Source organism: Acinonyx jubatus, chromosome A1, assembly GCF_027475565.1.
Source record: "Acinonyx jubatus isolate Ajub_Pintada_27869175 chromosome A1, VMU_Ajub_asm_v1.0, whole genome shotgun sequence".
In the NCBI taxonomy this organism is placed as follows: Eukaryota; Metazoa; Chordata; class Mammalia; order Carnivora; family Felidae; genus Acinonyx; species Acinonyx jubatus.
The window spans coordinates 141,279,316-141,351,404 of record NC_069380.1 but is presented as its reverse complement, the minus strand read 5'-3'; the positions used below and the strand labels follow the sequence as shown (position 1 = coordinate 141,351,404).

General features: G+C 41.2%; 1 protein-coding gene and 1 pseudogene across 2 annotated transcripts in view; both read right to left on the bottom strand.

Annotated features, from left to right (window-relative positions):
• Window positions 1-33,861: 33,861 nt before the first annotated feature.
• LOC106974805 (histone H4-like) lies at window positions 33,862-34,230 on the bottom strand (annotated as a pseudogene).
• A 28,262-nt stretch (window positions 34,231-62,492) lies between these two features.
• BHMT (betaine--homocysteine S-methyltransferase) overlaps window positions 62,493-72,089 on the bottom strand; it is an 18,960-nt gene continuing 9,363 nt past the window's right edge. For both annotated transcript variants that reach the window (XM_015072094.3, XM_015072095.3), the window contains exons 4-8: window positions 72,009-72,089; window positions 71,502-71,649; window positions 67,964-68,146; window positions 66,345-66,573; window positions 62,493-64,618 (exon numbers count right to left, since the gene is read on the bottom strand). The exon at window positions 72,009-72,089 is cut by the window's right edge and continues 111 nt beyond it. In XM_015072094.3, the coding sequence (XP_014927580.1) occupies window positions 64,432-64,618; window positions 66,345-66,573; window positions 67,964-68,146; window positions 71,502-71,649; window positions 72,009-72,089 (828 nt within the window). In that variant the 3' untranslated portion in view covers window positions 62,493-64,431. The remainder of the gene's footprint in view (window positions 64,619-66,344; window positions 66,574-67,963; window positions 68,147-71,501; window positions 71,650-72,008) is intronic.

Genomic DNA, 72,089 nt, shown 5'->3' with positions numbered 1-72,089 from the left:
CCTTGACTGAGGTCATGATCTTGAGGTTCACGAGTTCGAGATCTGTGTCAGGCTCTGTGCTGACAGTTCAGAGACTGGAGCCTGCTTCCAATTCTGTGTCTCCCTCTCTCTTTTCCCCTCCCCCACTCACACACACACACACACACACACACACACACTCTCTCTCTCTCTCTCTCTCTCAATAAATAAAAACATTAAGAAATTTTTAAAATAAATATAAAATTTTAAAAAACATAAAATGTTTACCCCCCAAAATGAATTCTAGTGTAGGCAATGGGTTTTGGTTGATAATGTTGGCTCATGGATTGTGTATAACAAATGTACCATTACTGGTTCAGGATATTGATCGTTGAGAAGGCTTTGGTGTCCAGTGGAGCGTGTACATGGGAACTCTCTAGTTTCACCTTAATTTTGCTGTAAACCTAAAATTGGCCTAAAAAATAAAGTCTATTTGTTAAAAAAAAAAAAAAGAACATGAAAAAAATCAAAAACAAAATTTCAATTGATTTTCAAATTAATATAACAAGCTAATTTTATACTATCATATAAAAATGATATCATGAAATGGAGAATTTATGAACTGTTTTGTTTTGTTTTGTTTTAAGAAAGAGAGAGCACAAGAGCCTACAAGCTGGGGAGAGGCAGAGAGAAAGAGAAAGAGAGAGAGGGAGGGAGAGAGAATCTCTGACAGCACAGAGCCCAACCTGGGATTTGGGGCTCAATCCCATGACCCTGGGATCATTACCTATGCCAAAATCAAGTCAGATGCTTAACTGGCTGAGCCACCCAGGCCCCACATGAACTGAGTCTTAAAAAATTGTTACCTAGGCACAATAGATATACAAAGAAAGTCCCTTTTAAGGTTTGAAACTGTAGACAATACCCCACTTAATCAACTGGGACCCTATTCAAACTGAGAAAATTATATTGCTATAATTTTAAGCACAATATTGTTTTAATACAATCAGTCATTATATCAAAAACTATAGATGATCTCTACATTTACCAGCTAAATTTTCTGAAAAATGACAATTCTTTGTTGAAGAATTCAAATTTTTCAGGGCGCCTGGGTGGCTTAGTCAGTTAAGTGTCTGACTTTGGCTCAGGTCATGATCTCGCTGTTCATGAGTTCGAGCCCTGCATCAGGCTCTCTGCTGTCTGTGCTGAGCCCCCTTCACACCCAGTGCCCCCACCCCCCACCCCCCCCCCCGCTCTTTCTCCCTCTCAAATAAATAAATAAATAAATAAATAAATAAATAAAATAAAAAATTAAAAGAATTCAAACTTCTTGAATCATATGATTTTTAAAAACTTATGTTAGAAAATTGGTGAGGAGGGGCACCTGTATGGCTCAGTTGGTTAAGTGTCTGGCTCTTGATTTTGGCTCAGGTCATGATCTCTCAGTTCCCTGGGACTGACCCCTCAGTTGGGCTCTGTGCTGACAGCATGGAGCCTGCTTGGGGTTCTTTCTCTCCCTCTCTCTCTGCCCCTTCCTACTTGTGCTCTCTCTCCTTCTCTCTCTCTCTCTCTCTCTCTCTCTCAATAAATAAATATTTTCAAAAATTTAATTAAAAAAAAAAGAAAACTGGTGAGGAAAACCTGACATCAGATGTAACTGAAAAATACAATATGTACATGTGTATATATACATATATATTTTTTCCTCTCACTGAATTTACCAATGAATTTACCAATGGATAAAGTACTTTTTACAATTTTTCATTTTGAATAATTTCAAAAAAATTTCAAAATTTTCAAAAAATTATACTAAAGAATAGTACAGTGGTTACTATATTTACTAAATAATTGTTACCATTTCACCATATTTTCATTATCACTGTGTTTACATGTGATGTGGGGGGAATCTTTGTATCTTACTCATTTGCAAGTAAGTTGTAAACACTGTGAAACTTCACCTAAATACTTGAGTCTGTAGTACCCAAGAAACTTGGGGGGAGGGGCAGCAGGAGAGAGAGAGAGAGAGAGAGAGAGAGAGAGAGAGAGAGAATCTTAAGCAGGATCCACACTGAGCATGGAGCCCAATGAGGGACTCCATCACACGACCCTGGGATCATGACCTGAGTCAAAATCAAGTCAGAGGATCAACCAACTGAGTCACCTAGGCACTCCCAGTATTTCATTTATATGTATTTAATCATACACCAGTATTGATGCAGACAGGCCAGGTCTAAGGACCTGGATGGGGTTCCACAGGACCAGCCAAGAGACTTCTTGGCTTTGCACAGAACGGAAATCAAACTCAAACCAGCAGGAAATGAGAGCAGTGCTTATTGAAGAGAAAGAGCAGATATAGAGAGTATCTGGGAGACTTGGAAAGAAAAGGAACACAAGTGGAGTCTTTGCTTGGGGGTCTGCAGTTTTGACTGAGGATAGGGGTCTGGGATATGTGTCCTCTCAGGCATCCAGTAACTGGTTGAACAAGGATGAGTGCTTAGGTGTCCTCCATAGGTCACTTACACCCTGAAGACAGGGTCTTGCTGTCAAGATGTCTGGAGTCAATGTCTTAGAGAATGTGCATGATGGCCTCACCTGGTCACTCCTTAGATGTTATCTATTGTGCTAGAAGACTCCAAAGAAATTATTAACTCCCTGATCTTTGTGAGGACATACATTAAGGCTCTTGTAAAGCAGGGGTGTAGGTCCTAGCGAAAATAGAAGCAGGAAAAGGAGCAAAGAAAAGAACCAGCTTTATTTGGTGGGGTCCCTTCAATTTCACTGTCTCACTATTGCAACTAACAATGAGGCTTCAGGGTGGTCTGCTCTGGGCGCAGGCAGTGGTGCATTGTCTAGAAGGATCAAAAACCCATAATAAAAACCTATCATGCACTGGTAATTCTAAACAATGTCAATGATAAAATACTTTTCCCTAAAAATGTTTGTTTAGTTGTAAATAATTGCCAGATACAATTGAATAATATATATAAGATTCAAATTAGCACTATTTACTACCTATGTTTAAATAAATATTGTATTCTAATGGCAGTTAGAAAATTCCCAGTTACAAAACTGGCCCCTGACATTCCTCATAGTTTAGAATTATTGAGCTAGGTTGGGAAGTTTGGAGGTAAGAGATAGTTTGTGTTTGAAAATCCTGTCGGTACTAATATTCATGCATCTAAACAGAAGATTTGAAATGAATGTTGGCATAGTCATTGTGAAGATAAAGAAAGAGAACATGACTTGCTTCAATTCTGCTATTCTGTGTAACTGCTTGGAATCATTATTTGGGTTTAAAATTTAAAACAGCAGTGTGCCTGGGTGGCTCAGTTGACTAAGCATTCGACTCCTGATCTTAGCTCAGGCCTTGATCTCAGGGTCATGAGTGCAAGCAAGCCCCATGTTGGGCTCTGTGCTGAGCATGAAGCCTACTTAAAACAAAAAGGCAAGACAGAGTTAAAACCGCAAGGTGAAATATTTTTGTTTGGTAATTTTACAACATTTTCTAATATCTAAACAGCTTTAGTTTTGTGGACAGAAATCAGATATAGACCACTCCTGGTTTCACAAAGACTTGATCTCATAAATAGTTTGGGGCAAACACTGAAATGCATGGCTTAGAACAGGCTGGAACTCCTGAGCAGAGGCTAAAAAGTTTTTGTTCACACATAAGATATCTCAGTTAAGTTAAATAATATCTTTATTTTGGTTGGAGTTCTTATTTAATTGCAATTAAACTCTTATTATTCAAATAATGTTATTATTTGAAGGGCCACAATGGGGGCGCCTGGGTGGCGCAGTCGGTTAAGCATCCGACTTCAGCCAGGTCACGATCTCGCGGTCCGTGAGTTCGAGCCCCGCGTCAGGCTCTGGGCTGATGGCTCGGAGCCTGGAGCCTGTTTCCGATTCTGTGTCTCCCTCTCTCTCTGCCCCTCCCCCATTCATGCTCTGTCTCTCTCTGTCCCAAAAATAAATAAAAACGTTGAAAAAAAAATTTGAAAGGCCACAATGTACAGGTATAATTTTTTCCCTTAGAGATTAAATTAATGTAATTCATAGAATTAATCCATTACATTTTTTATTTTATTTATTTATTTAAATGTTTTATTTATTTTTGAGAGAGAGAGAGAGAGAGAGACAGAGTACGAATGAGGGAGGGGCAGAGAGAGAGAGAGAGAGAGAGAGAATCCCAAGGAGGCTCTATGTTCTGAGCTGTCAGCACAAAGTCGGACGCTCAACTGACTGAGCCACCCAGGCGCCCCACATTTTTTATTTTTATTTTTTTAATTTTTTTTTTTTTTTTTAGTGTTTATTTATTTCTTTTTGAGAAAGAGGCTGAGAATTCCAAGTAGGCTGTCAGTGCTGAGCCTGACAGGGGGCTTGAACTCACAAGTTGTGAGGTCATTACCTGAACTGAAACCAAGAGTTGGACCCTCAACCAACTAAGCCATGCAGGCGCACCTGTTTCATTCTTCCTCTTCTTCCTCTTCCTCTTCTTCTTCTTAATTTGAGAGATAGAGGGACCATGAGCAGGGGAGAGGGGCAGAGGAAGAGAGAGAATATCAAGCAGGTTACGTGCCATCTTGAGGCTTGATCCCACAACCCTGGGATCATGACCTGAGGCAAAATCAAGACTTGGGTGCTCAACCAACCGACTGAGCTACCCAGGAACCTCTCATTACTTTCTTTCTTTCTTTTTTTTTTTTTTAATCTTACTGTCATGTTTTCTATACTCAAGGATTAATAAAATAAAAATTCACTATTTTTCTGGACATTATTATCATTTTGAAGTCATGATTATTACCAGAAATAATTGTGTTGTGTAGAGATTTAGGGGTTTAAAAATGATCAGCTTCAGGGGCGACTAGATGGCTCAGTCAGTAAAGCAGCAGACTCTTGGTTTTGGCTTAGGTCGTGATCTCACAGTTTTGTGAGTTCAAGCCCCATGTAGGGCTCTGCACTCACAGTAGTGTGGAGCCTGCTTGGGATTCTTTCTCTCATTCTCTCCCTGCCCCTTCCCCACTCATACTGTCTGTCTCTCTCAAAACAAATACACAAATATAAATAAATAAAAATGATCAGCTTCAGGTATCAAATGAAATAGGTAGGCCATTGGTCACGTCTGAAAAATTAGCAATAATTCCCAATCGTTATCAGTATATAACGAAGCAGCACTTTTTAGGCCCTAGATTTTGCAGAAGTTGATCAGATTCAGGGGAAGGGTATTGAATATTTCTACTATCTTATTCCCCCTAGAAAATAAGGTTGAGTGAGCAAGGGAGCGAGAGAGAAGAAACAAATTTGCCAAAGGTTAGTAACGTGACAATAATAATAGTAACACTGACCACAATAATAATTTATCTAGAAAGCTCTTGCTAATGGGTCTAGCAGAAAGTAAATCACAACAGTTTTACAGAATTTTACAGCCTTGCTCCATCTAGAAATAAAGGACTGCCCAGAATAGAATGGGAACACTCTGGGGGTTCCCATAAATTGGGAGTGAGGTAGGGGCTCTGGGCTGCTGCTCCAGTACCAGGGTGGGGTGGCCCCACACTCTACTGGCAGCAAGAAGATAATTCTAGGAGGCAAGAATGTTTTTCTGCTACCGCCTCAAAAATCCCTCAGATTAGTGAAAAATAAGACACTGATTCAGTTCCTTCCTTGCTTTCTTGAACTGGAGGCGGTAACTCTGGGAAATCTATCTCAGCTTTGTTTAATACTTCTTCCACTTTGTCCATTTTCTTCCCCTCCTTGGCGAGGGCAATAGAGAGAATTCTGGGTGGGTTTGAATCTTTACTTACTGTGTAAATTGTAGAGGCTGCTTTTAGGCTACAGGTTTGTGCAATGGTAAGTTGAGCAAGGCAAAAAGACCTACAGTGACCACCAAGCTGAATACAAACAGGCTCATTCAGTGACCTACTTCAAAATAGCCAGGGGTCCTAGCTAATCAATGGGCTACTTACAACCAGGCACAGGTCCTAGGATTACCAAAAAAGTGAAAAGTTCAAACGTTACCATACTCCCTCACTCCACCCTATATCTGTAGCCCCTCACCACCCCCTTGGGGCAGACAGTCTCTCCTTCACTGTCCTGCCTGCTGCTCCTTTGCAGCGCATTCAGTAAAATATCTCTTTGGTGTGGCCTTGGGTACATTCTTTCACCATCCGCACTGTGGTCCCCATCCGTTCCGAATGCTTGACATAAATTACTTATCCCTCCTTCATTTGAAAAGCAAAAATAATAAAAGTGATAATAGTTAACATGTATTGAACAGCTCACTGTATACAGGAGCTTCAGAACCATTATTATTCCCCTTTTCCAGAGAGGAAACTGAAGGTAAGTAACTTACTTGCCCGAGTTTGTCCTATAGGCACCTTCTTAAACACTCCATATACTTATGCAAGCAGAGATGGTGAGAGGATTAAATAAGATAATGCCTGTAAACCCCTTAGATTAGTGCTAACAATGTTGAATTTTACCTGAGCCCGGTGATCCTGGAAAACAGCAATGGTTAAAGAAATCCCCCCACCCAGAGTGTTCTGGAAAATGGTTTACTATCCTTAACCTATAGGACTTACCTAAGTAAGGCTCATGAGTTCTCCCTTGTTTACTTATGATAAAGTCCAGACACAGACACTCCAAATTCCCATTCTTGGCCTCGTAAATAATTAGCTGAACTGTTTTGTCCCCACTAATCAATCAGAACAAAATACTTGTCACACAAACTTTGATTAGCATTGTCTCCTTCCCCCATGCTCCTGGACTTTGACACATCCTTGGCCTGAGCTAACATAATGCAGCCCTTAACAGCCTCTCCTGAAAATAGGTTGACCTCAGGGTAAGACGTTCTTTCATCTACTATCAGATCAGTCACTCCACCCCTTCATCCCACTTGCCCACTTCAGATTCCTTCTAGCCTGTTTACTGCCTCCATAAAAGAAAAACCCATTTTGCCTCACCCTTGAGAAACTTGCAAATCTTATTGCCAGAGAGTGCTCTCTCCTATTGCAAGAGTCCCTTCCTCCCCTACTTCCTGTCTTTCAAACGAAGTCTTTCCTTTTCTAAGTCTGGATTTGTTTTTTTATTTGACATTACTGGCACATAATAAGCACTCAGTAAACATTAGCTATTATTACGCCCTTGCATCTTCTTTTTTCTTCCTGTGTTAAAACTTTGTCACTATAGGCAGGAAGCAATGGGAGAATTCAGCTTGCTCCTTATGCCTGATGGGTGTATATTAATCTTGGTCCCTAGGAAATAAATGGTATAATCAAATCTGAATAATTTAAGGAGAATTTATTTACAAGGGAGACTAGTTTAATAGGTGTGGGTGGGGCACCTGGCTGGCTCCGTCAGTTGGGTGTCTGACTTTTCCTCTCAAGACATGATCTCATGGCTTGTGGGTTCGAGCCCTGAGCCCCACATCTGACTTTGTGCTGACCTCTCGGAGCCTGGAGCCTGCTTTGATTGTCTCCTTTTCTGCCTCTCCCCAGCTCACACTGTCTCTCTCAAAAATAAATAAACCAAAAAAAAAAAAAAAAAAAAAAAAAAGGTGTGGCTGGTGGAGGGGACCACAAGTGATAGTGGCAATGGAGTTTTCAACATCTCTAGGTTTGAGGGGACAAAGAAGGCAGATGTTGCCAGAACATAAAAAGATGGAATCCTGTGGAACAGGCCAATTTGACAGCAGCATTGACCCTCCATTAATGAAATTGATGGGGTTTTGGAGTGATGGGGGTCTGGAGCCAATGACCAGGAAAGAATACTTGAGATGTCTTTGGTACAAAAAAGGTGATTTTATTTGTTTGTTTATATGTTTATTTTTGAGAGAAAGACAGAGCATGAGCTGGGGAGGAGCAGAGAGAGAGGGAGACACAGAATTCAAAGCAGGCTCCAGGCTCTGAGCTGTCAGCACAGAGCCCGACGCGGGACTCGAATTCACAAACCGCGAGATCATGACCTGAGCCGAAGTCGGACACTTAACTAAGTCACCCAGGCACCCTGAAAAAAGGTGATTTTGTTAAAGTGCAGGAATAACCCAGGCACCCTGAAAAAAGGTGATTTTATTAAAGTGCAGGAATAGCATCCCTGGGCAGAAAAGAGTTGTACCCGGGGTTGTAAAGAGTGACTGGTTATATACTTATGGAGTTGGGGGAGATAAAGTCAAGAGGAAGTTTTTTTAAGGGATTTCCACATGCTAAAGAAGATTTACAGATTACTGGAGGCCTAGCTGTTGTCAAGCTAAGGTTGTTCTTCCCTCTAGCAAAACATTATGTTAAGACAGTAGGGAGTTCCTGGAGATTAGGAACTGATAAGATTCCTATTGATAAGACTGCCCTTTTCTTGTAATTTTACTAAGATATTTGTAAATTGATGGAGACTCTATCAGTTTAACCATTTGTTTTCTGTCCTTTGCTTGTTCTTAGGAGGCAGGAGTGCCTGAAGAATATCACACATACCCCCTTGGGGAGTCAGCTTGCCTTATGCTCCCTCACCAAAATGACCCATCCAACTTGGTTCAGCGAATAAGTCTCCAACCTTACTCTTCTCCCTCCCTTGAATCTTCTGTGGCACTCCATTGGCGAAATCCAGTAGAAAGCCAGAGTGCACAGGAGCCCTGTTAATATAACCCACAGAAATGAGCCTTCTGGAGAAGAAAGCTGGGTGGGAAAGAGTGGAGATATATAAGGACAAGTGGAAAATATCTATCACAAAGGGGTTCACAGGCTTCTATGTGTCATAGATGGGGATCCCTGGGAACAGACTCTGAGACAAAGAGTCTCATGCAGAAGATTTATTAAGGAGTACTCTTGGGAGATACACCTGTAAGAAATGGGGGAGGAGGGCTGGGACACAGAGAGAAACCGACTCACTATGCAGTTGCAACGTTAAGGCCTTAGCCTATTCTGTGAGGTGCTGTGGAATTGGGATGGGTCTGCAGAGGGGTCCCCGAACTGAGGCCTTGGGGACACCCCTCTGTACCCATGCATCAGCCAGTCAGAGTACAACCTTGGGCTAGGGATGGCCAGTGCCTGTGACCTAGAAAAATTCCCAGGGAGGGATGTAGGTATGAACCTACATGTGGAAGGTGGGTGGATCTGAGTCGAGCACTGCCTCATCCACTACACTGTGTGTGGGGGTGAAGGCAATTGCTGATTAGATGGCCAAGGACAAGTAAAGCGCTGAATACAGAAATGATAAGATACGATATACTGAGTTGGTGAGAAAGGTTAAAAAGAGTGAAATCAGATGCTAAAAGGCATTTGAAAAAATTCAAGCTCTATCCCTTGTAAATACGTAAATAAAAATAACTCTCTTAATAACATAACAATGCTGCGGATAGATACCTCCTAAACACAGCAAATACCACTATGTATCAACCCAAGAGCTAAAATCATGTTTAATGGGGGCACCTGGGTGGCTCAGTCGGTTACTCATCTGACTCTTGATTTCAGTTCAGGTCACAATCTCACGGTTCCTGAGTTCGAGTCCCGCATCAGGCTCCATGCTGATAGTGTGGAGCCTGCTTGAGATTCTCCCTCTGCCGCTCTCTCTCTGTCAAAAATAAATGAATAAACTTAAAAAAAAATTTTTTTCACCTATCAAATTAGCAAAGACCAAAAAATTTGATCACGTACTTAATTGGTTATAGTGTGAAGAAACAGGCATTCAGACTCAGTGTTAGTGGGATAGTGAATGTCCCCTCTCTGGGACAATCTGGCAACAGTCATTAAAATTAAATACATGCATAGGGGCACCTGGCTGGCTCAGTTGGTTGAGTGTCAGATTCTTGATTTTGGCTCAGGTCATGATCTATCATGGGATTGTGGGGTCGTGGGATCTATCCCCACATGGGGCTTCATACCGAGCATGGAGCCTGATTTAGATTCTCTCTCTCTCTGTCTCTCCCTCTGCCCCTCTATCCTGCTCGTACTCACTTTATCTCTAAAAAAAAAAAAAAAAAAAATAGGGCACCTGCGTGGCTCAGCCGATTAAGCGTCCAACTTTGTCTCAGGTCATGATCTCATGGTTTGTGGGTTTGAGCCCTGTGTCAAGCTCTGTGCTGACAGCTCAGAGCCTGGAGCCTGCATTGGATTCTGTGTCTTCCTCTCTCTCTCTGCCCCTCCCTCTGTCTCTCTCTCTCTCAAAAATATATAAATAAACATTAAAAAACATTTTTTTAAATAAAAATAAAATTAAACACAGGCATATCCTTTTACTAGTGATTCCACTTGTAGAAATTTATCTCATGGATATATTCACACATGTAAGAAAGAAATGTAAGGATATTAACTTCAGCTTGGCTTATAATAACAAAGGAAAATAATTTCTGCACTCAATGTGGGACTTGAACTCACAACCCCTAGATCAAGAGTCACATGCTCCACCAACTGAACCAGCCAGTCACCCCAGTATGTAACTTTTAAAATGAATGAAGCAGATTTCTTTGTCCTGATGTGAAGTGATTGTCAAGGCATGCTGCAGAGTAAAAAGAATCAAGAAGCAGAAAAATATGATGCTCTGCTATTTTTTTAATATGCATAGAAAATCTTAAGAAGGATATATAAGAAAATTGGAGGCAGTGGATACTTCTGGAGATGGAAACTGGATATTTGGTAGGATATATAAGAATATATAAGAAGGGGGTCGCCTGGGTGGGTCAGTCTGTTAAGTGTCCTATTTCGACTTGAGTCATGATTTCACTTCATGGTTCGAGCCTCGCATCAGGCTCTGTGCTGATAGTGTGGAGACTGCTTGAGATTCTTTCCCTCTCCCTCCCTCTCTCTCTGCCCCTCCCCTACTAACTCTCTCTCTCAAAAAATAAACAAATAAACTTACATATATATATTGCATATATTTATATAATATATAAATACATATTAATATATTATTATAATATATAATAGTATTCTGCATAACATATATTATATAATAATATTATATTATATAAATATATATATATATAAGAAGGACACATTTTGTACCTTTTGGATTTTATACCTATCCAAACATTAATGTAAAAAAATAGACCAAAGAGATGAACCCAAATCAAGCAAATACTTACAAGAATACAACTGACAACAACCTTTTTTTTAAATTTTAATTTATTTTTGAGAGAGAGATAGAGCGAGTGGGAGAGGAGCAGAGGGAGAGAGGGAGACACAGAATCTGATGCAGGCTCCAAGCTATGAGCTGTCAGCACAGAGCCCAACGTGGGGCTCGAACTCACAAGCCGTGAGATCATGACCTGAGCTAAAGTCAAACGCTCAACCGACTGAGCCACCCAGGTGCCTCTAAAACCGTTTTATGAACAGAATCTCTATAACAATATGTCAGAGATGAATATAGAGATTCATCACCTCCCAGCCCAGAGCTGTGGGGGAGGGAGGAGATTCCTTTTATGTTTTGTCCAAGAAAATGACTGTTAAAACATCCTCAGATCTACTCAATTTTTAATTTTATGGCTTTTAAGGCCTTGTCTCCCAATGAACTTGGGGTAAACAGCAGGATACACTATTTTTGAGCAGGTTGGCAGGTTTACCCGTCTCTCAGCGTTTGCAAAAAGGCACACTTGGGCTGGGGTGTGTCTGAGCCCAGAATGGGACTATAGAACAGCAGAAGGACAATGAACTCCATTGTGCTCCTGTTCTATGCAGCAAGCATAACAGTGTCTCCTATGGCTCAGGGACAAATGTGCCTAGGCATAAGCGGACTGATCATAGGCGATAGATGTCCAGCACCTGGAGACCTTAGGGGGTCTTCACTCCCACCACAAGTTGGGAATTGAGTTTGAGGGTAGCCCCTCTCACTGCAAAAAAAGCCCCTCTCACTGCCCTACAAACCAGTTCAAACCTGTTCTCTCACTAGGCAATCCTTACTGTAGGTCTTCACACGGCTTAATATAGATCCCTAACTATTAGGTTTTAAATACCTTTCTTTTGATGCCCTTTCAAAATTTAAGGGAGCTGAAAAAAGGTTGTGAGATCAAACAACAAAGTCAAGGAGGTCTCTTTTTGATTACTGGAACAGAAGTCTTTTTACCATAGCAAATCATACAGACATGGTTTTGTATGATTATGATATAGTTTTAACAGCACATATTAGGGGCGGGGGAGAGAGGATCTCTATCAACAATTGTTTCCACTATCTAACTTCTGCCAGAAAGAATGGCTTGAGTTTCAGCTGCTGCCTTCTGTGGTCTTTTGACCAGAATTCCAACTGTGCCATGCGGCAGGTCAAGTCGTGCAGGTGCCTGGCTGTATATTTTGCAGCTAATTCGCCCTGGCAGGCACGTCAGGAAATGATGCTGTTCACAATCAGATGTTCCACAGGAACATTACTGGACTTTGTCTATGGCTGAGTGGCAAAATTGATGATACCTGGTCGGAAAAATTTCCGGGTCAAGCTTATGTACACCAGGCCCTACCCAGGCACTGTTTCTAGCAAGATGAGTCCCACGCAATTCTGCGGATTTGTATGTTTCTTCGGGGACCTCACCCAGGTCCTAGAATGGAGGCAAAGGTGTTTCTTGAAGAAGAATTCTGGCTTTGGCTCAGGTATTCTGCAGCCCACCTTCCCTTCTGCCAGAGGGTTTGTGGCGGGGTTTTTGACTTGTTGAACAGAATGTCAGTCTTGCTACCTGCTTGCTCGATATACAAGATTTATGTATCTTCCACCTGTCAGCAACATAAAATCCTAACACTACATTTTAGTTGGAGAATAACCTTGAATTTTAAATTATCTCACTCTTTTCAAGACCTAGACAGAGAAAAGATTATTAAAGGGACTTACTATCCATCTACTTTTTGCTGACTTAAGATCTGTCCTTGTATCACATTAGATTATTGTAAACCTATTTTGCAACATTAACTTAGTCCTCTCTGGTGCCCCCATTACTGAGTTTCTCTTGTAGAGAGTGCAAGGACCAGATTTTCTATAACACTATTGAAGTTATTGACCAATGTAGCCTAAAATATCTCCTTACATAAGGTGTTACAAGATGGGCTTATTTTATTTATTTATTTATTTATTTATTTAGTATTTTGCCAGCTTAAAAAATGTTTATTTTTTTGAGACAGAAAGAGAGAGAGAGAGAGAAAGCTTGCATGTGCACGGGGGAGGGCCAGAAAGTGAGGGAGAGAGAATCACAAGCAGTCTTCGTGCTGTCGGTGTGGAGCCAATGTGGGGCTCAATCCCAAGAACCCTGAGGTCATGACTTGAGCCAAAATCAAGATTTGGATGCTTAACCAACTGAATCACCCAGGCACTCCATGATGGGATTATTTTATCATAGGGTTCAGTATTAGGGGGGGAAAAATCCCTTCTGAAAAACTGGTTTCCTCATTTCCCATTCTAAGGGCAAAACGGTGTATTACTCTTCTTTTTCTGGTTGACATAAATATAATTAGTAACCATGCACAGTTACCATGCTAGCCTTTGGGGCTACAGTATATACTTCCTCCCTGTTTTTATGGTTTTGGTATTATATTTCTATACCAATAAATGTGTTATATGTTTATGTCATATTGGAAGCTACTGTATGGCCTAAACTTATTTTTAGAAAAAGTAGGGCTATGAATTTATATCACTGTAGAATACTCACATAAAAATTACACTATGCTCATTAAAAACAAAAACAACAGCAACAACCAAAAACCTCTCAACAACAGACTATACCCAGGCAAGGAACAAGATTTTAAAACTAAAGTCTGATAAAGAAAGAGGGAAAGTACTCATTATTTGTTTTGTTTTTTCATTCATTAATCCTTTAAAAAATCTTTTAATGTTTATTTATTTTTGAAAGAGAGAGAGACAGCATGAGTGGGGAAGGGACAGAGAGAGAGAGAGGGAAACACAGAATCTGAAGCAGGCTGCCGGCTGTGATCTGTCAGCACACAGCCTGACTCGGGGCTCGAAGTCATGAACAGTGATGTCATGACCCAAGCCGAAGTGGGATGCCTAACCCACTGAGCCGCCCAGGCGCTCCTTCATTCATTAATTCTTGAATTCGTTTATAATAGCTAAGTATTAGATAAAGTTGTTGATTCTCTAAATGTAGTAAGAAATACTGGGTTTGCCAAATTCCATGTTGGAGGTTGGCATCTGCACCCTTTTGGGAGATTGCAGGAAAGGAAAAGAGTGGGGGAATCAAATGGGAGTGGGGAGGGTCACAGGTGTTCTACGTTCGCTAAGCATACGTGCTTATCCATGTCAGCTGCCCTGGTGGGTCAGTCCTGACTCTTCCTGGCCTGGTTAAGCAATGATGTAAACTCTGTGAGGGTAAGGATTTTTGCCAGACACAAATGAGCTCAGGTTTTCTATTGAATGAATGAATGAATGAATGAATGAATGAATGAATGAATGAATGAACGAACGAACGAACAGACGAACCTCACTTTGGTGATGGTGATCCAAGTGTCCCGGAGCCTGAGCTCTTGCCCTTATCCCAATCTTCTCTTGCTGGGAGATGGTAGCCTCACCTCTGGAAACTCTGGGAAGCTGCTTCCCAGAAAGAATGCCTCAGTGGGTTATAGGTCTTAGAAAAGGGATTCTGGTCTTTTCTCCATCCAAACTCCATGCGTATAACTACAAATCTGGCTGTGTTTTAAAATATTATGCTCTTTAAAATACCCGTAAATACCAAATACATTTCCCCTAATTTTTCATAGCTATATGTAGGACAGTGTAATATGAACATTATGTTGGGTCCTTTGAAGTTTTGTGATAAAATCAACACATCATCCATTTAGAAAACATCATGACATTAGAGAATCAGTCTAATTCACTGCCTTTTGAATTTCAGTGTGTATCAAAATCACCTGGAGTGCTTGCTAAAACTCAGGTTGCTAGACTCTGCTTCCAGGGTTTCTGATTAGGTCTGGGGTGGGGCTCAAGAATTTGCATTTCCAACAAGTTCCCAAGTGATGCTGATGCTGGTAGTTCAGGGATCACACTTTGAGAACCATGGCTTTAAACCAGCTTTTCTTGCCTAATCATCTGCCTATTGTGACCTTTTGGTGGCTTTTGTCCTGAACGCTGTTGGCAAATGTACAGAATGGTCTCAGGAGTGTGAGGCTGACTAATCTGGTGACTGTGACCTGCATTATCTGCAGCTGGTGGCTGATTGCAAAATGGAACAATTAAGGATTAAGACATAAATCACAGGAAATTAATATGAAGCACCACTGAGTATAAAACCCATAACATCGCTGGTATTCCTCTGTTTTGCTTATACACGTGCATCCTGCTTTGCTCTGCTGTGCTCTCCAGCATGGATGTGACCACACCCAGAACAAATAAAAGACTGTCTGTCTCTGCTATCACAGATTGATAAGGTCATGGGCAGGCAAGAGAATGGAAGTAAATTCAATGAAATAAGATTCTGGGGCTGATGATAAAGAAAAATGCCATTATATTCATTTAATTTTATAAATATCTGTACTTCATCTGTAACTGTGGCAGAGTGGAAATCAGAAAATTTTTTGCCTTTAAAAAGTGGCTTCTTTATGTCCAAATGATTTCTCTCTGAGTCAGACCTTCATATAACTATTTCATATTGATGAAGTTTTGGGGTAATGGGCGGGGTTCGTGGGGTCCGGAGCCAAGGGCCAAGAAAGAATTCTTGAAGACATCTTTGGTGCAAAAAGGTGATTTTATTAAAGCATGGGGACAGGTCCTATGTGCGGGAAGAGCTGTACTGGGATCTTGATGGGTAACTCATTGTATATCCTCAGGTTGGGAGGGGGTCAAGAATAGAGTAAGTCTCTTAGGAATTTTGGAAGCAAGGTTTCCAGGACCTTGAGGGGCTAGCTGTTGCTAGGGAAACTCTATTTATTACCATTTAATAAATCGCAATCATGAGACCCTTCAGATGTATATCGGGGAGCCATAGGCTTGGAGTGCGCCCCAGCATATACCTTGGGGCAGTTGAGCTAGGAGAAGTAAACTTACAGGATCCTGGAGGTTGGGATAATGTTAAGCTAAGGTTCTCTTTTGCCCCTAGCAAAGTGTCATCATCAAGGTAGCTGAGGTCCTAGAGGGAGGTCACTCTGCGGGTTTCAAGGACTCCTCAGTGGACTGTAGGCAGCAAGGGACTTTAATTTTTCATTTGCCCTAGTTTCCCACATCACCATGGCAAGCACTTAAACCACTTTCCTTTGTTCTTTCATAGCCAGGAGTGTCTGAGGTACATCACACATATTCTACCGGGGTGTGTGTGTGTGTGTGTGTGTGTGTGTGTGTCTGTGTGTGCACGCGCACGCACGTGTGTGTGCCAGCCTGTATTTTGCCCTCAGCTTGCCCCACACTCCCTCATCAATATGGATTACTTATTGATTTTGATGATATGGCTTCTTAGAATAAAAACCTGAAGCATACTATAAAATAAGTATAAATTTGAAATGTAGGCTTATGAGATGGAAACAAGCTGCAATTTCATAATGCTGATTAACTATTCATTTAACTTCTTGGGAATTTATATTTGTATTTCTTCTTATACACCCTTAATATCAGTTGATTAGCACCAAGAAAAATGAATTGATATAATGTCTAGAAAATCTGGTAGGATTGATTTAACAAAATTAGTTTGAAAACTTTCTTCCTGTTCTATCCCTTCTGAGGTCACAAAGTCACTTTTCACATTATAGACATCTCCAAATGGTTGCTTATTCTCTGATGTTTTCTTTGACTAATCAGAACAAGATGACAGGTTTTTTTTTTTATTCATCCTACTAATCTCTGAGTGCTATTTACCTAAATCTGCTCCATCTACAATTCATAATGATTGCATTGATGCACATACTTTAGGATGGAATTGATTTAAATAAAATTTATTTAAATTTAAATTACTACCCAGGAAGATGGAATGTAATAAGTTTGACTGCAGCTTCCTATCTCTTATTTGATTTAACTATAATACGGTTCTCAACTCATAAATAGGTATAGTTTCATTTTTAGAAGCCTACACCATACATTCCAAGTGGTGATTGATTCTGATAATTTCTCAAACTGTTGTTGCTGTCTAATCAGGAAAATGAAGCATTTGAAACAAATAGATGTAAATTAATTGAGAGGGTTAAACACCTCTAAGTTAACACGTTTGTCATGATTTTGTTTGGCATATTTTAAAATATGTTAGCATTATCAACCAAAACAAAAAACAATGTATACTTATATAAATGTTTTATTTGATTAAAAGAGGGCATGCTGACAGTTTTTGAAGGACACACAAAAATGTTGAAATTGATATGACTTGGAGAACAAATCTTTCACCCTCACCCCCTGACTTTGTGGGCACTGGGTACAGTACAGGGAGTTATGCAAACCCATATTTGCAATCACTACTTTACAGATATTAACATAGGGGATGAGGGATATTTTGTGGCAGAATCTAATCTTGCTTAAGGAAAAAGAAGAAGAAAAGGCTGCAATTTCAGAGTTTGGGCTTGTTATGCATACAGGATAATGAGCTTGGTAAGTTTAGAAGCTTGGGTCTAGCTCAACAAACAGATGCCAATGTGGCCAAACAGTAATGTTCCATGCTATCTCCACCGTGCGTCTGGGTCTCTGTACTCATCATCTCATATATATATAGGGCTGTTTTGTTCTCTTAATATACTTCACTCTAAGTATACTACCTTTGAACATTATTGTTTTTCCTTAGAAGGTAGTATGTGTTTTATTTTATTTTATTTTATTTTATTTTATTTTATTGTGTGTTTCATTTTAATACTTACCCTCAGGATGCTCAAGAAGAAGGAGGGATATATCTTCAGGTTATACTGAGAGAAAGACTGAAAAGGGCAGACCTTGGAATACTAAAGCCCATGCTGGGCTTAGACTATTTCAGACATATAATTCCCCTGCATTCATTGGACTTGAGAGATTTTTTAAGTTTTCTTAACAAGACATTTTTAAGTCATCTCTCAGTGTGGGTTAATTTTATAGATCCAATGTTGTCTATAATGACAGCTTACATTAAATGCTTGGTAAGTATTAATTCACAATAGGTCCTTAAAACTACCCTGTGAGGCTGATTTTCATTTTTTAGAGGAAGAAGCCGAGGCTCAGAAAGGCTAAGTAAGTTCTTTCCTCTCTCCCCCCAGTACTAAGTACTACGTGGTAGACCTGGGGTTAGGCCTTTCTCAGTCTGGTTCAAGAGCCTGCACTCTGTGGTGTGTGTGTGTGTGTGTGTGTGTGTGTGTGTGTGTGTGTGTGTGTTTGATAAAAGAAAAGTTCATCTCACAGTTGGGGCAGGTTCTGTTCTGGGGGGCAGATGACTTTATCCTTGAGGATGAATGGTTTTTTTGGTTCTTTTAAAAAGTAGGTAGGGGCGCCTGGGTGGCGCAGTCGGTTAAGCGTCCGACTTCAGCCAGGTCACGATCTCGCGGTCTGGGAGTTCGAGCCCCGCGTCAGGCTCTGGGCTGATGGCTCGGAGCCTGGAGCCTGTTTCCGATTCTGTGTCTCCCTCTCTCTCTGCCCCTCCCCCGTTCAGGCTCTGTCTCTCTCTGTCCCCAAAAAAATAAACGTTGAAAAAAAAATTAAAAAAAAAAAAAAGTAAGTAAACTGTCTTAGGAAGGACAGTAGGTCTTTTCCTGGGCCCTACTGAGGGAGATATTCAGGCAGATTATGATTTGGGTGCCACATCTTAGGAAGCCAGCACCTCCCAGAGCAGGGCAACAAAACCAGCAAGGACATGGAACACCTTCTATGTAAAGCAAGAATAGGAAACTAAAGACACTTCCACTTCACGTCCTCAACGCCCATACCTGTCAGAGTCAGGAAAAGACAGGAGAAGAATTACTGTTCTAGAAGTTGGGAGTTTTAGGGTTTTCCCAACAATTCCTTTAAAAGCTGTACGGATATAGACAGGCCTCTTAGCATTGCTGGGCTCAATTTCCTTATCTATAAGATGGATTCTGGGTTTCCAGGGAAGAGGTTCTGCACCAAGGCTGCACAGGGTAGCGGTTAGGAGTAATGACTCTGGAACCAGACCACCTGGCCTTATAACTATTTAACTTCTTCATGCCTAGATTCTTCACCTAAGAAACAGGGATATTAGTTTCTATTTCACAGGGTTGATAGGGGTAGCAATGGGTTAGTACATATAAGTACAGTGCTTGACCCTTAGTAAGCTCCCAATAAATGTTAGCTATTAACACTATGAGTATCTAGTATAGTGTCAGGATCCAACTTCATACAATGGAGAATATTTAGAGATGTCATCATCTTGGATCCATTTTCTTGGTCTTTCCTAGCTTAAGAGGCTCAAAAAATCAGAATCCTTTTGGCGACCCCATTTTGTCCCCACTCCTGTCCAAGCAAGGATCCTCCCCCAACGCTAAGCTATTGTCTAGGCATCAGTTCAAGTACAGGGAGGCAAGAATTGGAGCAAAAAAAGAAGGAAGAAGTGGCATTGAGGCCAGATGAAGGGTGTTCATACAAGTTGTATATAAGTTGGGAACCACTTGTATACTAATATGTGTGAAGCTTGATTCTCTCATGCAAATAATGTGCATGGGCAGCTGGAGGTGTCACTGTGTCAGGTGGGTCCCACTCTCTCCTCTGTTACCAGCTGGGTCACTCCCACCTGCCTGCACGCTGCTATTCTCCATTTCCCATCCACACTGGCCATCACCACTACCTACATGTCATAATGGCAAGGGAGGTGAACACATGTCATGGCAGATAGTGCCTATCTCTGCTCAGCCTCAGGAGAGGAGCTTCATGAGTCCAAGCATTGCCAGAGCTGGACTCATCCTCTTGAAAAGGGTGAATGAAATGAGATCATTTTAAAGTTGAGGCTTTATTTATTTATTTATTTAATGTTTATTTATTTTTGAGAGAGAGAGAGAGACAGAGTGGGAGCTTGGGAGGGGCAGAGAGAGAAGGAGACACAGAATCTGAAGCAGGCTCCAGGCTCTCAGGTGTCAGCACAGAGTCTGACGTGGGGCTCGAACCCACAAACCGTGAGATCATGACCTGAGCCGAAGTTGGACACTTAACTGACTGAGCCATCCAGGCACCCTAAAATTGAGGTTTTATAAAAATCCGATGTTTTAAGGCTCTCTATGAAAGACAAACACAAATCCTATGAGGTTTTCTTTAAGGTATAGTCAAGTTCAAACATGTCATTATAGACTAAGACTTATAATTTAAACTATGACATACTTCTTAATTTAAAATATATACTTGGAATATATATTTTTTCGTTCAAAAACTTTGAATTTTAGGAATAAAGGGGACAGCGGAGACCATTCATTTCCATGTCAGCATTTTTAGATGCAGGAACTGAGAGGTAATGAGGTGAAGACACGTGTCCTTGTTCACAGGGCTAATTAACAGAGCTGGGAAAAGAACAGAATACTCAGTCAAGAATTATTTTCCTTATGTCACAGAGGACTCCTCCTCCAAAGTAGTTGTTGTTCTTGCATTGCAAAGGGTTCTAGAAGGGGAGGACAAGTGAAACTAGGAGCACCAGCAGCTCGTGCAGAATGGTGGCAAAGACCACAGGACCTGGGGCCATACCTACATGGCTGGAATCCTGTCTTCTCAACTTCCCAGCGGTGTGATCCTTGGCAAGTTCTCTGTGAAATAGCAATTAGATATTGTGAAGTCACAGTTAACCTCTCTGCATAGTTACAATGAATCGATTGCAAATGTTTTGGTGTATTTGTCAAGTGTTTTGCTCTGTATTAGGAACAGAATTAATATTAGATGCATGTAAATCCGGAACCATGTCTGTGTTTAAGTGCTTAATTATTGTTTCTGAAAGGCCCACTGTGAGTATCTAGAACAGTTATAGTTAATAGCTTTGCTAAATTGAGAATGTTTAGGGATGTCTACATCCTGGATCCTGTTCTAGGTCTTTCTCAATTTTTTTAAGTTTGTTTGTTTATTTCTTTAGAGAGAGTATGCACGTGCACGCATATGAGCAGGGGAGGGGCAGAGAGAGAGCGGAGAAGAGAGAGAAGAGAGAATATCAGGCAGGCTCCCTGCTGTCAGTGTGGAACCCAGTGTGTGGCTTGACCTCATGAAGCGTGAGATCATGTAGGTCTTTCTCAATTTAAGAATCTTAAGAAGTCAAAAAAAAAAAAAAAAGAATCTTAAGAAATCAGAATTGTCTTCCTAACTTCATCCTGTGCCCACCTTACCCCAAGCAGACACTCTCTCGACTCTATAATCCTGAGGACAGAGACCTGGGTAGAATTTGATCTAAGCCATATCCCAGTGTCCAGCCCAGGGCCTCAAAAAGAAATGTGTATTAAAGATTAATGCAGTGGTATCTCTAGAATTTTGATATAAAAATGACTCAGAGGTGATCATCTGGTTGGGACTGAAGATGACAGTTTGGATTGAAATTGCATTTGCTTAGGAAATAATGGTGATCAAAGAGATGTAGCTAATGTTCCCTCATGCCAGCCCTTGAAATTACCAATGAATGAATATGTGAATGAATGAATAATATATGAATACATGAGTGAATGAGGATAGCAGCACTACAGCTCTCTGTCTCAGTAGACACCACCACTGGGATAGAATCTCCAACCAATGGAGGAGGAATTTCAAAACAAGATCTGAGATGGACTAATCTGATGTAAACTGAGTATTAATATATCTTCTTTACCTGCTGACACCCCTCACGTGGAGAATTCTGCGTTATAATAATTATACAAGAGATGCATGCAATGCCCTTGTAGGAAGCCAAACAAATTGAATACAGCTTTTTCCTGTTAAAAACAAAATTCAACTATGTAAATTTGAAGATCTAATTGGCTTTATTAAAAGATTCATGAATTGGGGACATCCCAGCTAAGAAGTAGAGGGGAGCTCCAAGGAACTGTAGAAAGTGGAACGTTTGTGGGGCACCTGGGTGGCTAAGTCAGTTAAGGGTCTGACCTCTGATTTCAGTTCAGGTCATGATCTCATGGTTTGTGGGATCAATCCCCACATCAGGCTCTGTGCTACCAGAACCTGGGATTCTTTCTTTCCCTCTTTCTCTGCACCTTTCATGATAAATAAACATTAAAAAAAGTTTCTTTAAAAAAAAAATAGGAAGGTGGGGGGGCAAGAAAGTTATTAGCACAAGAAAAGGATTGTTCCAGGCAAGGTCGATTTTCCTTTGTGGGAAAAGCAGCGGTCTTATCATACAGATTACTTTATCCACCCAACTTCACCTATCGTTGGGGGATGGAAAGGGCTCCTGTGGCCACCTCTTGTGTGATCAGTAAATTCCTGAGTGACTGATTAAGACTGTATTTCTGGAGGAGGTTGAAACTGCATTTAGATTGGGTATTAAGCCCTGGTTTGTGGAGTTGGCCTAAGTGACACCATTTTGGGCTGTGGTTTTCTTTTTAACACTCCTAAGACCTGTAGCCCGGTTTATTTTACTTTTATCTGATTTTATTTTATTGTTGAAGTCTAGTTGACTCACAATGTTACATTAGTTTCAGGTGTACAATATAGTGATTCAACAAGTCTACATAAGCTGTGCCCTCCACAAGTGTAGCTACCAGCTGGTGGAATACCATTGGCTACATTCCCCATGCTGTACCTTTGATCACCACAACGTATTCATTCAATAACTAGAAGCCGGTATCTCCCACTCCCCTTCACCTACTTTGCCCATCCCCTCCCCTCCTTTGGTAACCATCAGTTTGTTCTCCGTATTTGCGCCTATGACCCAGTTTAGAGAACAATGTTCTAGATTATGTATACCTACTGATGAGACTCATCACTTTTTCAGTTTTCCTCACAGAGGTATGAGATTAATGAGGTAACCATTTTACGTCTTGTTGTGAAAGAAACTCCTATATAAAAGCTATTATTGTCATGTTTACAATCCAGAATGGTCCAATGAAGTAGTATATTTAGATATCTAAATGATAATGGAGAGTTTATGTTAAGTTTTGAATGTATTTGATTGATTTGTTGAATTTTAAATTAATCTGAGTTTTTTAATTGGACTAATTTTTTAATTCACGTGGGACCAAGACTCATATGTCTTCTCTTTGTTGACAGGCTGTATCTTTTCCATGTAATCCTGGTTTCTACTTTTTATTTGCATTTATTTTTATTTCTTTCTGGAAACTTGTCTGACTGGTCTTTGCTTCTGAAGACGTCAGGTTATGCAAAACTCTTGGCATTCTTTGCTTGATGACTGCACAAAGGATTAATTAAGTGTGAGGCAAATTCTTGTTAGATAACTCAGTCACATAATTCCAGAGAAATCTCTTGTACATATTACTCACTAAAGTGGTTTTTTTTTTTTCATTTTAAAATGACCACAAAAATTACTGAAATAGCAAAAGCTTTGTCCTTTTTCCTTTCTAGAGCTCTTAGTTTTTCTGCTTTCATCTTCATGGCTAGACTTCTAGAAACTTGAAAACAGTTTCTCTCCTTTTATTGGGGACTTTTTGGCAAACACTGAAACTGAAATATGGCTTGATATATTTTTGTTGTTTCTGAGTTTGTTTATCAACATGATTAATATTATCAAAACTGTCCTTAGGACATAGCTTAATCCCTCAGCTTCTGTTCCTGAGGAGGATTCGCTTTGGAGAAATAAATTTTTAAAAGTTGCATGCCAGGCAGGATAGCAGCAGGAGCAATCCTTAACCTTCCTGCTTCTGCTCGCGTTTGTTTCCATGCACACCTGTCTGCAATGTCTCTGGATTCATCACGGTGCCTCCAGTCTAGAGAAAACTGTGAATACTCTTTTCTGAGCCTCTACAATGACTTCTTCCTGTGAAGAACCACAAGAACCACTCACTGACACAGAATCCCTTTTCTAAGAAAAGGAAGTCGCAGTTTTTAACATGGCACTCCTTAGGAAATCTTAGCCAGGATGTTTTATTGAAATACCCAATTTAAAAATTTTGGGTTCTTGGGGCTCCTGGGTGGCTCAGTCAGTTGAATGTCTGACTTCGGATAAGGTCATGATCTCTTGGTTCCATGAGTTTGAGTCCTGAGTTGGGCTCTGTGCTGTCGGCATGGAGCTTGCTTGGGATCCTCTGACTCCCTCTCTCTGTCCTTCCCCTGTTCACGCATGTGTGCACGTGCTCTTGCTCTCTCTCAAAAATAAATATTTAATAATTTGAAAAAAGATCTCAAGTTCTTTAATAGAAATGAATTTCAGCAATGCTGTTTTCATTCCATGTGCCTCTTCTCTCTTTTCCTTTTCTTTTTTTTCAAGTTCCTTCAGTAAGAATATTTGCACTCTCTGGTGTGCTGAGATCCTGGACCAACAGGATCTCAAGTGTCGAATGTCCTGTCAGAATTTAGGTTCCATTGACGACAGATTGATGACAGTCAATAGTGCAATAGTGAGTTGTTGTTTTACCAAAAGAGGCCATTTCTTTTGTTTTTAAGAGCACCTAAGTTGCTAAGAGACCATAGTTCAGTTCATAATGTTTATTGTATTAATTTGGCTCTTTCCTTAATCCTCCTACATTTCATTTATTTCATTGTCTGCCCTGCTACAAAAAATACTGCTTTATCTCTGCCTAACACCCTCTCCTTCGCACTCCCTACTCTGGTTTCTAAAGAAAACCTGGAAGAATAAGGACAGAAGTCCATGCAAAGAGACTGCAGGCAAGGAAGAAAGAAAAGGAAGATTCTGAGGAGGGCGAACAGCTGGCGAGTGGGGTGGTTAGACTTGTCAGTGCTCCTGGGCTCCTTTTTCCTCAGCTAGCTAACCTGCGGCCAGGACTTGGCCACTGCAGCTTCCTTTGGCTTCCTTCCATTTCTGACTTCAAGACCATGCTCAGGGCAGACTGCCTTAGAAGGCAATTGGTTTCCTCCTGTTGGCCCACGGGGTGCTTCTGCCACTGTACCCGCCGGCCTGGCATCCTGGAAATCTGACAAGCCTGCCTTGCTGAGACAGAACAGATCGGCTTCTGTCCTTTTTTTCCTTTATTACAGTGGAGAGAGAGAGAGGCCCAGAGGAGGAGGAAGCTGCTGGTGCAGAAGTCGCTCTCTGGAAGGGAGCTCTTGTGAAATTCATTCTGCGGGGAAAACAATCGTGTGGGGGTGTCATTTTCAGTTGTGCTGTTGCTGGCAGGATGATTCAAACAGTACTGTTTCCCTGATCTGCTTGGGCTTGGTTTCCACTCCTGCATAATACACACGTGGGGTTCTCTGTACTGTGGGTAGCAGAGAGCCCACAGATACCTGTGGTTGGAAAGCTGCAGGGGTCTCTAATTTTAGGAGTCAAGCAAATCTAAGATACTTCAAAATTTTTTTCTAATTATTATTTATTTTTAATTTTTTAAACTGCTGATTAATTTTGAGGGAGAAAGAGAGAGAGAGAGGCAAAGAGAGGGAAAGAGACAGAATTCCAAGCAGGCTCCATGCTGTCAGCACAGAGCCTGATTTGGGGTTCAGTCTCACTGACTGTGAGATCATGACCTGAGCCAAAAACGAGAGTCGGATGCTTAAACGTCCGAGCCACCCAGGTACCCCTAAGATACATATTTTATAAATCTTGTGTTTTTATTGCTAAGACAAGATGGCAATATTAAAGATCAGTTTTAATGATTATTCTATATTTTAGCTATACAAAAAAAAAAAAACACATCACTGCTCAACTCTCACTGAGTGAGTGAGAACTGGGTGCTCATTAGAATCATCTGGGAGTTTTTCAAATTACAGAGGCCCAGGCCTCACTTTAAACCAACTGACTCTGAATCTATGATGGTGGGGCCCAAGCATCTGTATTTATTTTTAATAAATAAAAAAATTAATATTTATTTATTTTGAGAGATAGAGACAGAGTGTGAGCAGGGGAGGGCAGACGGAGAGAGACACACACAGAATCCAAAGCAGCCTCCAGGCTCTGAGCTGTCCTCACAGAGCCCAATGCAGGGCTTGAACCCACAAACCATGAGATCATGAACTGACCTGAGCTGAAGTTTGATGCTCAGAGGACTGAGCCAACCGGGTACCCCGAAGCATCTGTTTTTGTTTTTGTTTTTGTTTTTTCAGGCATCTGTATTTTTAATAAAGTTCTCAGAGGAGTTGAGAACCACTGGTAGAAGATAATATTGATGAATATCCTGTTTACTCTCTAATCAGATTAAGAAGTAATCTCTCCGTGGTCACATTTCCCTCCCTAATCAGAAGTAATCACTGGCCTAAATTTGGTGTTTTTTGTTGTTATCCAAATATTTAAACTTTTACCACATGGGTATGTGTGTTTGCAACTCCAAATGATACATAGTAGGGCATATACGTGTTTTAAAAACTTTGCAGACATGGAATTATGTCATATATCTTTCTGAAACTTTTTTTTGCTCAAGATGTATTCATATTGATACATGTAGTTTTAGTTCATTTTCGTTGCTATATAGTATTCTATTGTATAAATTAAAAAAAATTTTTTTGAAGTGAGCCAGTGAGTGTAGCATTTTAACAGAATTATTTCCATTTTGGGGGGTATTTTCTCTCAGTTTTGCCTTCAAGCACACTTTTTTTTTTTTCTTTAAGTTTAAGTGAAAGAGAGAGAGAGTGTGTGATTGGGAGAGAAGGGCAGAGGGAGAAAGAGAGAGAGAATCTCAAGCAGGCTCCACGCTCAGCATGGAGCTCAACTCGAGGCTCAATCCCATGACCCTGGGATCATGACCTGAGCCCAAATCAAGATTCAGAACCTCAATCAACTGAGCCACCCAGACATCCCAAACATATGTGGTTTTTTAAAATATTTATTTATTTTTGACAGAGAGAGATCATGTGCATGTGTACATGCATGAGCAGGTGAGGGGCAGAGAGAGAGGACACAGAGTATCTCAGCACTAACAGCACAGAGCTTGAACCCATGAACCGTAAGATCATGACCTGAGCCCAAGTTGGACACTTAACCAACTGAACCACCCAGGTGCCCCTAGCATACATGTTTTAATAGTGATAATTTCCATTATAACTCAATTTTGGGTTTTCTTTTTCCATTTAGTATCATATAATAAACTTCTTTCCATGTTTCCATAGGTCATGATTATTTAATTAACTACATAATTTTCCTTCATGTCTATTCATCATAATTAATCTAACTATACCCGTATTTTTTACCCCTAATATATTCTTGTAGGATGGAGCTGGCAATATTACAAGAAAGATTTGCAGGTATGTGTGCAGCTTACTTGATTTGTTGAATTATTTCTCTAGAATGGTTTTCCAGGAGTCGGATTATTGAATCAAAGCCTTTGAAAAGGCTTGATACATTTTATAATACTGTTTTCTAAACACACTTGTATTTTTGTTATAACCCATCTCTGGGTTAATGCTGAATTATTTTGTTTCATGGGGGAATATAATATTAGGAGTGCTTCTTTTGGAGAAGCCGTACTCTTGGTTCTAAACTCTTAGGACAAATTGAACACTGAGAAGAGTACCCAGAATTGAATATATTTAAGTAGACTAATACACAAAGCTAAATGGAATAGCAAATACATAAGAAATTGCAAATTCACTGGATAAGAAATTAATTCTAGGTGTGATTTACTAATAATTATTGAAAATCCCATACTTATGTTGCCTAATCTCTTTACTAAACCTCAGTTTCCTCAGCTGTAAAATGAGGTTATGATAGAAATAATAATAATAGCCGTGAGTAGCACAACAACATTTTTGCAGTGTTCATCACATGCTAGGCATTGTTCTAAACACTTTACATATACTAGCATTTAATTGGCTTAACAACCCTATCATGTAGGCATAATTATTATTATCCCTATTTCATATTTGAGGAACCAAGGCACAGAGAGGTTAAATGACTTTTCTAATGTCATACAGCTAGTACATGGCAGAGCCAGAATTCTAACTCAGAAAGTCTGGCTCCGGAGTTAATGCTTATAACCACTAAATAAATAAGATAGTTTATATAAAATACCTACTTGAGTGCTAGGTGTATAGTAAGTACTCAATAAATGCTTGATATTATTATAATTATAACGTGTTTTGAAAAATCATTCGAATGAGTACAAGGAGTGAGTGAACTGATTTAATAGCCCTAGAAAACAATCAATAAGTGGAAATTTCAGCAAGGCAAATTTTCACTCAACAGCAGTAGTACATTCTTAGACCCTGGACATGAACAAGGAGAGGCTGAATGTCCACTTGCCAAGAATGCTGTAGAAGAAATTTCTGTAGCAGGTAAGTGGCTGCCCTGGATGAGCTCTAAGGCAATTTCTAGCTACAGGATTCTATGATACTAGGCCAGAATCTTATGTTCTTTTCCCATATACTAAAGCTCACTTGTTTTCTTTAATATCAGTTTCAGTTTATGAACCTTATTGATGTTATTTTCATTGTAATTATCTGAATCATTCACCAACAAGAGCGTAGCTTTGTAGTTTGTGTAAGCCTTTGGCACTCTCTTGTGTTGTAAGGTATGATGTGTTACAATACCTGAACTCATAATGATGGGTGCTGGGGAAACCAACATATAAACATGTCAGTTTCCTTGGTGGTCGGCCTTCCTAAGCAGGCATCTACAGAGCCACTGTCACTTGGCTAAATATCATTTGGAGTCTGTCATCTTTATCAAGAGAACAGACAGGCCCATGAAATGGGGCTTTAAATGTTTACATTGAAAAATTATGGGACTATGATTGTGGATGTGAGTTGATGTCGCGTTTATAATAACACAGTTTGCAAGTGACTCAGGAGAGTGCCAATGATTTCCTGCTGGGCAGGGGGATTGCTCCCTTGATGGAAGTAATAATTTTGCTCAAGCCACAGGGAAGCCACACCTGACCTTAGGATTTGTTCTCCCTTTGGATTTCAGCCCATGCGATTATTTTGTCTATACCATTACATCTGAAGCAATCCTTCAGGGTAATGCACAATTTTGTTTATCAGATTCATGTCATTTCTCCAGAAAGAGTCATTTAAAGGGAACAGTTAATTCCATTACAAAGATGATGATGGAATCCATAGCAAATATACTGGATTGGCCCAGAGATCCAGGCTTTAGAAAACGATTTTTTATTGGCTATATATTATTGTCTTTTGTCTAATGTTTTAGATTGTGCTGAATGTGTAGTTACTATGGAGATAGATCAAAATAGACATAGAGTTTTGAGTATCAAATTGTCAACAAATTTACCGTATAAAAATAAGATGTAGAGTGAGAAGGAAGGCAGACAAAGACTTTCAAAAACAGTTATGAGATTTAATCTGTGATATAGGAAGGAACGAGAAAGCAGAGAGCAGACAGGACTTTAGACAATAGATTCTTCAAAATCTTAAGGTAAACCATTTGAAATGATCATTTTTGAATCATCGTCATTGAAACACACAATTTGCCTTATAAAGAAAACAATCTCTTTATTTAGTGGGATTTGACTATGTTCAACATTTGTAATAATTCTAAAATAAAAAGTTACAGGTTAACTTCATAAAAACAACTCATGTATTTACACATGAGTACCATTGACCTTAGAACAATGCAAGGATTGGGGCGCCTGGGTGGCGCAGTCGGTTAAGCGTCCGGCTTCAGCCAGGTCACGATCTCACGGTCCGTGAGTTCGAGCCCCGTGTCGGGCTCTGGGCTGATGGCTCAGAGCCTGGAGCCTGTTTCCCATTCTGTGTCTCCCTCTCTCTCTGCCCCTCCCCCGTTCATGCTCTGTCTCTCTCTGTCCCAAAAATAAATAAACATTGAAAAAACAAATTAAAAAAAAAAAAAAGAACAATGCAAGGATTAAAGGTGCTGATCCCCATCCACCAAGAACCTGAAAATCCATGTATAATTTTTGACTCTTCAAAAATTTTACTAATAGCCCAGTGCTGACTGGAAGCCTTACTGATAACATAAATAGTCAATTGACACATATTCTGTATGTTATATGTACTATATACTGTATTCTTACCATAAAGTAAGCTAAAGAAGATGTTATTAAGAAAAATCACATGAAAGAGGAACTACATTTACTGCACTGTATTTATAGAAAAAAAATTCACATGTAAGTGGACCTGTACAGTTCAAACCTGTGTTGTTCAAGGATCACCTATATTTATATTCTGTGTTTAATTTAGAGACATTGTAACTCAAATGAAAACAATTTTAAAATGCAATTTTATTTTGAGTAAGCGAAGGTTTGCTTTGTAATCTGACCACCTAATAAGCAATTATGAGCATACATTTGGGTCATCTTGCTTTAGGGAACTCTAAAGACAGTAGCAAGCTGTCTGGTAGTAATTATAAGTGTCATTATTTTTGTGTTATTCATTCTGGCTCCAATAGGATGAGGGTGGTGTGTCTAGTCATCCTGAAACCTGAATTAGAACCCTCAAGACTTGAATGACAGCAATGGGCAGTCAGAGTCACTGCTGTTGTAGAATGTAAGCAGAATTTCTAAAAGGAACATGTGTTACTTACATACATAAAATAAATATTGAAAGATTGGCTTAGGCTAAAAGTACTCCAGGTAAGTTGTAGGACTGGATAGTAAAAGGATGAGTTCATATTGTGGAATTTCAAAACATAAAAATCTTTTGATCATATCTATTTAAGATGAAAGTCAATTTTTAAAAAAATGTTTTATTTATTTTTGAGAGAGAGAGAGGGAGAGCACAAGCAGGGAAGGGGCAGAGAGAGTGGGAGACAGAGGATCCCAAGCAGGCTCTGTGCTGAGAGGCTGACAGCAGCAAGTCGGATGTGGGGCTTGAACTCACAAGCTGGGAGATCATGACCTGAGCCGAAGTCAGATGCTCCACTGACTGAGCCACCCAGGGGCCCCCAATTTTTGATTCAAGTAAAACAGTAGGGAGTTGACAAGAAAAGTTTGTCCAAGAAATGACAAATGTTTATTATAGCCAAGCACAAATCTCAATTTAGAAATTGCTCTTAAGCAAATTATACTTTGACAGCATCTTGCTACATTTTAGAGAGTACATGTTTATATATATGAAATTTGAAAATAATTTTGACATATTTTATTTTGTGTAACATTTTGAAAAAAGTATCCTGAGCCAGGCGATCTATTTATCATTTATAAAACAAGGCAAATACATTGAATTTAGAAACTTCTTGTAGGTTAGTTGAACAAATAGAACTTTCCTATAGATCTAGAAGATGACCTTGGTGTTCCTGTCCATGGTAAAGCCTCGTAGAGGGACAAGGCAGACAATTGGAAAAATAAAAAATCATCCCTCCTCTCTGAAAGGAGAGCACAGGAAGCACAAAGTGATTGAAGCAGCTTGAATTTATGCTTCGTATTTGAAGAAGCCTTGTAGAGGTATTTCTCTGCCCCTGACACCTTCTGTTGTGGGATAACTCTGCCAGAGGGTTACTCAACTCAAGAGAATACTTTTTTTTTTGTAGGCAGGCTTCATGCCTAGTGTGGAGCCCAATTCAGGGCCTAAACTCACAATCCTGAGTCAAATGCCCAACTGACTGAGCCACCCAGGCGCCCTGAGAATACTTTTTTTTTTTTTTTTTTACTGCAGAGAAGGCTGATGAATAACATGTTGAGTATGGCATGGGAAACTTGATATTCTTCTGTTGAGTCCTGTGAGTCATGGCTGCAGATGAGGCATATGAGATCAATGGCCTGCCTGCTGAGATTGGAGTGAGGGGAAATCTGGTCAGAGCCATTTGGGGACAAAACTGCCTCCTTGTCAGTATGGTGGCCTTGCCCAGACTGCTTTTTTTCTCCTGCTGCATTTATTTTGAAAGAGAGAGAAAGAGTGCATGAGGGAGGGAGGGGCAGGGAGAGGGAGAGAGAGAGAATCCCAAGCAGACTCTGTGCTGTTAGGGCAGAGCCTGACACGGGGTTCAATCCCACGACCCTGGGCCAAAATCAAGAGTCGGACACTCAACCAAGTGAGCCACTTAGGCACCCCAACGTGGAAGCTGCTTATGTGCTTGTGTAGAAAGGACAGGTTTCTCCTCTGCTCACTTTGTTAAGGCAGCATAAATTCCTCTTATGAGTCGGTCCTTCCAAAGAGCCGGCAGCCTCTGCTTCAAATGCTCCTGGGAATGCAGACCTAGTTGGTATCTAAATAGTCTAATTCACCGGCAATGATTCTGGCACAAATCAAAGGATTTAGAACTAGGAGGAACTTTAAAGACTTAAGAAATCCAATCATATCATTTTACGTGTGAAGAACCAAGACCACATGAGAGCCACAGAGCTAATTAGTGCTAGAGAAATGGGACAAGAACTCAGTGTCTTGAGCTGGATTCTTGTAAATGGAAGAGCATGTCGTTAATTCAGGAGATCTGTGAGTACTGCCTCCAGGCCCGTGCTCATTCCTGCGTGTAGTTACTAAGCGATGTTGGTAAGAAACGTAATTTTAGAAGAGGTGATTTGGGGCTTCATATTTAAAGAAACGAATTGTCATGAATCTGTCATGTGCAAACAAGTGCCAAACAATTATCTTAACACTGTTTTTATAAAACAATTGAAAGCCCCACAGCTTTTCCTTATTGGGATGTGTCCTTAACTGAACTCTTGGAGATTAATACTTCATCTTCTAACCCTCTGAGTGTCTTATGCACATATTGAGAAGGCTAAACTTGAAATCCTGAATTTTCTGGCTCATATTTAGAGATGGCTCCTTTTCTAGTAGATACTTTATCTGAGCCTTAAGACTAGACAACTGGGTATTCACTTAATGGGAAGACCTTAATTTTGTCCCTTCCAGGCATCCCGCCCAATTTGCAAAGTGGAAATCCTTGCAACTTTTTCTTTCACTTGGCCTAATATATCTTGTGTAGTTACGTAAATTTACACAAAGCAAAAAATGTTCAGGAAGCAGAAACAGAAAGACAAAACACTTCATTTATTAGCATCCTGGAAGCAAAGTGCATTGCTTTGGTCCTGCTCTCCATAAGTACAGTAGTTGCCTTTTATCTGCAGTTTTGCCTTCTGCGTTTTAGTTTCCCTCAGTTAAGTGTTGTCTGGAAGCAGACGGTACTCCTGATGAATCATTGGGAGGTCAAGAGCAGACTAACGCTCCATCATAATGCCTACAACATTCACCTCACTGTCATCTTATCACATGGGCATTTTACCGTCTCATATCATCACAAGAAGAAAAGGTAAGGGCAGTCAGACAAGATGTTTTGAGAGAAACAGAGAGACCACATTCAAATAACGTTCATAATAGAATATTGTTATAATTGTTCTATTTTATTATTAATTATTGTTAATCTCTAAATTTATAAATTAAACTTTTTTTATTTAAAAAAATTTTTTTTAACGTTTATTTATTTTGGGGACAGAGAGAGACAGAGCATGAACGGGGGAGGGGCAGAGAGAGAGGGAGACACAGAATCGGAAGCAGGCTCCAGGCTCTGAGCCATCAGCCCAGAGCCCGACGCGGAGCTCGAACTCATGGACCGGGAGATCATGACCTGAGCTGAAGTCGGACGCTTAACCGACTGAGCCACCCAGGCGCCCCTATAAATTAAGCTTTATCATAGGTATGTATATATAAGAAAAAAAAACAGTATAGGGGTGCCTGGGTGGCTCAGTCGGTTAAGCGTCCGATTTCGGCTCAGGTCATGATCTCATGGTTTGGTTCGAGAATTGGAGCCCCCCTTCTGGCTCTGTGCTGACAGCACGGAGCCTGGACCCTGCTCAGATTCTGTGTCTCCCTCTCTCTGCCTGTCCTCCACTTGCACTCTGTCTCTCACAAAAATAAATAAACATTAGAAAAAAAGAAAAAAAAAACAGGATATATATAAGGTTTGGTACTATCTGCAGTTTTAGCCATCCACTGGAAGGTCTTGGAATATATACCTGTGGATAATGGGGCCTATGGTACATAGAAGAACAGAATGCAGATATTGGCTCTATGAAAGCTTTAAAGCAGGTGAATTTTTTACAAAATTGTAAACCTACTATGTGCCAGGTTGTTTTCTTTTTTCTTTTTTTGGCAGCCCTGAAAAGGGCCTTTATTTGGAGAAAAAGGGGTGATGAGGTTTTAGCCCCCAAAGCCATAGAGGGTGCGGCCCTGGTGCTTGAGCAGGTAGACCACCTCCATGGCCGTGACTGTTTTGCGCTTGGTGTGCTCTGTGTAGGTGACAGCGTCGGGGATTACCTTCTCCAGGAAGACCTTGAGTACCCCCCAGGTCTCCTCCTAGATGAGGCCAGAGATGCACTTGACGCCGCCAAACTGGGCCAGCCGCCAGATGCCGGGTTAGTGATGCCCTGGATGTTGACGGGCAGCACCTTGCGGTGGCGCTTGGCACCCCCCATGCCCAGGCCCTTCCCGCCCCTGCCGCGATCAGACATAGCTGCCTAATAAACATTAAATTTTTTTTTAAAAAGAAAGAAAGAAAGAAAGAAAGAAAGAAAGAAAAAGAAAACCCCAATCGCTGTGCGTGCTGTGCGAGTAGGTCACAGCGATTGGGGTTTTCTTTTCTTTCTTTTTTTTTTTAATTAAAATTTTTTTAATGTTTGTTTATTTAAAAAAATTTTTTTTTCAACGTTTATTTATTTTTGGGACAGAGAGAGACAGAGCATGAACGGGGGAGGGGAAGAGAGAGAGGGAGACACAGAATCTGAAACAGGCTCCAGGCTCCGAGCCATCAGCCCAGAGCCTGACGCGGGGCTCGAACTCCCGGACCGCGAGATCGTGACCTGGCTGAAGTCGGACGCTTAACCGACTGCGCCACCCAGGCGCCCCTAATGTTTGTTTATTTTTGACAGAGAGAGAGAGAGAGAGAGAGCGAGCGTGAGCGAGCATGAGTGGGGGAGGGGCAGAGAGAATCCAAAGCAGGCTCCAGCCTCTGAGCTGTCAGCACAGAACCGGACTCGGGGCTCGAACTCGTGGACAGTGAGATCATGACCTGACACGAAGTCAGAAGCTCAACCGACTGAGCCCCCACCCCCCCAGGCGTCCCAGTTTTTAAAATTTTTAAATGTTTATTTATTTTTGAGAAAGACAGAGAGACAGAGTGCAAGCTGGGGAGGGGTAGAGAGAAGGAGACACAGAATCCGAAGCAGGCTCCAGGCTCCGAGCTGTCAGCACAGAGCCAGATGCGGGCTTGAATTCACAAACCTTGAGATCATGACCTGAGCCAAAGTGGGATGCTCAACTGACTGAGCCGCCCAGGTGTCCCGGGGTTTTCTTTTTTTAATATGTTCTTTCATTCAAGAAGATGCTTTATTCTCCTTCTGGTTGTTGTCTGTCATAAAGACTTATTTTGGGGAAAGGATTTGATGTTGGTTATATTTTAGTTTATGCATTCATTTACCCAGTAAATATTTTTTGAGCAACTGCTATGTAGCAGACACTAAGCTAGGTGATAGGATACAATAGGGAGAAGAAATTAGACAAATCCATGCCTTTTTGGCTTAGTCTAGTGAGGGGCAGAATATAATAATACAAATAAATGTAAGATAAGTTGATGAGCACTGGGAAGGAGATGTACAAAGTACTAGGAGATGGGGAGGAGTTCACCTGGTCATAAGCACCAAGGAAAGTTTCCCTATAAAATGATGCTTCAGCAGAAATGTGAAGGAGTTGGAGTTATCAAAGAGTGAAGAATGATTCAAGTCAAGGAAACAGTATATGCAAAGACTCTGTAATCATAGAGAGTCAAGGGGTATAATATGTATTAAAGTTTTCTTTTGGGGCATCTGGGTGGCTCAGTTGGTTGAGGGTCCAACTCTTGATTTTGGCTCATATCATAATCCCAGGGTTGTGGGATCAAGCCCCACATCGGGCTCTGTGCTGAGTGTGAAGCCTGCTTAGGATTCTCTTTCCCTCCCTCTGTCCTTCTCCCCTGCTTGTGCACTTTCACTCTCTCTCTCTCAAATAAAAAAAAAAACAAAAAAAACAAATATATATATATATATTTTTCTTTCTTTCTTTTTTTTTTTTTGCTTTTGCTGTAATGTTGAATAGGTTTGACTGGGGTTAAAAGGGATACAGGTAGACTGGTTAGGAGGTTTTTAAAATGGACAAAACTTGGGGTGCATGGGTGGCTCCATCAGTTGAACATCTGACTTCAGCTCAGGTCATGATCTCACATCTCCTGAGTTCAAGCCCTGCATCAGGCTCTCTGCTGTCAGCACAGAGCCTGCTATGTAGCCTCTGTCCCTCTCTCTCTGTCCCTACCCCACATGTGCTCTCTCTGTTTATTTTATAAAAATAAACATTAAAAAAATAGACAAAGCTTGGTTAAGAAGGTGGAGAAGATGGAGGAAAACATAATTTTGACCGGATTGGAGGCTGGTTTGAGCATGGAGGTGAGAGAGAGGGAGGTATCATGGATGACTTCTGGCTTTCAGGCTCCTTCAACTGAATGACTAGTTCACTGAAGTGGGGGCTACGGAAGGAAACCAGGTTAGGGGAATTGGTGGGTGTGGGAAGTGGTGAAAGCATGACTTCATTAGACTTGAACATCTTGAGAATCCCAAGAGGCCAAGGTAAGCTGCCAGTTGTATAATCAACTTTGATGCCTGAGGAGACAGAGGCTTGGGCTGGAGATATAAATTTGTGAGTCATCTTTGTGTGGACATTGAGTAGAGAGGGGAGCACCAGGAGAAAGACTATTTTAGAGTGGATTTAAGTAAATGCTCTACTTTCCTATGGGGATAGGTCTTTTTTTTCTTTTCAAAGTTTATTTATTTTGAGAGAAAGAGAGAAAGTGCACTCGCATGCAAGCAGGAGAGTGGCAGAGAGAGAATTCCAAGAAGGCTTGATCCTTGGGGCTCAACATGGGGCTGGGTTCTATGAACCAAGAGATCATGACCTGGGCTGAAATCAAGAGTTGGAAGCTTAACTGACTGAGCCACCCAGGTGCACCAAATGGCTTTGATTCTTGATCAAAGTCTTTCAGGTTTTAGAGCAAATGGACAAACTTAGAAATTGGGCAGAAATATCCCTAAAATTATGACACACAGGTGGACCTTGCTGGGCTTGTTGAAAAGTTAACTGAAAGACATGAAAGACATTTTTTTAAAATGTTTTTTTTAACGTTTATTCATTTTTGAGAGACAGAGAGAGATACAGTGCAAGTCGGGGAGGAGCAGAGAGAGAGAGAGAGAGAGAGAGAGAGAGAGAATCCCAAGCAGGCTCCAGGCCCCGAGCTGTTAGCACAGAGCTTGATGCGGGGTTTGAATTCACTGACTGCAAGATCATGACCTGAGCTGAAGTCAGACGCTTAACTGACTGAGCCACCCAGGCGCCCCTGAAAGACGTTTTTTTAAATCTTTAAGGAAAACAAACTTTTAGCTATCTGCTTGATGGGCAGATGGTGCATATGGAGAAAAGGTCAGGTAAAGTGCCTAGGTCTATAAAGCAAATTAAATTCTGTGTTGGCAAATGAAGTGATTAAAATTATCAAAGATATCCTTTCAATCTAAAAGTAGTTTGAAGGTGTTGTGTGTGTGTGTGTGTGTGTGAAGAATGAATTAATCTAAAAACTAAATTTAAAACATCTTAACTGGTTTTTAGTACATGCACCCAAGAAAATACTATGAAACTTTTTAAAAAGATGAAAGATAATGTGGATAATCTAGATGTATATATTCATAGAAGGAATCCTGTTATATGTTATCAGGTGAAAAAAAGCATGTTGCAAAACATTATTGAGGTATAATCTATTTATTGGCATTTAAAAATTTTTCAACAACACATTTTTCCATTTTTAAATATTCTTCAAAAACATAGTTTTTATTCACTACATAATGCCATTATATGAACTTATTGAGCCATTCCTTTGTTTTTAAAAACTTTCATCTTTATAAAATCACACACACACACACATGGTATAGATTCCTAGAAGTACTCAGTCAAGCTGTTTGAGATTCTTGTCAAACTGCTTTTCAGAGAACCTGTCATGATTTTTCATTTCCATCAACAGTGTACAAAAATGCAGTTCCATTGTACTTAAAATACTTTAAGATACCTTTTTTTAATTTAAATTTTAATTTTTTAAAAGTTGCTTTTTTATTTTGAAAGAGAGAGAGGACAGGGGGAGGGGCAGAGAGAGAGAGAGAGGGAGAGAGAGAGAAAGAGAGAATTCCAAGCAGGTTCCATGCTGTCAGCGTGAGCCTGATGTTGGGCTTGATCCCACAACTGTGAAATCATGACCTGAGCGAAATCAAGAGTCAGATGCTTAACTGACTAAGCCATCCAGGCGTCTCTAATTTTAATTTTTTAAAATAAAGTTTATTTATTTATTTTGAGAAAGAGAGAGAGAGAGAGAGAGAGAGAAAGCAAGCGGGGGAGGGGAAGGGAAAGAGGGAGAGAGAGAATCACAGGCAGGCTCTGCACCATTGGCACAGACCCTGAGCTGGGGCTTGAACTTGTGAACCATGAAATAACGACCTGAGCTGAAGTCTTCAGCTCAACCAAATGAGTCACCCAGGTGCCCCAACTTTTTTTAATTTTAGAGAGAGAGAGTGCATGTGTGCGAGTCGAGGACAGGGGCAGAAGCAGAGGGAGAGAGAATCTTAAGTAGACTGCAGGCTCCATGCTCAGCACGGAGTCTAATGCGGGGCTCGATTCCACAACCCTGGGATCATGACCTGAGCTGAAATCAAGAGTCAGACACTCAACTGATTGAGCCACCCAGGGGCCCCTAAAATACCTTTTCAAAGTTAATAGGAGAAATAGTATTTTAATATCATTTGTAGTTGTGTCATTTGTGTTACCAGTAACATTCAAGTTTTTTGTCGTGTATCAGCCACTTACATTTTTATTTGAATAATTTAAAGTTCTTTTTTTAAGTAATTCTTAAGCTTTACCTATTTTTCTATTGTTATAGTTATTTTAAAAATTAATAGACTTTTTTAAAGCAGTTTTACATTTATATAAAAATTGAGCAAAAAGTAGAGATTTCCCACGTACCACTTCTATCTACTCTCTCCTCAGTTGTGTTAGTATGGTATATTTGTTAAAATTGATGAGCCAGTATTGATATATTATTATCAACTAAAGTTTATAGTGGGTTCACTCTTTTTGTTTTACATTCGATGGGTTTTGACAAATGTATGACATATATCTACCACTATGGTATCATACAGAATAGTTTTACTGCCCTATAAAAATCTGCATTCATCTATTCAGCCCTCCCTCCCCCATAGTTTTTGGCAACGAATCATTGTTTAATGGTCACAACAGTTTTGTCTTTTCCATGATATCACATAGTTGGAATCATACAACATGTAGTCTTTTCAGACTGGCTTCTTTGACTTAGCATTATGCATTTACGTTTCCTCTGTGTCGTTTCATGGCTTGAGAGCTCTTTTCTTTTTAAAGCTAGCTAATGTTTAGTCAATTGAATGGATATTCCATGGCTTATTTACTCACCTATTGAAGAACATCTTGGTTGTTTCCAAGTTTTGGCAATTATGAATAAACCTGCTATAAACAATCGAGTGTTTGGGCATAATTTTCAACTAATTTGGGTAAATACCAAGGACTGTCATTGCTGGATCATATGGTTAAGAGTATGCTTAGCTTTCTAGAAACTGCCAAACTGTCTTCCAAAGTGGAGTTTTGCATTCCCATCAGCAATAAATGAGAATTGTTGCTTATAGTACTTTTTGAAACCTGTTAATAGTAATAACAATAAAAAAATCTACACATAAACTAATTGTCTATGAAGGAGAACCATTTGTTTGTTGTACATGGAGCAGAGCATCCCTCCTCCCCACCAGCTTATTGACAATATTTTCACACTCATTTTCAGTAGATAGTTTTACTTCACTGTGAGGATCTGCCTGTAGTCAAATTCCTCCAGAATTCTATTTTTGATATTGGATGCTTTTGAATTATTTTCTGGGCTGCCTGTGTGGCTCAGTCAGTTAAGCGTCCGAGTCTTGATATCTGCTCAGGTCATGCTTTCGAGGTCATGAGTTCGAGTTGGGCTCCCCACTGAGTGTGGAGCCTGTTTGGGATTCTCTATGTCTCCTTCTGTCTCTGCCCCACCCCTGCTTATGCTTTCTCTCTCTCTCAAAATAAATAAATAAACATCTTTTAAGAAAAGGAATTATTGGGACGCCTGGGTGGCGCAGTTGGTTGAGTGTCTTTCTTCAGCTCAGGTTATGATCTTGTGGCTTGTGAGTTCGAGCCTCGCATGGGGCTCTCTGCTGTCAGCACAGATCCTGCTTCAGATCCTTGATCTCCCTCTCTCTCTCTCTGCCTCTCCCCTGCTCTCCATCTCTTTCAAAAATACACATAAAAAAAAGAATTATTTTCTAAACTTTAGTAAATTCATATGCTGCACTCAACAATACCACACAGAACACATGTCAACATTTTGCTACTTTGTTACACAATAGTAAAATCTCTCACGTGTCAATTTTATAAATAGGTAGGCACAATTAACTTCAGTGTGTAAAACAACCACAAAGACTTTGACTGTGCCCAGCTGGGTCATTTTTAGGTTCAACAAGATATTTTGTGAATGTAATTTTCCTATTTCTTATCTAAACATTGAAAAGAAACAGAATGAGACCTTTAATATTATCAGGGCAGGGCTCATCTGTCCCCTCCTCACCCCTGTATCTAGGAACTCCCAGGACTGTCCTGCAGAAATGAATTCATTTAGTCATAGACTCTTGAGCCGCAAACACTCTCAAAGGGCTTTTTAGTTCAGTCATAAGTCTGACCCAATTTAAGTCATACCTGACACAGGATGCTTGTCCTAATCTTCCACAATTTCAGATGTTCTAGTCTTCCAAAACAGACAGGTTCACGAGTTTTTCCTTCTTTAATACATTCTTCATTAGGTCAAAACAATCTTCTTACCTGTAGTTAAAAAATCATTTCTGTGTGTGTGTGTGTGTGTGTGTGTGTGTGTGTGTGTGTGTTTTCTAAAACATCCATGAGCATTTTTCTTAAAAGTTGCCAAGAGAATAGAGCTTAAATATTCTCACCATAACAAGGAAAAATGATAATTATGTGAAGTAAAGTTTGTGTTAGTTAACTTTATTGTGGGAAACATTTTTCAATATATATGTGTATCAAATGATCACATTGTACATCTTGAACTTATACAGTGTTACATGTCGCTTATATCTCAATAAAGCTGGAAAAAATGTAAATCCCTTAGTACCTAAAGACAGATTCCCTCCACCCCCTACCTCGGCTTTTATGTCATTATTCCTATATATGCCTTCCTTTTTATTTCTGGCATTTGCTCTTGTTCTTAAACATACATACAATACACCAGAAGGAATGATTCATTTTTCCCTGGGGCTACTGAACAAGTTTTTATTTAGGAGGTGATTTTTAGGATTTAAAGGATTTTAGGAGGAAGAAAGGGTTGCAAAAAGAGAATTCCAACTAGTATGAGACAAGGATGTGAGCATGACAGAACACGTCATGTTTGGGAAGTTTCAAGGTCTCCTTTTGTGGCTAAAACACAGTGTATTTATAAGAAGATGTGGGGGGAAGTTATGCTGGAACCAGACAGTGAAAGGCCTTGGGCTACTCTTGGGAGGTGGATTTTAGCTATGGGAAAAGACTGGGAAACAACTAGGTTTAAAAGTGAATTCTGGAGGTCTATACCATGTGGAGGGCATTTTGGAGCGGGAGAGCATGCAGGCAGGGAAAAAGTTATAAGCCCATTTCTGTTTCCAAGTGGAAATAGCTAAGGGCTGGAAATGAGGCAGTTGCTTTGGGATTGAGAAGGGAGACTTTTGAAGGATGAACTGACAGGTGATAATGCCTAAATAATTGTTTCCAGAATTCTGGTATGGGCAAGTGGTTGGTTGTATGCCTTTCTTTCTTTCTTTCTTTCTTTCTTTCTTTCTTTCTTTCTTTCTTTCTTCCTTGCTTCCTTCCTTCCTTCCTTCCTTCCTTCCTTCCTTTTTTCTTTCTTTCTTTTTTAATGTTTATTTTTGAGAGGGGGAAGGGAAAGAGGGGGGCAGTGGACATAGGACCCAAAGCAGGCTCTGTGCTGACAGCATTCTGATGTAGTACTCAAACTCAGGAACCATGAGATTATGACCTGACCCAAAATCAAGAGTCGGACACTTAACTGAATAATCAGGTGCCCCTATTTATGTTATTTTACTTTCATGCTTTCTCTTTCTGAAATGTCCTCTCCCATTCAGTCTTCACCATTCATCTTTCAAAATGGTTGGAATCGTTTCCTGTTTAAAACTTTCCCTCCCTATTTCACACAGAGAGTTGACTTCTCCCTCGTTTGGGTTCCACTATATCCCAGCAAGATTGACATTTTATTGCACTTATTTAATATTTGTCTCCTTTTCCTAGATACTATCTCACAGAAAGGAGAGATCATGAATTTTTACCTCTATAGCCTCAGTACCTAGAGTAGTGCCTGACACATAGTTGCAATGGGAAAACATTTGTTGAATAATAAATGAAATGGCAGATAAGGGAGATTTTCCAGTTATGTCTTTGCTGACTTCCATACACTGTAGATCACCAGGAAAGGAAAGTGGTTCTATGTCTATACAATGGGATGATAGACACTCACACTACCTGTGGAGAAGGTTGAGATAGTGGAATGAAAGCTCTTAGGGAATTATAATACAAATAAAACTCTTTATTCCTATATTATGGGGAAATTGCTTCTTCCACTGATAAGGGTGCATCCAGATGGGAATACTGGTTTTACCTGCAACTTGTCTACAAGAAATCTAGAATGTTCAGGATGATTTGGGAAGAAGTTATCTTGAGGGAAGTAGGGTTAAGACAGACTTCACAGAAAAAGAGCAAAATTTCCTTAGGAGCACGTTCTTGGCTTTTTTGGAGGTTTGGTTAATCCTGGGAGGAAGACCTCATACCGTAATTTCTAGGGATGAATCTGCAAAGTCCATAGGTGGGAGAAGTACCTGTTCACAGAGGCTCTGCCCACAGCTAGACTTCGGTGCTGTTTCAAGATGCAGAGTCATGGACTTGCATCTGTGTGAACCCAAGACCCCAGCCTGGCACTGTGAAGGACTGACTGTGACCTAAGTACTGGGGTGTTGGGGCCTGACAGATACCCTCTTGCTCTGGCCATTTCAAGTCCTCAGCTCATCCTATGTGTAACTGAAGTGAAAACATGTGGCCCACGCTTCGCGCCAAACACCTTTATCCTCTGCTATTCTGCCATGCCATTTGGAAGCCAAGAGGCTGTTTTGTCTCCAGTTCCGTTTTGCACTGAGTATCACTGAGCACTTAATTCACTATTAGGCAAAGACCAGAAGGGAGAAACAGATTTCAAAACATTTAAAAGTATGTAAGTGCCAAAGTGCTTTTTCTAGGGATAAAACTAATAGCAGAAAGTGGGTTTTCATCCAAGAGTTTCTGGAAGACAAAAGCCATTCATTAGAACACAGCTTGATTGAACCTGGGGGGTATGGTGGGTGGGGACATGGCGTTGAAGTTGGGGGGCACGGAGGGGAGTGGGCTCTGTGTAAAATTGAATGCGGTCTCAGAATTTAAAACGATATCATGTGTGTCGAGGTAACTTCCCCCACTGTGTCAACCACACTACACTTTTACGAAGAGTAGTTCTAGATCTTAACTATAATTTCAGGCACATTTTTAGTTCAAACACTTAAAAAAAATCCCCGTTCTATTAAAGCCGTTATGGATGTTTTTGCTAACGCACAGATCCAAGTTTTTAAAAAAACCCAAGGAGGCCCTACAAAAATTAGAAAGAATTAATTACCTGCTTCCCCCAATTCCCTGCCTTTTAAAAATTAAGCATTCTAAGAAGACATATGTGAGTGGCTAGCATATAAACATTAGTTGTTCTTTTCTGTGCTCTCATATTTCTGCGTTCCATCCTCCTTTTTTTTTTTTTTAATAGCATATTGCATTTAATTGCATGTTTCCACATCCATCTCCCTCATTAAACTTGAGCTCATCTGGGACAGGACTGAGTCTCACCCATCTTAGGCTCATCAGTGCCTATGTTATGAGTGTGGCTATGAAGAGTTGTTTTTCAAAAACTATTTGTTGAATGAATGAAACATCATTTTTAGCTCTAGGCCTTTGTTTTGCTCTCGGCCTAATTAGGTAATTTTTAATTCATAACAAGCGCAGGCTCTTAATCAGATCAAAGGAGGCTCAAGTTCATTTTTAATGAAAGAGGTACAAATTAAAACTCTGCTGAGGTACAACGTTGTCATCTGTCATACCCTTGTATATGTAGTACATGCAGTATTAACACTTTGTTAGTTGAATACACTAATAGTATTTCTAGGGAAGGCCTTTGGCCATATCTATCAAAATTACAAATGAACATGCTTTTTGACCCAGAAATTCCACTTCTAGGAACTTGTCTGGCAGATATTCTTTCACAGGAGGCAATGACACTTGTGAGAACACTGACTGTGGCATTGCTTGCAGTAGCAAAAACCCAGAAATGAACTCAATGTTCAGAATAGGGGACTAGTTAAATAAGTAATGGTACATGCATACAACAGACAATCTAGTCCAGAGGAAAAAAAGAATGAGGCAGTCTGTATATACTGATAGGGGATAATTGGTAAGATCTATTATTAAGTTAAAAAATAAAAAACAAGACTCAAGGGGCGCCTGGGTAGCTCAGTCGGTTAAGTGTCCCACTTCCACTCAGGTCACGATCTCAGAGGTCATGAATTTGAGCCCCACATCGGGCTCCGTGCTGACAGCTCAGAGCCTGGAGCCTGCTTCGGATTCTGTGTCTCCCTCTCTCCCTGCCCCTCCCCCCACTCACACTATGTCTCTCTCTCTCACTCTCAAAAATAAACATTAAAAAAAAATAAATAAAAACAAGATTCTAGACAGCATGTACCATGTGCTACCATATATTACATGATGATAAGATGCCTAGGTATATTTGCCTGTGTATGCATAGCTATCTCTGAATGGACTCACCAACCCCAGCGATACGGCTACCTGTGGTTTAGGGAACCAGTTGGATCAATGACAGGGAGCTATGGTTTCTGTCACCTGCAACACAAAAAGTCCTATTTTGCCCACTTTTTAAACCCTTTACCATTTTCCTATCACTGTTAGGATTAAGCCCAAAATCCTTCTCAAGGCCTACAAGGTGCTTCAAGACAGAACTCCCACCTACCTCCCCTGTCTCATTTTTAGCCCCTCTCCCTCCTTGCTTGGTTTTCTTTCAGTGTCTCAAACACCGTTTGCTTTCCCGTCTCGTGGTCTTTGCAGATGCTGTTCCTTTGCTTGGAAAGCTCCTCCTCTCACCCTCCCCTGCCTAATTCCTAGTTGTCCTTGAGGTAACAATGTTGAGGCCTTTGAGGCCGTTTCATCAAAGAGACTTTTGCTACCTCCCCAGGCTAGTGTAGTCTCCTGATAGATGCTCCCATGACCCCCCAAAGTTCTCTCTCATTACCAAACATGACAATTAGAAATGATACATTATTTGCTTGAAGTCTGCTTTCCTCACTAAGTCACAAGCTGATGTGTATTGTGGTTACCTTTTTACATGTACCTAGCACAAAGCAGGTGCTTATAAACCCTTGTGAAGGGAAGAAATGAAGGGTGAAAGCAAGGGAGGAATGAAGGAGGCAGGGCAGGAGGAAGTAGGAAAGGCAGCCAGGTTAGGGAGAGGGGAGGGAAGAAAGGAAGGAACTACGAACACATTAAAGGCCATTGTAGAGAGCTGTCCCCATGTGCGTTCTTCATTAGTAAGTAGCTAGCAGGCTCAGTATTCTCAGATTAATTTGAAAATTATAATGTTAACTCCATGACCTTAAAATTAATATTTTATAAAATTGATTATTTTGGTTTATTGTTCAATAATAAGGAATTTATCACCACTGATGGATGCTTGTTTTACGTTAGCCTAGATATCATGTTATTCTGAATATTTCCTTTTTTACCACTGAGGGGCAGTAGTAACCTTTTCTCACACAAAAGGTTAAGATTTCTATTTTTTATGAGTGGGAAGATGTTGTATACATGTTAGGACTTCAGGCTATTTTAAATATTCAACATATTTTTATACTGATGCTGCTGCTTACATATGAATCACACGGGGTTTTGATTGTATTTAGAATGAGATCAAGCCTCTTCCCCAGCCTCCAAGGCCCTGAATGAGCTCTAGTCACACTGGTCCTCTCACAAGACCATCCTCTTTCAAAGCCTTATCACTACTCCTTTCTCCCTGGAACTCTGTCCTTATTCAGATCCCTGCAATTCATCAGGGCTTTCCAGATCTCTCCATGGAAAGTAGCTTTCCCAGGGGCCAGACAGGTTTTATGAGTCCTGAGGCTTATACAATTTGAGAAAAAGAATACAAAATTATGAGTATAGAAATTCACACAAAAGTGAATATTTATTTAGAATAAGAAAAGGGGGCACCTGGGTGGCTCAGTCAGTTGAATGTCCAACTCTTGATTTTGGCTCAGGTTAAGATCCCAGGGTCATGGGATTGAGCCTCACATTGGGCTCTGTGCTGAGCTTAGAGCCTGCTTAAGATTCTCTCTCTCTCACTCTCTCTCTCTCTCTCTCCCTCTCTCTCTCCCACTGCCCCTCCCTCGCTCACACACATGCTCTGTCTCTTTAAAAATAAAATAACACGATGAAGTAATTTTTAAAAAAGACTAAGAAAAGAAGTCACAACAAAGGACAAAATGAAAAAGCTGACACATACCCCAAATGTTAGGAAAGCCAGAAAAATAACATATGTTTTTATTAATGAACTGCCTGACATAATATTTTTTACTATAAAATTTTGGCTCCATACTCTTCAATCACCTTTTCCTATGACATTGATGGTGTCACACATCTCTCTATGCAGTGAATACAAGGATAGTTCAGTCTTTGGAATAGTATCATTGATTGAAATGTGTATTTATGATTGAGAGTTTAGAAAAGTTTCTTGGGTTTCACTACTCATTATTGGTAATGGCATGTAAATTTTTAAGATTGTTGTCAAAATCTCTATTAGGTTTTTTTCATATATGGGCCCTAAGACTTTAGGACATTCTAAGTGTTTTGTTTGGGGATGTGTGGGGGTGTGGCATGTGTGTGCACATGGGACCCTCCACACCAGTGGCTACCATTCCCCCAGGGCTCAGAAGAAGCCTGTGTAGATGAGGAACTCCATTAGTTTCATGGTCACCCCTGCGCCCCCCCACACTTCTGTCCAACTTCCCAATTAATTGTTATCACTTCACTTGGTTTTCTTTGTTTAAAAAAAATTTTTTTAAATGTTTATTTATTTTTGAGAGATAGAGAGAGAGACAGAGTGTGGGTGGGGGAGGGACAGAGAGAGAGGCAGACACAGACCCGAAGCAGGCTCCAGGCTCCGCGCCGTCAGCACAGAGCCTGACACGGGGCTCGAACTCACGAACTGTGAGATCATGACCTGAGCCGAAGTCATTCGCTCAACCCATTTGCTTAACTGACTGAGCCACCCAGGAGCCCCTTGATTTGGTTTTCATTGTCCTCAGCACTTCACACAATCCAAAATTATCTTAATTGGGCATTTGCCTGTTTACAGATGGCCTTCCTCCACTGCAATGTAAGCTGGCAAGGAAGAGAGCCCTGAACAGTTTTGTTCCGGCTGTGCTCCCAGAGCCTCCCATAGGCTTGGACTAAGGAGAGGGGTTCAACCATTTGTTGAATGAATGAGTGAATGAATTAACGTGGGATTTAATATCAATCTCTAAAATTTGTTCTTAGAATTTATGAATGTTGATTTTTCACAAGAGCCATTTAAAAAAACTTAATTGCATATCAAGTGTTATGAGCAATAATTATGCTAATTGGATAATTTTCTGAAATGGCACATTTTACGTGATATCATCACAATGTGTTCATTTCTTTGACTAGAAGTTTTGAAACAGAAAAGCCACAGATTCTTTAGTGTGTGTATGGACCTCAGATATTTGATAGAGCAGCATTCAAACGTTCTTGCTCCATTAGCCCACCAAATAATTTAAAAACAAAACAATTGACACCTGCACACATTTTAAACTTATTATTTTTTAAAATCATAAATTTAAATATTTTGGCAAAGGATGTAATTTCTGACAGTGTAAATTGACACTTCAATTGTATTAATTAGAAGCAAAATACCAAATGGATTTGATTCCTGCATTCGTTTATTTTAAAAATACATTGATGAGCTCTTCTTTAACAGCAGAAAATATAGTTTTCATTTTGCTCCCTTAAATCTGTATTTTCCTCCCACTCCTCCTCCTTTCATGTCAAATATATATTTTTTAATTTTTAAAAATGTTTATCTATTGTTGAAAGAGAGAGAGACAGAGTGTGAGTGGGGAGGGGCAGAGAGAGAGAAGGAGACACAGAATCCAAAGTAGGCTCCAGGCTCTGAGCTTTCGGCACAGAGCCTGACACGGGGCTCGAACCCATGAACCATGAGATCATGACCTGAGCCAAAGTCTGTCGCTTAACTGACTGAGCCACCCAGGTGCCCCAATGTCAAATATTTTTATGCCTGAAAGTCTTCTATGGATAGACCCATCAAACTTTTTTACTACAAAAATATGTATATACATTTAAATCTAAATTTTTAAGGTTTTTGTGATCATAGGCTCAAAGTATTAAAAAATTTTTTGGATTCAGTTATTATAAGTATTATTGATACATAGATTGAAATATAAATATATGACAAATTACGATATTAATTATGAAAAGTAAAATTTTATTAGCAATGCATTTCTTTTTTTTTAAGTTTATTTATTTATTTTTAGAGAGACAGAGACAGTACGAGTGGAGGAAGGGGGAGAGAGAGGGAGAGAGAGAATCCCAAGCAGGCGCCATCAGCCCAGAGCCCAGTGTGGGACTTGAACCCACGAAGCCCCGATATCATGACCTGAGCTGAAACCAAGAACCAGATGCTTAACCTGCTGAGCCACCCAGGAGCTCCACAATGCACTTCTTAATCAGATGGGTAGAACTAATTTTTCTGTAAGTTTATGTATCCACATTTGAATATTATTTATTGCAAGAATTACACAGACTTTAGCATAGAGTCTATGCTTATTTGTTGTTTTATAGTTGTAAGTTCTGAGAAAACATACTGACATAAACAAGCAGATGGGAAAGAATGTTTTGTTATAGCACTACTACTCAGTTCTTCAAACTTGCTGGTTTTACAGTAACATATCATCAATAGTTATTGTTAATGCACTCTCAGCTAACATGTCTTGCTTTTATATTGATAGCAAAGAATAAGGAACTTACCTGAAAAGTAAAAAGATTATTTAATCAGCCATTAAAGTCATTCACTTTGTCAACACCAGCATTTAAGAATCTGTCTCTGTGTTTGGTGCCTCAGGGATTTTCCCATCTTTGGACAATCTTGGGGTTTACAATGAAATGCCACAGGTAGATTTGGGATGAGTGAAACGTGTGCTTTTTAAAAATTTTGATGGTGGGGAGTAATTATTAAAGGAGAGATGGTAAGGAGAGATGGTCCACAAATACTTGGACCACATGTATGTTTCCAGGTGGATTAATGGCAGGAAACAGTCCTTTCAGATGCAGGTTGAGAATCTGAAATTGATGTCCTTCAAATGACCTCTGTTTGTGTACCCAAGTGGAAAATGTCAGAGTCACATGGCAGTTGGAAGACCATGTGTTCTGAACCTATTTCAGAACGAGGTGTCCCTCTACTACACACCTTCCCTAGTCCTTCATTCTTGTAGCAATTACTGTTTTCTTTAAAAAAAAAAAAAAAAAAAAATGCTTGGGGCGCCTGGGTGGCGCAGTCCGTTGAGCGTCCAACTTCAGCCAGGTCACGATCTCGCGGTCCGTGAGTTCGAGCCCCGCGTCAGGCTGTGGGCTGATGGCTCAGAGCCTGGAGCCTGTTTCCGATTCTGTGCCTCCCTCTCTCTCTGCCCCTCCCCCCGTTCATGCTCTGTCTCTCTCTGTCCCAAAAATAAATAAACGTTGAAAAAAAAAAAATGCTTGAGGTGCCTGGGTGGCTCAGTAAGCCTTTGACTTTGGCTCAGATCATGATCTCATGGCTTGTGGGTTCAAACCCCACATCGGGCTGTGTGCTGACTGCTCCGAGCCTGAAGCCTGCTTCAGAGTCTTTGTCTCCCTCTCTCTCTCTGCCCCTCCCCCACTCTCTCTCTTTCTCTCTCTGTCTGTTTCTCAAAAATAAATAAACATTAACAAAATTTAAAAAGTGCTCAATTATAATTCGCTTGTAAAGTTCCAGCAACTGCTGTCAAGGCTAAAATATGAATAAGCTGCAGAAGGAAAAGAGCGTTAGGCTCTGGAGGTATGCCGTGTCAACTTCTAGAATCTGCAACTTATTCTCAGGATCTGTGGTTTATCTAGGAGTGTCACACTTGACAACTGTAGTAAGAGCATCAAGGGTGACCAACAATACTTAAAGGCAATTAATAAGATGATGATTACTTCCAATCACATCCACCAATGTAACATACTCTTTTAGAAAAATAAGCTGAAATTAAAGTACAAATCCAGTATTCAGTGATTCAGTTTCAATTCACCGAGCAAATATTTATTAAGAGTCTACCATGTGCCAAGAATGTACTGGTTGTTAGAGATTTTGAAATTAATTCTTAGACTAATTAGCTTCTTGCAGAAAGGCATGTACAGGGTGATTAAGAGCAGCCGATTCTGGGGCCACCTCTGGCTTAACTCAGCTCCATTTTTGTGGGGGAGGGGGCTTTAGGCAAGCCACAGTTTCCTTTTCTGAAAAATGGAAATAATAATATGTAGTTTATAGTATTACTGTAGGACTCAAGGAGATAGTCATGCAATAAACACTCAGAAAGTGGTAGTTATTATTATCAGCACTGTTTTTATTGCTCCCTCCACCCCAGCCCCTGGCCTGGTATCTGCACCTAGGGCTAGGCAGTCAATAAATGCTACTGACTCAACAAATAAATGGACAAATAATAAATAACAAACATTTTAATATGCCACTCTATTTGTAAACAAAGGCATTACATTGTGGGCAAAACAGGTTATTAACAAATGTACAGTTTTATTTACAATATTCAGTTTCACTCTAATGCCAAATAACATATTTATTTCTCCCTTCTATTCAATGAAGTCATAGATTTACTTTCAGTAAGACTTCTATGTTTTAAAACATTCTCCCGTCATTTTTTTTTTTTTTTAACAGAATCTGTGGGCATGAAAATTATTGCAGGCTCTTTTTTTTTTTTTAATTAATTTACTTATTTTGAGAGAGAGCAAGAGAGAGCAGGAGCGAGTGTGAGTGGGGGAGGGGCAGAGAGAGAGAGGGAGAAAAAGGATCCCAAGCAGGCTGATGCGGGGCTCAGACTCACCAACCCTGAGATACGACCTGAGCAGAAATCAAGAGTCGGATGCTTAACTGACTGAGCCACGCAGGCACTCCTCTTTTAAAATGGTACATAATAGTTCCAGGAAATCCAAAAGTTTCCTTGAGCTATATGGACCTGTTGGGAAAAACATTTCACATTTTTTAGGATTCCCAGGTGGAAAGGGAGAACCCATGCCATAGTGCCCCGTTGAAGTGAGAGTTTAAAGGACCACTGAGGACATTACTGTAGAGTGTTTTTCTCGCGCCAATTTGGGGGCTGGTCTGGTGGTAGTAAGGGGCAATTCTTCCCCTTTCTGAAGTGAAAAGCCTAACCCCCCGGGCTCCAGGGCCCAGGGATCCCTTTCTGTTTGTTCCCCTATCCCTGCCTGTACTTTCACTGCTCTGTTTATCCCATCCAGGGACAACCCCTGCAGTAGTTTGGAGGAAAGGATGGGAATGTGTGCCTTGCAAAACACATTGTAGGGCTCCCACATCCTACATACAACTATTACTTCAATTTTGGTTATGTGAACATGCTCTTTACATTGACCTGGATCCTACTACTTGCTTTTAATCATATTGGGTGGGATGCCTGGGTGGCTCAGTCGGTTGAGTGTCTGACTTCCACTCAGGTCATGATCTCACAGTTTGTGAGTTCAAGCCCTACGTTGGGCTCTGTGTTGACAGCTCAGGGCCTGGAGCCTGCTTCAGAGTCTGTGCCTCCCTCTCTGTTTGTGCCTCTCCTCACTTGTGCTCTCTCTCTCAAAAATAAATAGACATTAAAAAATGGGTATTGGGTTATTAAAATTCAGAAACATAAATAAAGCCTGGGAACTAGAGAGCAGGCTTTTAAGTGATCACTCTACCAGGTCCTTTAATCTAGTCCTGAGCATGCTTGAGGAAATACATTTTAAAGTTTCCCTTAAGGGGTGCCTGGGTGGCTCAGTCGGTAAGCGTCCGACTTCAGCTCAGGTCATGATCTCATGGTTTGTGAGTTCAAGCCCCGCATCGGGCTCTGTGCTGACAGCTCAGAGCCTGCAGCCTGCTTCGGATTCTGTGTCTCCCTCTCTCTCTGCTCCTCCCCTACTCGCACTCTGTCTCTCTCTCAAAAATAAATAAATATTTAAAAAATTAAAAAAATAAAGTGTCTCTTAAAATAAATATCATTATTTCTAACCATCCTTCCTTTCATATACAAAAAAAATTTCAAAGTATTCTTTAGCTTATATTAGTACTTTCGGTGATGTTGGTACTCCCCATCTCTTGTCCTGTTTGAAAACTACTGAACTGTGCAAACAGTTGAAGAGAATTAGGAATTTGTTTTGTTCTCTTTACTAGCTCTGTTTTTCATTCTCTGCACGCCTACTCCTGCCCACGAATCCAAGTCTGCAGTCTTTCTCTCTAAAACATATTTGTGCTTGCAATGTACCCACTGGTTAATTTACACAGCTCTGATTCATCCTGACAGTCATATGCTTCCGACAGGTGAATACCTCCGGGCAGTCACCTGGAGACACTTTTCTGTAATGATACGTATGTTTCATGACGGTGCTATGTATCACCCTCATTTTCCAGGTATAAGATGTGACAGAGTTCTGGTTTCTTGTCTGATACCCTTAAGATATTTGTATTTTTTTTCATGTTTCTTTTTATGCGTGTCTTAGCAATCATTTTTAGTTTTTCTAATCTTCTCAATGATCCTCCAGATATTTCATTGTCCCTGTGGTTTTTTCCCTTCTAGTTTGTAACACAATACTTTGTTGTTCTGGTAATATATTAGTTGAAGATGATTTCTGCAGGGCCACATAAATAAGTAAATAGTGAACCATGAAACCCACAGGGAAAAATGGGGACATTACAGGAAGAAAACTTTAGCCAACAGGGAATAAGCTGGCTGAAGGCTGGGTTTAGGGCTGGCTGTATTTAGGCAGGTGGAGTGTATCTTTCAGCTTCTCTTTCTCTGTTGCTTCCTCATTCTTTCTTCCCTACCTGCAGCGTCCCTGGACCTCTCAGAAGCTCAGAATTCTCATGTTTCCCAGTTTCCAGGCAGGACGAGAAGCCATCCGTGGAGGACAACCTTTGGTGCATCTGCTATGCATTCCATATCTCCACCTGTTTTTCAACGACTCCCTCATTCACAGGGAGGCTACCTGGTAGCCATTCCTATATTAGACGACTCTCCCCAGCCATTGTTGATTGGGTCAGGACAGAACATCTTATCCAGACTGCAATTAGATTTTTGTCTCCACAAATCCTGATTCATTCTGAAACTTCGAGTTTGATTCAAAGCTCTCCCCTTCTTTTCAGCACACATGAGGCTCACGGCCCCAATGGCTCACGTGTGATCTTGTGTGTTTGTGTGTCTGAGTGATGGGGGTGGTGCACTCTTCTCTCACAAAAGCCTTTCTTCCATGATACACCCCCTCCAGCATGGGGAGAGGGAAGAGGGAGCAAGAAAAGATGTCTTCTGCAGCGAAATACTCTGCACTTCTACGGGAGTTCATTGTCTCTGAGAGGTATTCCTCAGCTGGCTGCTTGAGGTAGGTTGGCAAGACCAGGGCTCACCAGCCACACAGTCCGGGCCTGAGAGGTAAGGCTTCTCTTTCTTTCAGATTCCAACCAACTTGGAGTGGTTCCCTGCAGTTCCCCTCTCTCAGCTTTGGAGAGGAGGCCAATCCACAGACCAGAGTCTCTTATCCAACCTTGTCTTTCTCCCCAAGGGGATAAGTCTTCTTTTTAGGCCTTTTCGTTATAGAACCTGGCAAACTAGTCTAGTGTCTCTGGTTCCTGAGAGTATGGGAGTCTCTACTTAGTAACCTCTCCTTTATTTCAGCTCCGAGGGTTTCTTAACTTTTTTTAATACAGCAGTGATTCCTGCATCCTTCTGCTAACTAGAGGGGCAGGACTAGCCCTCCAGAGCAGAAGCTCACATCCATGCTGCTGCCATAGCTCAAGGGGGCTTTTGTTACTTGAAACCAGTGTCTCAGCTATAATGCCATCAAATAAATTAATTCTTTTATTTTTGAACTTTTAAAAAATGGTTATTTATTTTCAAGAGAGAGAGAGAGAGCATGAGCAGGGGAGGAGCATAGAGAGATGGAGACACAGACTCCGAAGCAGGCTCCAGGCTCTGAGCTGTCAGCACAGAGGCTGTCGTGGGTCTCGAACCCACCAGTCGTGAGATCATGACCTGAGCCAAAGACAGAAGCTTAAGCCACCCAGGCACCACATGAAATAAATTAATTCTATGCATGACATGCATTTGGTAAGATTATTGCCTACAGAAGTCAATGTGTGTCCCAGAGGAACGAATCTTTCTTGAAACTTCAAATCCCACCATGTTAGTGCCTTATGTGAGACTCGCTCTCCAGAGACAGCTGACAGCTTCCTGATTTTTCCTCCAGGAGAAGTCAGCAGCTTCTGTGTAGGAATAAAGAAAGTGTGCAGTGGGGTTGCTCCAAGGCTGGGCTTTTCAGGGAGCACAGTGGTAAAGAAGAGAATGAGGAGGTGAAGGTGGACGGTGGGGGAGCCGTTAAAGTGATGGCCCATGAGGCCCAGGGTGTAGAGCATTCAGAGGTTCTCTCCACTTGGCTGTCATTGGAATCAGCTGCGGAGCTTTCAAAGCTTTGCGAGTTGAGTCTCTTCCCCAGTGCTTCTGAGGTCATTAAGGCAACTTACTAATATTTAATGAAGGTTGCAAAACAGCAGTGTATGTTGAAGAAATGAAGGTAAGTAGGCACTGGCAGATTGAAAAGGGAAGGAAAGGTCACGGTATTGGAGATTCCCAGATGTGGGACTGAGACCTGGATTCAGAAGGGAGGCGGTTCTGAGGGTGGGATGTCAGATTGATGGTAATAACGAGTGTCTGGTGTGGCTCAGAGTGGCGGTCTCCTTGAAGCACAAGGAGGTGAAGCTGCGGGCTGGGTCACGTTGGTGGGTGCTTATCACTTTCTGGGGTACTGACCCGAGGCTGTGGGTGCAGAGACAGCGTGTGAGGAGGGGTTCACGCTCTTGCTGACCGGGGGTAGAAGATTGAAAAGGATAGGGATGGGAGGAAGATGGGTGTTTGGATGACACGAGCCGCAAAGAAGAGGCTTTTTGGGTGGCCAAGTGACGGTTGGGGGTCGGTTAAGCATTCAGAGCAGGTCATGATCTCACGGTTTAGGGGTTTGAGTCCCGCATCAACTCTCTGCTGTCAGCACAGAGCCTGCTTAGGATCCTCTGTCTCCCTTTCTCTCTGCCCCTCCACCCCCCTTGTGCCCACTCCATCTCTCTCAAAAATGAACATTAAAAAAAAAAAAAAAAAAAAGAAAGTGATGTTTGGAAGTTGCCAGGGGGAGTTTCGAGGAGCAGTAGCTAACCCCTTCCCTGCAGGCAGTTTAGGAGAAGGTTGGTGTATAGGAAAACTGTTTTCCACCTGTGGGTCTCCCTTTTCTGTGTGTCTCCACTACTCACACAAAACACTTCATTTCTGGCCAACAGATTGGGGGGGGCGCTCCCCCACACCAAGCAGTTCTCTGTGACACCAGTTGGGTGTCCTACAATGTAACGCACTCCGCAGGCAGGTAGTGTCAGGTCACACAGGGTAAGGGGCTCAGTCCTACAAGACTGTCCACCCCCCCCCCCACTTCTTTCAGATGCCAATAGCAAATCCAAGTTGTCACCTGTGCTTCTGACCCATGGGTTATAAATCAGAGGTAGCCATCACCCCCTCCTCAAGTTCAATTAATTTGCGTGAGTGGCTCACAGAACTCAGGGAAACACTCACTCGTGTTTACCACTTTGCTAAAGGATATGATAAAGGATACAGATGAACAGTCAGATGAAGCAAAATAGAGGGCTAGGTCTGGGAGGGTCTCAAGCGTAGGAGTTTCTGTTCCCGTGGAGTTGGGGTCTGTCACCCTCCTGGTGGATGTGTTCTTCCACCTCTAAGCTCTTTGAACCCTGTGCCATGGGGATTTTATGGAGGCTTCATCATGTAGGCATAGATCAATCATGAACTCCATTTCCAGCCCCTTTTTCTAGGGTGGAGGCTGGGTAACGGGGTTGAAAATGTCCAGATTCTAATCAAGACTTTGTCTTTCTGGTGATCAGCCCCCCATCCAGAAGCCCACATCAATAGAACAAAAGAGGGGTGCCTGGGTGACTCGGTTGGTTAAGCAGCCAACTTGATTTCGGCTCAGGTTATGATCTCACAATTTGTGGGTTTGAGCCCCACATTGGGGCTCTGTCAGTGCAGAGCCTGCTTGGGACTTTCTCCCTCTCTCTCTGTCTCTCCCATGCTCTCTCTCTCTCTCTCTCTCTCTCTCTCAAAAAAAAAAAAAAATGCTCCTAGTGCTCTTATCATTTAGGAAATTCCAAAGGTTTCAGGAGTTCTGCACCGCCAGAAGCTGGGGGCAGAGACCAGTATATATTTTCCATGATCTCACAGTAGGGAAATGAACAGTTGTCATAAGACAGAGCTGAAGTAGAAGTGAGGTCCTGGAAAAGAGCCTGATTCTTCAATACTATTGAGGGGATCACTGTTTTCCAGATGACTGAGGATTTCTGTGTAAGATTATACAGAATTGTGACTGAATAGATTGTTTAGGATGTGTGACTCAGCCTGGGCCACACAAGGGTCACAAACTGGCTGAATTCAGGCTCATTTTGTTTAGACCACACTAAGGTTTGGGAAAAAATTTGAATTTGAACGTCTTTATGTAGAGTCTATGGTCTCCAGTTTACCCCAGATCCCACCATTAAGTTTTAAATGAGCTCCTTCATACATATATATTGCCTTCTTGGCCCCGAGATTTTTTGCTTCCTTAATTTTTAAAATTGTATCATTTATTTTATTTATTTTTATTTTTCATTTCTTTTTTTTTTTTTTTTAAAGTAGGCTTCTCACCCAGCATGGGGCTCAATGCGGGGCTTGAACTCATGACCATGAGATCAAGACCTGAGCTGAGATCCAGAGTTGGATGCTTAATCGACTGAGCCACCCAGGCACCCCCTTAATTTTTTTTTTATTATGAAAAATTCCAGAATACTCAAGAAAAGAGAATGGTATAATGAATCCCCCAATACCATCCTTCAGACCTGGAGACTGCTGTCAGGACCTTTGAGGAGGTAAAAAGAGCTGCATGATCTTTTTTTGACAAAAACTTTTCCTTGGGGCACCATGCTTCACTCTCACCCGTCCCTGGCTTTCCAGTCGTCCTTTGTGTCTCTATGGAAGCAGTGTCTTTTTATATACTTTCCCACACAGTCATTCAATACATATTTGTTGAACCCCTTAGGTGTGCCACGCCCTCTCATAGGCCTTGCAGCTAGGGCAGGGAGCAACACAAGTAACTCAGTGTCTAAGCAACGGGAAGGTTTTGAATTGAGGAGGGACATGATCTGCTTAGTTTTTATTTTATTTATTTTTTATTTTTTAAATGTTTATTTTTGAGAGAGAGAGAGAGAGACAGAGACAGAGACAGTGTGAGCAGGGGAGGGGCAGAGAGAAAGGGAGACACAGAATCCAAAGCAGGCTCCAGGCTGACAGCACAGAGCTGGATGCAGGGCTCGAACCCACAAACTGTGATATCATGACCTGAGCCAAAGTCAGACGCTTAACCACCTGAGCCACCCAGGTGCCCCATCTGCTTAGTTTTTAAAAGCATCACCAAGGATACTCCACGAAGAATAGATCTGAGGAAGCAGAGTGACTTCTGGAGACACTTGTGTGATGGTTGCTTGGTCCAGGGAGTAATGGAAGGAAGGAAGGAAGGAAGGAAGGAAGGAAGGAAGGAAGGGAGGGAGGAAGGGAAGTAGGGAGGAAGGGAGGTAGGGAGGGAGAGAGGGAGGAGGAAGGAAGGAAGGAAGGGGTCAGATTTTGGATATACAGTATTTTGAGTAGATCTGACAGATTGTGTTGATGGATTGAAAATGAATGTGAGAGAGAGAGAGAGAAGTGAAGGATGACTCCAAGATCTTGGCTTGGGCAACTGGAAGATTGGAGCCACCATGTTTTAAGATGGAAGATACTGTGGCAGGGGCAAGTTTAGGTGAACAAGGGAAGAGCAGGACCTTGTCCCCACCACAAGCTGGGCTCCCCCTAGGGTGTAGAGGGCTCTGGGAAATCATTTTATGGAACACCTGTCTATATAAGTAATTTGATTTAAACAATGTATTTGATTTAAAAATGTATTTAAAAATTCATGAGCTTGGGGCACCTTGGTGGTTCCGTCAGTTAAGAGTCTGACCCTTGATTTTGGCTCAGGTCATACATCCCATGGTTTATGAAATTGAGCCCCACGTGGATGGCGTGGAGCCTGCTTGGGATTCTTTCTCTCCCACTCTCTCTCTCTCTCTGCCTCTCCCCCACTTGCACATGTGCTCTCTCTCTCTCTCTCTCAAAATAACTTAAAAGTTTAAAAAAATAAAATAAAAATTCATGAGCCTATGTGAGGTGTGGTGATCTGCCATGTGATTTAGAATAGTGGGTTGAAAAGAGGCACGTCTGTATTTGCTCCTTGTCCGACTAGTGTATGCAAAGAGTACCACCATCTCCTACTGTTGAGGAACAGGGACCGTCTCTTCTAGTTCATTATTGTCAAATGTGCTACCTTTCGTATTTTCCATCAGGAGAAAGAGATAGCCTGGTAGTATTACTCTCAATGCTACGGTTCTTTGGAAACTCTTTGTATTGAAACAATATAGATCTTGTGTCTGCAGTTCCCTAATACCATTTGGTTAATGCCGATCTCATTAGTCTTCTTGATGCCATGTCACCCACAGTGCAGCCTAGGGATACTGGCTTCCGTGACCCTCAGAGATGACTCCTGTGCTTTGCGGATGACCACAAGTGCATGTCTTCCCCAGAATATGGGGAAACATGTGAATGATAATTCATTTTACGATAAATTTGCTGGTGGGAATTTTAAAGCGTAAATGTAAAGGAGTACATCTTGCAAACATGTTATTAGGGTGTAAACTTCCTTCCCAGAATGTAATTGCTTTCCATCTTGACTGTGTTCCTGCCTTCAATACACATGCACCAGTAGCCAGAGCTGGAAGAAAGGTTCCATTCACTGAAGGGATGTCCATCCCTTGTCTGGCATGACTTAATACCAAGTTGGGAGACTAGGACAGCACCATGTTCATAAAGATGCCAGAGGACATTGATGGAAATAGCCTGTTGACATTGCGAAACAATTTCTGGAAAACCCTCAGAGGATGAGGCATGGCCACCCCTCTTGGAGGTCTGACCTTTGTGGCAGAGCCTGTGGAGAGCTGAGTTGGGCTGGGGGAAGTGGCAATGTCTGCAGAAGGATGCACAGGGTGATGAACAGCCATTGCCACCTCTGATGTTCTTGGCTTCTGTGCAGTGTGGCTAGTGCTGAGGTGGGAACCCCAACAAGTGAGAGCCAACATGGGGCCCCTGTAGGCTGCTCAAATCAAGGGTTGGGAGAGATCTTTGATGGCCCAGAGCCCTGAACTTGTCCTGTGTCTGATATGAGTCATACAAAATCAGTGTTAGCACTATACTGGCCAGCCCATCTCACTTGACTCTGGGACATTAACACTGCATCTGCCAGTGGGAGCATCCTGTCCCCAGGTGCCACTGCTGGAACTGGGGCCAAAAAAGAGTCCCAGACCTCTTGAGGGACTTGGGTGCTCCAGGAGTGGGGTGGAAGTATGAAGAGGGGTACAGAGGATCACTGGGCACCCAACAGGGAAGAAACAAGGACCAGGTCCCATGTTGACCTGTTCAGGCTTGGGGCACCCCCCTCCTGGATGGCTCAGCTGGCCCTGACCAGTCTTAGCCACTACAGACGGACTTAAAAATTTAGGGGGAGGGCATCTCTGGTCACCAGGTCCAGTTTTGGGGCATCTTCCTGGACAACCATGGGTAGGGGCCCAGGGTTCAAGGCCCAGGGCCCAGGTGAGGGACTGGCCTGGGTCTAACTGTCAGGCTGATGTCAAATACATGTTCTTGGGAATGGTTCCATCTGGATATCTAAATCTAGGAGCCATCAAGCTTCTGAAAATGGCTTTATGGAAGGAAAAAGTTCTGAGGCTTCTAGCTCCCCAACTCCACCACTTGATTATAACATGTGAGAAGGCAGTTCTCTTCCTTTTTAGGTAGAGGAAAGACTCTAAACAAGAATTATTGACTTAACAGTTTCTAGAACTTCCACAGCTTATGGAAACCTACAAAGAACTCTGAGTCCTGAAAACAGAAGCAGTTCATAATATGAAAAACCACAGACCCGAATCTCCCTAGGATGCAGTACCTGTGGGAAGGAATGACATTTTTCATTTCCCAGTGCCAGACCGAGTCTAGGCTAATAACATTTTCCCTGCCCTCTCAACAGTGTTACTTGTTTTAGTCTGCTGTCTGTGTAGCCAGGGGAATAATTAATTAACAGTTAAGTCTGCTGGAAGCACACGACCAAGTGGCACTCGGTAAATATTTGTTCACAATGATGAGGCTGTTGCTTATCTATACCATCAAGTTACAAAAATAAAATTGTGGGGTTTTTCTTTGTGAGGTGGTAGAGATTTGTCATCTTATTGATGAGAAAATTGAAGGTCAGAGGAGTGAGGTGATTTCTCCAATGGTGTACAGTGTGACAGGGGCCAAGCAAGCCTTGTACCCCAAGCTCCTGATTCCAAATTTATTCATTGCTTTTTCTGCTACATTGCACTAGTGTTTTGGGGGAGATGGCTGAATTCCACTAAGCAAATTCACATGTTGAGACATTAACCTTTCCAAAGAACAGTAAAATCTCATTAAGTCAGAATAATTGGAAGAATGGCCAGGATGAATTGGGGGAAAAGTTTGAACTATTTTCAGAGATTTTCAGCTTTTTCCTTTAAAGGCTGTGTAGTAAATTGGAGCAAATAACCACAAAAAGGGGCCAAATAGAGGTCACACTGAACCTGTGTGAAGGAACAAACAGGAATAATTTATAAATTGCATGTAAGTGATGACTACTAAAAATATTATAGGCATTTGGGGAAATAAATTTTGGTTAAAAATAAGCTAAATGTTTCCCATGAAATCTCCTTGCAAAAATTTACATAGGGACTTTCACAAATATGTCAAACCACGTGTTAAAATTATTGTGCCTCTGATTTAGTGGCCTGTAAATCAACCGGTTTGATTTTGCTGTGCTCAAAGCGGCATTATTTCTATAGCTCACAGCCGCACGAATGATGACATCTGTCTCTGCTTTCCATCCCCTTGATTTCCTCCTTTATCCAAGGCCCACAGAATGCCTCCAGCTGCCCTAAAACTGAAGCGTTTTGTCTATTCCTTTCCCTGACCACACTCCCACCAATTTTCACCAAATGACCCTGCCCTTCCTGCCACCGTCTGTGAGAAGTCCTCATATGTGGCCGCATTTCAGGTTTTCTGTTCAAACACTAACATGAAGTTGTTCCTGAAGGTGTTCAGAAGTGCTGGGCCTTGGCTTTCTCTAATTCTGTTGTTTATCAGAACTGTCAGGCATACTACTCCCTGACTAACGGGCGGCTGTTTGGGAAAACAGTCTGTAATGATTTCAGCCAAGCTATGTGCGAGCCGGGAAAAAGAACGATCTTGGGGGGAAATGGACACATGTAAGGCTTTCTTTGCTGGGTGAGTTGTGGCTGGATGGGATTCAAAGATCCATGCATCTTAGGAAAAAACTGACCAAAACAAAAAACGGGGCTCAAGATACCTCTGCCATGTCGTGCTCGTTTATTCTGATGCAATAACTTCACTTCAAACTAGGGCTCCTCAGGCCTTCCCTGCTGGTGACCTGCTGCCCCCCTCTGGAGAAGTTGGAAACCGAAGCTTTTGATTCTTTCCCGTCCATTTCTGTCTCCATTATGGGTCCCTTTTCCCAGGGCTTCCTTACCCAAAGTCACTTTGCTGCAGTGTAAAGAAGTGTAGGGCCATAAACTGCAAACCATATATTCAGTGAGTTTACATTGGCTGTGAGTAATGCAAGGATCTTTATTTCTGGGTTGGAGGATGGACTGCCTAATTTTGTGAGCTGTATGTCCTGGTTCCACCCTCCTCCGACCACCGATCCAAGCTAAAACCGTCTTTCTCAGCAGTCTGGGACTAGCAAGAAGTCCTTTCTGACTTGGCATCCTACCTTAGGTATCTTATCCTTAAAAGGGAGAGTTTGGACTCCTGATCTTTAGGGTCCCTCTGGCTGATTCCATAAAAATACCTTTACCAGTGAGAAATGTCTTTAAATTTAACTTGAAGAAACTCCTAGGTATTAAACAAGCCTTCCTTTTAATGAGCAAGATTTTAGGAAATAAAACTAATTGGTGCAGGGGTTGAATTTCAAAAAAAATTTTTCAGTATAGGAACTATGCCGCTAGGAGGCAGTGTTGGCATATAGTTCTATTCAAGCACAACCAGTATAGTTCCTTTTGAGGAAAATATTTTTTAAATCAAAGGATATAAGAATGATTAGAGATTATAATGTTTTGTGTGGCAATAAAGTTCTGAAAAGAGTACTAAAGGGTCATCTATCTTATACTATAATAGAACAGTAAGTTGAATAGAAGTTTCTATCATCTATGAATGAAGTATGAGATACCAAACCTGATTTGTGAGAAATGGTAGATAGCAACTTTTTTTTTTTTTAAATGACATTCATTCTCCTTTTATTTCACCTCAACCACATGCAGCCTCTGAAAGCCATATTCCTTTGGCTTTATTTCTATGCACTGGAAGATAAGGATGGATTACTAATTATCTTAGCAAGAAAATTCCGGAAATTTCTTTCCCCTTAAATACTGCTGCCTTCTCCTTTAAAACTCAAATACTTGTGAAGTAGGAAGGTTGTTATTTTTTTTTAAATAGATGAATAAACTGATGTATAGAAATTTCATGTAAAACTTAAGCAAATTAGAGAATGAAAATAAGAATCAAGGTAGTCTCACTGCTCTTCTTTTTTAATAGCTGAAGAAATTACATTTCAAAACACCTAACCCAAGAATGTGTAGAAAGCAGCATGAACTTTTCATACATTGAGAATAGCCATATTTATGCTAATGTCTTGCATCTTCAGGCGGGAGGTCTCATGGGAGAGTAGATGTTATCATGTAAAAATATCATAGTTCTCAATCTAGGCAACTTCAATAAGAGTTTGGAGAATCCCTATTTTTTCTTGATTATACTTACAAAAATTTTTTTAATATTCATTTATTTTTGGGAGAGAGAGAGAGAGAGAGACAGAGCACCAGCAAGGGAGGGACAGAGAGAGAGGGAGACACAGAATCTGAAGCAGGCTCCAGGCTCTGAGCTGTCAGCACACAGCCGGTTGAGGGGCTTGAACCCACGAACCGTGAGATCATGACTTGAGCTGAAGTCAGATGCTCAACTGACTGAACCACCCAGGTGCCCCTATTATACTTTTTTTAAAGCAACCGATGTAATACAAGCTCACTGTTCCTCAGCCTTACTGACTGAAGGCATTTAGGTGGATCCATTTTTGAGCACGATGGAGAAAATCTAGATACTGATGCCTCCTTTCCCCTCCCCATTGGTCTATACATTTTTTAGCAGTAGAAATGGGTCAGGAAAGAGAGAGAACAACTCTGGAACTCTGAGAGCAGGATTCTGGTCTTTTGATACTTATTGATCAGGTCCCACATGAGTGATTTGCTAAGAACAAACTTAAAGAACTAGCAAAGTCCCCATATCTCAAGTGTTCCATAACAGTTGTTTTTCAAACCGTGGGTCAAAACCCACTAATGGGTCATAAAATCAATTTGTAGTGTCGCAACTAGCATGTTTTATCAGTGAGATAGGATGGAAAGGAATAGAATAGAAAATGCCAAAATGGATCTCACATTTTATTTCATTGGTTGTATAGTATGTGCTTTACTGGGTTATTCGAAAACTTTTGTTTCTTACTAAGGGTCATGTTCAAAAGGACTTGGAAGTCACTTCCCTATAGCACTTTATCTGTCATGACAGCTCCTGTCTCATTCTCCTTACTAGAATGCAAACTTCTTGAAGTAGGAATGAATATCTGAATAACTTTTCCTTGGCCACAGTGATTTCCCTAATACCCTATATATGGTATAAGGGAAACTGTTTAAGATGTACTTCTTATTTATTTTGCTTGCAAGTAAATTTCTAAACGATACTTTTAAAATCGTCAAGTGCTATTTATAGTTCTGTGTTGTTCAGCTCCTACCAGTTTTATGTGTAGCCTAGCATTAACATAAGCATTGCTTTTAAACCGTCTTTTCCTGATTTGGGGGAACTGTGGCCCAAACATAAAAGTCACTAAAGATGGTTTCCACTGAGGTTACTGTGCAGATTTGAATTTCTGTTTTTCAAAGAGCTCTCTGAGCTGCTGCTCACTGGTGGCTTCTTTCTGCTGCATCAGCTCAGCTGTTCCTTTGGTCACCCCCCAGGCATCAGGCTTTGACATTGAAGGGTTGTATGGCCTGCCCGAGGCTATCCGAAGATTCTCCCAGTATTCCTTCCTGGCCCTGGGTGAACAAACACACATTAGACTCCTTCCTGAGCATCTGTATCTATGTCACTGAGCTAGAATATACCTCCACAGAGCAGTCTTTGGACTCTTGAGAGTATGTCCATTAAAACACATTTATTAATCTGAACTACAATTTTTTTAAGGCTCTATAGGCTAAAATTACTTTGAAATTATTTTTTTAAATATATGCATACAAATGGGGTGCCTGGGTGGCTCAGTTGGTTAAGCGTCCTACTCTTGATTTCTGCTCAGGTCATGATCTCACAACTGTGAGATCAAGCCCCGTGTGGGGCTCCACCCTCTGGCATGGAGCCTGCTTGGGATCCTCTCTTTTCTCTCTCTCTCTCTCTCTCTCTCTCTCTCTCTCTCTCTCTCTCCCTCTCCCTCCCCCTCTCTCTCTCCCCCAACCCCCCCCCACCCCTGCCCTCCTTCACTACCTCCCTACCCTGTTTGTCTTCTCTCTCAAAATAAATCAATAGACATTTAAAAAATAAAAAAGAAATTCTTCATTCGCCCTCCTCTGCCTTTTGCCCTCCTGGGCCATTAGCTCAGACCCCATAGCACTTGTGCATATCTTCATACTTGAACTTGGTAAGCCAACTTGAACTTGCTAAGCCAACTTGAACTCACCTGTTTGTCTCTCTACCTACTAGTCTGTTAACTCCTTGGGGACAGGCTTGTGCCTTGTTCTTGCTACTTCAGTGTCCACACCCGTGTCTTGACATAGTTGTATACAGTCAATATCAGCTGAATGGAGTGGAACTGCCCCTCTGCTTGGTACTTGTCCCCCACCCTCTTCTTTATCTCGTGGCTACTTAGCCCTTCAAAATACAGCGCCCCAAAATCCCTTCCTCTAAAATATCTTTCTATTTGGCAGAAATGGCCATTCCTTTCTCTTGTCACTTTCTAAATCTGTGCCTCTACCAAAGCAGTTACTGCAGTATAATACATTGGCTTTCTTACCCATTTTCTCCAGTAGACTGAGATTCTCTAGCCAGCTTTTCATGTGTATTTTCCCAGTGCCTTGCACATTGCCCAATGTAAAATATTTGTTTAGGGTTCATCTCCCCCACTGGGGTGTAAGCTCTGAGGGCAAAGACCTATTTTATTCTCCACTGTATTCCCAGCTCCAAGATTGTGGTTGGCACAGAACAAGCACTTAATATTTTTTACATTTAATTTATACTTAAATCTTTTTACTAAAACACTTTTTACGTTTATTTATTTTGAGAGAGAGAGAGAGCATGAGTGAGCAGGGGAAGGGCAGAGAGAGAGGCAGAGGAGGATCCCAAGCAGACTCCATGCTTTTAGCATGGAGCCCTACGTGGGGCTTAATGCGAGGCTCAGCACAGGGCTTGAACTCACAAACCATGAGATGAGCTAAAACCAAGAGTCACATGTCCAATGGACTGAGTCACCCAGGTGTCCTAACTTATACTTAAATCTTAACAACCAATCGGTTAAATGTTGTTCAGTGTCTACCACATGGTTCTAGCCCAGAACATGAAATCACACTTCATTGCAATTTATATTATTTATATTCTAAAGCCAGAGATCACTACATAGGCTATTTTATAAACATGTCTATGAAAGAATTGAAGGAGGATAACATTATTTATCATCATGCAGCAAATTATCTATACTCTTTGTTGTGACCTCACTTGGACATACTCATAATCCAAATGAGTTTGGTTTGGCAAATACAGTTTAAAGGTTCTTACCTGGCTCTAATCCATGGTTTGGTGTGCATATCCAAACCACTTCCCCAGCTGCCATGCTTTTCTGAAGCTGGCGGCAAAAATCCCCTTTCTGGGGCCAGCTCTTCTGCAATCGCCCGGATATGGTAGGGCTCAAATCCACAGCACCCACCAATGTATCTGACCCCCAGCTTGTAGGCCTCTCTGGCATATTTCTGAATGTCCCATCTTGTTGCAACTCTGGGCTCCAGTCCTGTAGTAATGGAGTGAATTCTTTTTTTAAAAAAATATTCAAAATAAACAGCTATAATAAGTATGTAATTTTCAAGAACTGAATTAAGTAAGTTGTTAACATTCACTTCTTTATTTTTTAAAATTATTAGCTAATTGGCGTTTACATGCCCATTTTTAAATGCTGTGATAGCCAACCTTCAAGATGGTTCCCAATGATTCCTGCCCTCTTATGTTTTTACCCTGTGTAGTCCCCTCTCATATCAGGTTGGTCTGAGAGACCAATAGAATAGGTCAGAAGGCATGGTTGGTGACTTCTGAGGTTAGGTTATACAAGGCATTACGGTTTCTGCCTCAATCTCTCTTGTTCTCTTTGAACAACTGCATGTTGTGAGAACACTCAAGCATCACAGTGGAAAGGCCAATAATTTAAGGAACTGAGGCCTCTAGTTCTGTTTAATAGAACAGCAAGACACTAACACCTATTCCCAACAGCCAACAAAGGGAGCTTGGAAGTAGATTCCCTACCTCTCATCAGGTCTTCAGAGGACTACAAACCTGACCAGTATCTGGACTGCAGCCTCATAAGGGATGCTGAGCAAAAACTATCCAGCTAGGCTGCTCCCAAATTCATGACCCACAGAAACTCTGAGATATAATAACTATTTGTTGTTTAAAGGCACTAAATTTTGCGATAATTTGTTCTATGCCAATAACACAGATGCTTTGCCATTCTTTATCCATGGTTCTTCTAGATGGATTATGTTATAATACCTTACTTCTCTGAGGGTCCCTATAAAATATAGTATCTAAGGACCTTAGAATGGAGTAGAAGCTGGCCAAACTCTGGCCCTGGTGATCTCTCTGGCTGGATTTTCAGGTGGACACACCCGACTTCCCACACATGCTTGACCCCTTTTCCTAGACTGCCAAGTATTCCCTCCCTGCATCTGCTCAGCCTTTTCATTCAAAGTTGTTATACAGTAACCTAGTGATGGTATCTTCTCCTTGCCCTCAAGAACAGGGGAAAAGTAACTTGGACATAAACCGGTCTATCCTTTTAATTTTTCTGATGAGAAAATTAAGGTTTAGAACTAAGTGGTTTTGCTAAGGTTACATAACTCGGCGACAGAGCTGGAACCAGAACCAAAGTCTTTGCTGATCACACCCGGAAGGGCATCCTTTTTACCAGCCTACAGTTAAAAGGTTCAGAGATCTTTTTTGCTTGTCGGTTCCATCTTTTCCTTCTACTGTGGTCAAATATCAAAGGGCTTTTGGCTGCAGGTAGAGACACTGAGGGCAAGAGATGAGATATGCTGCCATTTCTTTGCTGTGACAAAGCTCTATGGCTATAGATTTGGAATTTGTCAAACATCAAGACATTGAGATAATTTATAAAATGTCTGTCTTACCAAAGGGGAATTCTGGTAGATCAATAAATCCCTGCTTGTTGCAGTCAGGAGTGTGGTAGGCCAAGGGCTGACTCATCAGGTGGGCTTTCAGTTGGGCAGCCTCCAAGCCTTCTTTCATGAGCTTCACTGTTTGTAAACTAATTGTGGGGTCAAAATGGCAGTTCACACCAACGATGGAAGCTCCTGCAAGCGGGAAGAACAACTGAGCTTTAGGGATTCATCAGATAACCGGTGGCCCCAACTCTCCTCTCTTAATCAAGGAGCTTTTATTTGAAACAGTGAATTACAAATACAGCCTTTGATTCTTGCTTCCTTGCGAACCTAGCTTATCTCTGCGTGGGAATGATTACTAACAGGCAGCAAGGGCTTTCTGGGAAAAGTGTTGTGAAGAATCTGTTACAACTGAAGTGTCATTTATGTACACTTGGCTGTCCATCTTTTTTCCAAAAAATCATTACTAAAGGTTGTTTTTTTTTTTTTAACTACAAATTTTAGAAGTCAACTTTTCAATCTTGACACAATAATTTTTTAACACTCCCAGCTCGTGGTTACCATACCACTCACTTGAGGATCAGTGTTCCCTTTCATCAGGCCAATTTAAAAATATCACTAATCCAGATTCTGGGAGCAGCTAAGCTGATGCCACAAGCCACGGCATCCAGTGTTCAGGGGCAAGCATCTCAGTGGTTTTCACTGGGCTGGGTCTGCAGTTTGCTCCTTCATTCTTGTTCCAATCCTCCCTCCTGTTATTTCTCTGAATCAGTTTTTTGTCCAAGAGCACCAGTGACCTTGATCTTACCAAATCCAGTTGTTGTCCCTCTGTTCTCATCTGATGCAATGTCCGGGCAGCATCATCCTAGTGGGCCATCCCCTCCTTCATCAACACTCCCCTTGGCTTCTCATGCTCTCTCAGTGGTGTTCCTACCTCACTGGTTGCTTTCTTTGGGCGTTAGGTGCCGACCCCCTCAAGGTTGAACCTTTCAATCTTGCAATGTCCTAGGATCCCAGTGGGCCATCTTTTCTTCTCCTACATTTCCTTTCCAGTCCCAGGGCTTTCAGTATGATCTATATCCAGAACTCTCCAAATTTCGCTCTCTAACCGTGACCTCTCCTTTGGGTCCCAGACTTAAATATTCAACAGCTTACTTAATATCTTCACTTGGATCTTGACTACCTTTACTTTCTTCTTTCTTTCTTTCTTTCTTTCTTTCTTTCTTTCTTTCTTTCTGCTGCTTCTTTTCCTTCTCCTTCTCCTCTTTCTCCTCCTCCTCCTCTTCCTCCTCCTCCTCCTCCCTCCTCTTCCCTCCTCCCTCCTCCTCCCCCTCCCCTTCTTCTTCTTCTTCTTCTTCTTCTTCTTCTTCTTCTTCTTCTTCTTCTTCTTCTTCATCTTTTGGATATTCTGCTGCCAGAGTTTCTCTTTCCTTGTTTGACTTCATTACTCTAATGAATTAATCCTATGTTGGTTACCTCTTGGATATCTATTAGGTATAAGGGTCCTTTTAAGGGATTATAGAGAAATATAAATATAGGACATGGTCCCTGACACCAAGGGTTTCATAAGGTTTGACACAAAGGGCTTCCTTAGGTTTGCTCCCTGAAAACAAAGCTCTATGATCACTTGTGAGGAAGTAGCTGTTTACTATATCCCCTTCTTGGAGACTGCTGCTATACACAAACATATCAAAGGCTCTGAGAAATTCTGTGTATTTTTCCAATTTTAGTATATGCACCGCCTAAGCGAGCACTAAGGCTCTGAGAAATTCTGTAGTGAAGGGACCTGTGTGACTTGGTTTAACACAGCACTTTCTAAATATATTTCACTACAGAACCCTAATAATGTTCTCACAGATTAGAAGATGCTGACTGAGGATATTCCAAATGAGTGGTGTAAGTAGAAAGTGTTCTAGTTGCTGAGAGGAGGGAGTGTTTACTTGGGGTATGTGTGGTGATGTATGGGGATGTGGAGGTAGAATTTGAGCTAACATTGGAAGATGGACTGGAGTTATTAGGCTGATATTAATTAAGGACCTATTTTGTGCCAGGTGCTGTCCTAGGCACAGGGCACTCAGTGCTGAGCCAGACAGACACAGTCTCTGCCTTCTTTGACCTTACAGTCTAGTGAGTCAGACATTAAAGCGATACACAAACGAAATAAGTGGCACAGTGATGTCAAGCACCGTGGCCACCTACCTTGAATGGAATGGTGGGGGAAGAATTAGACGCAGGCCACGAATCTCTGCCAATTAACAATAGGGGTCATGAAAGCCTCTTCTGATCTTTTTGAAACAAGTTAACATGCTTCTCCTCCCCCCCATTGTTACATTTCCCCCCCAAAATTTAGGATTATATAGCCTCATTCCTAAATCTAAATAATTGTTATTGTTAATGACAAGTATGAAGTGACTTTTATGAAATATCAGGAGTTGGATAAAAATCAGAAATGAAACATGGCCAAACATAGTGTCTCTGTTCCTCAGAGTGAGTTGGACTCTTCCACTGACCCTGAGCTATGCCTTGCATTTAAAATGAGGCAGCTTTGAGGGGCTCATGGGTGGCTCAGTGGGTTGGGTGTCCGACTTCGGCCTGGGTCATGGTCTGGCGGTTCGTGGCTTCAAGCCCCACATCGGGCCCTGTGCTGACAGCTCAGAGCCTGGAGCCTGCTTTGGATTCTCTCTGCCCCTCCCCAGGTCGCCTGCCTTCTCTCTCTCTCTCTCAAAGATAAACATTAAAAAAAATAATAAAGTGAGGCAGCTTTGAAAACATTTTGTGAGTTTTCCCTAATTGAAATGAAACCCAATGTTAGGAATGGAAATTATTGAAAAAGATAAGTTAGTCAGTATTTCATACCAAATTATTTTAAGTTCATTGTACCGATTACAAAAAGCGAAGCATATCAGTAATTTATGAAAATGGAAAAACTCTGGCAAAGAAAACAACTGAACTTTTAAGTCTGATATGCTTTGCTTTTTGTATATGTTTAAAGGCCTCAATTTAGGTTTAAAATAAAACATATTTTTCTAATGCTTTTGATTTACTGAAATTCTTCTCATTTCTAGGTATTAAACCTTCAGTGTAGGTCTAGTGGCCCCTTTGAAAAGGCTGGTGTGTGTACTTTTTACTTTATTTTACTTTTTTCTCTTTTGGACTCAATATTATTATCAATACTCCTAGAAGAGCAAATTTTTAGTTTTCCTTTAAGCAAAAGTAGTATATAGGACTAACAGGTGGACCTACATTTGTATGTAATTTTATTATTTGTTTATTTTATTTTTTGAGAGCAAGAAAGAATGTGCATGTGAAAGCCAGTTTGGGGGAGGGGCAGGGAGAGAGGGAGGCAGGGGATCCGAAGCAGGCTTTGCGGGCTCAAAGCCCAGAGGCTCATGCGGGCTCCAACCCAGGAACCGCACAGTGAGATCACGACCTGAGCGGAAGTAGAACTCATAGGAAGTAGAACTCATAACCAACTGAGCCACCCAGGTGTCCCTTACGTAATTTTAAAAGACTCACTAATTGCAAACTGGTCAAAACGCGTCATCACCTGCTTTAACAAGGCGCACTGCACACTCTCCGGGGCTGACGCCATGCAAATCTCCCTCTGGGCCGATGCACATGGTAGCTGCCACAGGTTTCCCGGATGCTTTCAAGGTTTCGACTGCCCACACAGCCTCTTCCACATGTTCAAAATACTGAAATAAGATCAGGTTGACGTACTTTTAATCTTGTTTCTCCCCAGTTAGAAAACGTATTCTACTGCTTAATAATTATCACTAGTTGAATCGTCTTCACATTTTGAGTGTGACCCATTAGCATTTTTTAAATGCCACAGACGGTTGATGACTGTGAATTGCAGTCAAAAGGTTTGAAGAACACTTTATTAGATTAAGTGAATCAAATTCACTAGAAAGCTTAAATTGGAAAAAAGATTTTAATACTGAATATTGCTAGCCATGATTGGCACCTAATCTCACCTGCTCCCCATGAAAGCAAAAGGTAGAGAAAATGTACTAAGCGTCTATGTCTCATCTTTGGTGATATCTTCGTTTACCTCTGCAATCAAGAAATCCACGTTCTTCTTCAAAAAGACCTCTAACTGTTGCTGAAATACTTTCTTAACTTCAGCTTCACT